Raw genomic sequence first — 64,040 nt, 5'->3', positions numbered from 1 at the left:
TGAAATACATGTAAGTTGAAAAATCAACAATAATGTTGAGCGAGTTCATGCGAAAGTGAGTAAATAAACCTTTATCTTTATCAAAAACCTGGTATGTAGCAAATAAGGAAAAAGAAGAGATCACCAATGGTTTGCAAGGCCATTGATATGTGTGAAGTGCAAGTAGGGATGACTCAAACCTAGCGGATTTATGCGTCGGGCACTAAGTCACCCCGAGGTCCGTTATGCTGGACCTGGGGCTGGGCTCGCTACACCCAGATAGATCTACCGCTCATGTCCCTCGGTCCTACTACGAGGATTAATGGCCTCAAGTTGTGCCTACCCACTCACATGATCTAAGTAGTAAACCTCCTTACGCTAACCATACCATGTATCAAGTATTCAAAATTATAGTAACATGTATTTCACCCCCGCAGTTTATAAAACTGAAAACAGTTAAGAGAAAAGGGGGACATGAACTCACAGTGAGTGCGTCACAATACCAAGTAATCCAAATATCCAACTGCTGCGCAACGACCTACATGTGCTAATTCTATTAGACGGATGGCCGTGCCTTAGCTTTATAGTTTAATTTTTCGGGAAACGGTTAGACAACCGTTCCGTGTATATACTTGGTAGAAAATCTCCTTCCCAAGGATGGGGGAATTAATACATGCGTGTTTATAATATTAAGTCTCACTTAATATATTTTATTTCTCATTCCAAAATATAATTATTTTTCTCAAAAATAATATATTTTCTCTTCGCATAATACTTTCCAAAATAATACGTCGACAAGATACGCATTCGTGAATATTTCCGTATAAAGTGTAAGTTACGTTTTGGCGATTTGTGGTAATTGTAATTACCGTTGTAACTTATATGTTTGTCGTATAAGCGTTGGTATTATTTTGGGTTCGTCAACGTTAGTAAATATTATTTTACACTAAAAATAATATTTATACATTTTCACAAAATAATCATAAACAGTGTTGTGAAAAATATATTTATCGAATAAATATTTATCACGCTTATTTTTGTGAAAACCCCACCTCCAAATATTTGTAAATAAAGTCAGGGCGAAATATATTTTGTAAACATCTCAAAAATAACTCTAACACTTGTAAATAATTCTAAGTGTTAGATTTTAGAAAATTTCGCCAGAGTTTCCCCTGTAACTGGAGGTGGCCACGCTTTTAAGCGTATCATTTTCTTTTACAAAATCATTTCAATACTTCTTTAATCAACCAATCAATTTCCAACACATTACACAAGTTTCAACACTTCAAACTTGTAGACTAGTATGTAAAATCGCATTATTACATGAACTTGTAATTTTTCCGAAAGTCGTAATGTAGATCACCTTATATTTAGTGGATCTATGTAATAAATAATTTAGTCTTGTAAAAACCCCGTTTTTGGAACAAATCACTCTTTACAACTTCCCGACAATTTTTATAAAAATTGTTATTTTGTCGGATCTTTCGTTTCACAAGTGTTTATACACTTGTAGTTTATAAAAATCATCTTTGTTAGCATGTTATCCAACTTATATAAAACATGATTTTCTCGACACTTGGTTCTACGAATGTACCACTTGTACATACGTAGATCGGCTCGTTTTAAATACTATTTTTCATGTCAAAATACTTTTACACAAGTTCATGCTTCCCGTGTGGTGGAGTTTCACCTTTTAACCCTCGTACCGCTAGAAACAAGCTTATGTTAAGATACATGATCTTAACAAAGTCGGGTTAAACGATGATAAGAGCCACCACATCGTAGATCGGGTCTCAATAACCAACATATTCGAATACTACGACTTTTACACGCGTTATAAGCTTTTAACCAACAATATTCGAGTTTTAGTAGACTTTATAGATTCAAAAGATGGGTTTCCGGCTTTTAACCGTTAAAAATCCTTTTAACCACTTTAGATACGTTCAAGAGTGAGTTTCAAATGTTATACCTCTAGCTCGGGGCTAGGGAAGATCTTTGGCGAAAATGGCGTGGATAAAAGCAAATGAACGTGGTCCTTCAACTTCCGCTTGCTTCAAGCTTCCTCGTACGTGATCCCCGACACTTGTGTGAGCTTGGAATGGCAAGACAAGAACCGAAAATATGATGGATGGCTTGTGGGTGCTCTCGGCCGAGAAGAGAGGGAGCAAGAGAGAGAGCAAGGTGTTGGTGAAATGGTGTGTGAATTCTCTAAATGTGGTGGAGGGTATTTATAGAAAATCAAGCGCTATCGTCCATCGGTTCACAAGTCCTCTAGATATCCACGAAACCAATTAAATAATCAAAAGGTGTACTCTTCTTGTCACATCATAGTGACCGATCCCATTAGGGGGGGGGGGTATCCGGTTGGGTCTCGATCGTTCAGTTAGAGTTTAGTTTGGTTAAGTCGGTTACTTTTAGAGATTAACCCCGTTAGTCGTTTAACGCGTTATAAAGCGGGTGTTAGGGTAATCAGGGACCCTAACTGGCTCAGAAAAAGACTAATAATATTTCTGGCAATATTTTTATGTTCCGGGTATAGTCCGGTTGTTCGGTCGGATAGTAATCCGTTAAAGTGCTTAAGTAATCCTTTAAGCGTTGTAAATAATATTTTTAGCGACACAATTTATTCTGCAAAGTGTCAGGAATAATTCCCCATGTTTTGGCACTTTATTAATTAGCTAGAAGCTAGTATGTTGATAAAAGTGCTGTGTTTTGTGCTTAGAGTACGTTTTAGGCACATCCAAATCTCTATATCTTATTCCTAGAGACGCAATTATACAACCCTTGTATCTCTACACACACTATGAGTGTAGTAAAATATTTCTGGCTCATACAGGCCTTTAGAGGCAGTGTTTGCCTGATGCTGGCTATATCAGCATGTTCAATTGGTTATCCGTTCAAGTGCCACTGTGCTTTTGTGCATCATGTTTGTCACTAGAGTTCAGTAAGTAAATAATGTAGTGACGGAAAAATCAAAGTATGATGCAGATATGTACAAGTATCAACAATCAAGTAGCAGTTTATCAGAAATCTCAGTTAAGCACAGTAATTAGGCAACAATTAATAGTTAATTAAGTCGTACGGATACCTGGTTTTGTGAGGGTTGTCACACTTGTGTCCCTCGGTCCTATAACGAGGATTAATGGCCTCAAGTGTTGTGCCCACCCTTCACATGATCTAGTAGTGTAAAAACCCTCCCTAAGCTAACCATACCATGTGTATAAAAGTCTGAAATAATTTGTAAACATGTATTCCACCCCCGAAGTATAAAACCGAAAACAATAAAGGAATAGGGGGTCATGAACTCACCTTAGTGCGTCTTGACTCGAACTTAAACTCTTTCCGCTACACGACAACCTACAACGTACTAATGTCTATTAGACGAACGGGCCGTGCCTTGGCTTGGAGTTTAGTGTTTTGATTTGCGTTACTTAGGTATTATTTTGTTAAAACAATAATAATCATTTTAACTTAACTATCGTTATTAGAAAAATAGTTAGATAACTATTTCGTATCTATTTTCTCGAATATTTTACTAAGTGTTCGGATTCTCGGAAAATTTCGGCAGAGTATCCTCTGTAAATAGAGGTGTCCATGCTTTAATAGCATATCATTTTCTTTTATATAAAACAATAGTTCATTTTCAATCACCAAACCAACACATAGACATACAAAACTTTACATATTTCATTTCAGCTTTATTACTCGAAACAGGACTGTTTACGAGGATTTTTATAAAATAGTTACCCTTTTCTAAAAATCACCAAATTTTTACAGAATATGATATATGTTCCAAAGTTTGTTGTGTAAAAATATCAAAGTCTAATTCGTTACCCATATTTTATAGAAAATCATTTTCTTGACTGCAATCAGATTTGTTACCTTCTGATCGCAGTTTACGGAAATATTCACTAAAAATCAACCGTAAGTCCGTTTGACGAAATTCCAGTTGGAGGGTCGTCCTGACAATGGTGTCTATCTACTGTAAAAATTTCACGAGTTGATTTTATTCAGGTTTTAGGTTATGACTCTGAAAGTAACCCACTTTTTCTGCAGTAAAAATGCAGCTTGAGCTGCTGTCCAAAAATAACCCGTTATAAATAGTAAACGATCTCGAAAAATTATGATTCCAGTGCCATTTGTTTAGTTATTCCAAAACACTCATTTTAGGCTTTAGAAAATCCGTTTTTCGACTTAAAATGATCCCGTTACAGCCTGTTGAAGTTGGCTGGAAATCCAACTCAGCAAGCTGTTTGAGTTTTTGTGTGTGAAGAACAATCAATAATCGAACAAGAATCGAAGTGAGACAAGAGTATGAATGGACTTACTACTAGCACAAGGCTAGGGTTGTAAACTTAGGATGAGATGACAAGAAATGATGGTGAGAAAAGCTTTGAACAAAGCTTCTTGAGAGCACTTTAACTTCTTACTTCTATGGAGGATCTTGGAGCTTGGAATAGGGTTTGTTAGTGAAAGAGATGAAGTTGTGAAGGAAGAAGATGATGAAATTCAGTTGTGGTGAGAGGGGGGGGGGTATGAACCGATTTTTAGAGGGAGGAGGGAGAGAGAAGTGTGTATCTTGAGGGAATGATGAGTATTTCTTGGAAATATGCATTTAGGTTTGTAGGGAAAATTATGACAAGGGAAATGGCCAATGGAAATCAAGATTCTTCTTACAAGGATTTAAACAAAATATATACTAATTATTTGGGGCAGATTTTCGGTTATGTGGGGGGGGGGGGTAAAGTGTAAAATTTTGGTAATTTAGTAGGTAATTATAAAAGGGTTAAGGGTATTTACAAGTATAGTGGGTGTATGTCATGTTTGCATGGTGCATGGGGATTTTTGTGACCATGATTAATTTAAAATAATAAAATAATATTTCTAACAATATTTTCATGTCCCGGGTAATGTCTGGTTGTTCGGTTTCGCATCGCTCCGTTAAAGCGTTTAATTGACCCGTAAAGCGTCTTTTGTGCATCTTTTTGTAACGAAATTAATTCCAACACTTAGGAAAGTGTCCAGGACCATTTAGTCAATACTCTGTATAATATGAGTGTGTCAAGAACTGAATTGTTATTAAAAATGTGGAATTCTGTAATTAAATTGCGTTTTAGGCACTTTCCGACACTCAAACTATCACCTAGTGACATAGTCTTATATTTCTCACTTCCCTACACTCCATACTGGTGTAGTGATTTATCTCTGGCCCATACTTGCCTAAAAATAGTATCTGTCTAAGTGCTGGCATTGTCAGCATGTGTCTGAGTTATCCACTTACGGTGCTAACTGTGCTTTGTGCATCCGGTTTGTCACTAAGAGTCTGTATGAAATAATTGGAGTGACTGTATGTAAAGAATGCACATGTATGTATATAACATAAATCAGTAAGTAGTTTAAAGTGTCAGATGTAGTCAAGCACAGTCATTAAGCACATAATTAGGGTTAATTAATTTGTACAGTACCTGTAATTTTGCGGGTTGTCACATTCTCCCCCTGTTAAGAAAATTTCATCCCGAAATTTTAAGTTCTACTTCTAGTTGCAGGGGTCTTGGGGAATAAATGTGGGTACTTGGCCTTCATACGATCCTCACGTTCCCACGTGAATTCTGGGCCGTGTCGTGCGTTCCATCGAACTTTGACTAGCTTGACACTGCTCCGACATGTCTTATTAATCTTCCAATCCGTAACTTCAACTGGTTCCTCAACAAAGTGGAGTGTGTCGTCGATGTGAACCTCGTCAGATGGAATGAAAACTGTCTCTTGCGTTGGACTCTTCCTCAAATTTGATACATGGAATGTATCGTGAACACCGTTGAGTTCAGCAGGTAGGTCCAACTTGTAGGCTACAAGCCCAATCCTTCGCAGGATTCTAAAAGGACCAATGTAACGCGGATTCAACTTCCCACGCTTTCCAAAGCGTGCCACACCCTTCCAGGGTGAAACCTTTAACAAAACCATATCCCCAACTTGAAATTCCAAGGGCTTCCTCTTTGGATCCGCATAGGCTTTTTGTCTGTCGCGAGCTGCCTCGATGCGTTTTCGAATCTGCACGATCTCGTCTGTCGTCTCTTGGACCATTTCGGGGCCAACAAGCTGCCTATCACCCGCATCAGCCCAACATAGTGGTGATTGACACTTGCGTCCGTAGAGAGCTTCAAATGGTGTTGCTCCAATGCTTGTGTGGTAGCTGTTGTTGTACGAGAATTCGACTAAGGGTAAGTGATTGTCCCAGCTACCACCTAGGTCCATTACACATGCTCTCAGCATATCCTCTAATGTCTGAATAGTTCTCTCACTTTGGCCATCCGTTTGTGGGTGAAACGCTGTACTCAGGTTCAGCTAAGAACCGAATGCTTCTTGGAAGGATTGCCAAATCCTTGATACGAAGCGTCCATCTCTATCAGAGATAATCGAGAGAGGCACTCCATGACGTGCAACAATCTCCCTCATGTATATTTCAGCGAGTTTACTCGTGTTGTCCTTCTCCTTGATTGGCAGGAAGTGCGCAGACTTTGTCAGACGGTCTACAATTACCCAAATTGTATCATGGCCCTTGGGCGTCCTTGGCAATTTTGTGATGAAGTCCATGGAAATCTGTTCCCATTTCCATTTGGGTATTTCAGGTTGTTGCAGAAGGCCTGAGGGTTTTTGGTACTCAACCTTTACCTTGGCGCAAGTTAAACATTTGCTGACGTATACTGCAACAACGCCTTTCATCCTGGGCCACCAATAGAAATCCTTGAGATCTTGGTACATTTTATCTGCTCCTGGATGAATCGAGTACCGTGACTTGTGAGCCTCATTGAATATAACTTTTCTTAATCCTCGACACAGAGGAACCCAAATTCGTTTCATAAAACACAAGGTTCCTTCCTCGTTTGGTACCAACTGTTTCTCCATCCCACGGAGATACTCATTCTCGATATTGCTTTCTTTCAAAGCTTCTCTCTGCGCGGCACGAATGCGCAACGAGAGATCTGTCTGGACAATCATCTCTAAAGCCCTAACCCTTATGGGTTTAATCCTTTCTTTTCGACTTAGGGCGTCAGCAACTACATTCGCCTTTCCTGGGTGATACTTGATCTCACAGTCGTAGTCGTTCAACAGTTCAACCCAGCGTCTCTGTCTCATATTAAGCTCCTTTTGATCGAAGATGTGCTGTAGACTCTTATGATCCGTGAAGATTGTACATCTTGTTCCATACAGATAGTGTCGCCAGATCTTCAATGCGAACACTACAGCGCCTAACTCCAAGTCATGCGTGGTATAGTTCTTCTCGTGAACTTTCAGCTGGCGCGAAGCATAAGCTATAACCTTCTGTCGCTGCATCAACACGCAGCCTAAACCCTGACGCGAGGCGTCACAATATACCACGAAGTCGTCCGTGCCTTCGGGTAGGGATAAAATCGGTGCGTCGCAAAGCTTGTTCTTCAACAATTGAAACGCTTCTTCCTGCTTGTTGCTCCAATCAAACTTCTTGTCTTTCTGAGTAAGTGCGGTCAGAGGTTGAGCGATCTTAGAAAAATCCTCAATGAATCTACGATAATACCCAGCCAAACCTAAGAATTGCCGAATCTCGGTTGGCGTCTTCGGGGACTCCCAATCCTTGATCGCCTCGATCTTGGTGGGATCCACATGGATTCCTTTTCCATTAACCACATGTCCAAGAAACTGGACTTCGCGTAACCAAAACTCACATTTCGAGAACTTAGCGTACAACTTCTCCTTCTTAAGCAGCTCTAGAATAGCTCTCAAGTGTTGCTCGTGCTCTTCCTTCGTCTTCGAGTAGATCAAAATATCGTCAATGAATACGATTACAAACTTGTCGAGGTACGGCTTGCAGACTCTATTCATCAAGTCCATGAAAACTGCTGGAGCGTTTGTCAACCCAAACGGCATAACCAGAAACTCGTAATGTCCATATCGAGTTCTAAAAGCAGTTTTGGGAATACTTTCCTCTTGTATTCTTAACTGGTGGTAACCTGATCTTAGATCGATCTTTGAGTAAAAACTCGAACCTTGTAGTTGATCGAACAGGTCATCGATCCTTGGCAAAGGATATCTGTTCTTGACAGTCAACTTGTTAAGCTCGCGATAGTCTATACACATGCGAAAACCACCATCCTTCTTCTTAACGAATAAAACTGGAGCTCCCCAAGGTGAGAAGCTTGGTCTGATGAATCCTTTGTCTAACAGCTCTTGGAGTTGTGTCGACAGCTCTTGCATCTCTGAAGGTGCAAGTCGATAAGGTGCCTTAGCAACAGGCGCGGCGCCTGGAACTAAGTCAATGTGGAACTCGACTTGTCTTGGTGGCGGCAATCCTGGCAAGTCTTCTGGAAAGACTTCAGGATATTCCCTTACGACAGGAATGTCTTCGATCTTCGGCTCAGCGGCCTCCTTATCAACGATATGTGCCAAGAAGGCAACACATCCTTTCTTCAAACACTTCCTAGCTTTCAAGCAGCTAATGATCCTTAATGGCGTATCGCGCTTCTCTCCGTGAACCACAATCGTCTCTCCATCGGCCATTGGGATGCGGATGGTCTTTTCGTGACAAACCACTTCGGCTTTGTTGCTAGACAGCCAATCCATCCCTATTACCACGTCGAAGCTTCCCAACTCGACTGGCAGTAGGTCTAGCGTAAATTCGTGTCCTCCGAGTTCTATCATGCATCCCCTAATAACTTCACCCGTTTCTACTAGTTTCCCATTCGCCAATTCAATAGAGTATGGAACGTCTAACTTACTAGCAGTTAACCCAAGCATGTTCTTAAAGTCTAACGATACGAAACTATAATCGGCACCGATATCAAAAAGAACAGATGCATAGCATTGATTTATAGGGAACGTACCAGTGACAACATTCGGATCCTGGCGCGCTTCCCTCGCACCAATGTTAAAAACTCGGCCTTGCGCTTGATTTAGCCTTGGGCATTCCCTTTTGAAGTGCCCAACGTCCCCGCAGTTGAAGCATCCTGGCCCTCGGCCATTGCCATTGCCATTCCCGTTTCGATTTCCGTTGGTTCCCCGGTTACCAGCTTGATTCGGGGCATTCCCGTGATTTCCGTTTCCCTCATTATTTCCTTGTGGTCTGTTTCCATTACCGCGGTTGTTGTTATGGTAACCCCTTTGGCCACCTTGGCCTGATCCAGCCCAACACGTTTCCTTTGAATGGCCTGTCTTTCCGCAGGATTCGCATTTCCTGAGTCGGCACGGGCCGGGATGATGGAACTGACATGTACCACACTTGGGCAGAGTGCCCATGTATCCTCTTCCTCTGTATTCGGCACCAGTTCCGGCCCTAGCTGGTGCACTTCCTTCTTCCCTCTTGCTAACACTGCTGGTGCCCTTTTTGAAATTTGAGAACTTCCTTTTGTTCTCACTTGGCGACGATTCAACATGTGCTTCCTTCTTTTTCGGTTCAGAAATTGAAAATTTGTTCAGTCTGATGGCTTCCTCTGTAAGTGCCTCACTGAGATCAATGGCTTCGGTAATCGTTGGAGGTTTGGACGTCGTTACCATGCTCATGATTTGGGGTGCCAATCCCCAGATGAAACGCTCAATGCGTTTAAACTCAGGCTCAACCATATACGGCACAACGCGTGACAAGTCGTGAAACCTTTGCACATATTCAGCAATCTTTGGGCCGTCCATTTTGAGGTGCCAGAACTCAGTTTCCAGTTTCTGTATCTCGGCCCGAGAGCAGTATTTCTTCCTCATGAGCTCCTTCAGCTCAGTCCATGTCATAGCATACGCCGCTGCTTCCCCCAGGGTCTGTACTTGAAGGTTCCACCAAGATAGGGCACCGTCAAGAAAGAGCCCTGAGATGTACGTAACTTGGTGCTCGGGAGCACACTTGCTCATCCTTATAACAGAATCCGTCTTCTCTGTCCACCTAACGAAAGCAACAGCACCCCAGTGCCGTCATAGTTCAAGGGCTTACAATCCAGGAATTGCTTGTAGGTGCAACCGTTGGGAGGGTTGTTGTTGCTGTTTGGAATGTTGCCGCTTGTTTCTCCTTGAGAAGCAGCATACTGCGCAATAGCGGCAGCGATGATTCCTTGCAGTTCTGCCTGGTTAGTCGGCATGCGTGCGTCACGTCGAGGAGGCATTTCCTAGAGGATGTTCCATATTGGTCATGTCATAGTAAGTATAATAGTCATACGTATATATAGTATCATTCATCATTCACATAACATCTCATGTCATAACCATGACAAATAATCAACAATGTATGAAATTAAAAGACTTGCGACTAATGTTTCATAAACAAACCACCAATACAGTCTCACAATTTTACCATGTGCCAAAATATATGTCTGAGTACAAATACAAATAAACCAAAACCAAAATCGTGGTCTCCAAAAAAAAAGTCTTCATAATCACGACTCTAGCGCTGTCTTCCCACTAAGCGTAGCTGGTCTGAAATCTCCGTTGCCGAGTATACCCCTAAGCTGACGGTGGAGGAGGAGGAGGTGGGAAATGAGAGAAAATCAATCGGCGCAACTGCACCAAATCCTCCTCAAGTGCATAGGCAAAACGCAACACGAAGGCAACCTGTCGATCGAGAGGGAGGAAATGAACGTCTGAATCCTGAAACGATGGAAAGGAAGTGTGCGATGCTGAAAACTGTGTCTGACAGGGACAGTGAGGATGTGGAGCTCTCTCCAACCGCTGGACACACTGCCTCAAGGCGTCCCGCCGTAACTGCAGCGACGTGAGCGTGTCCTCCACAGAGAATCCATCATAAAATGGATGATAAGTGTCAGATACAGGCATGACATGGGGTGCTGACATAGGGATGGTTCACCCATCGGGGCTGAAACCGGAAGTGTAATGTGTGGGGTAAATACAAACTGTGAAGTGACATGGGGTAACTGGGTCTCGAAAGGTGCAGAAAGTGACACTGGTGGAACAAAATCTGAATAAGGGACCTGCGGTAAAAACTGGCTAACCTCTGGCATGAATGGGGTGTGCCCGAAAAGCTGGCTCGACGATCCCTCCCCAGGTTGGGGCGGAGGAATGTCCTGAAGGAAAGTGATAGGAAGGTCGGTACGATGGGTATCGGATGTGGACGGAGGAAACAAGGGAGCATCGAAGGGTACAGCGGTAGGTGTGGGAGGGGGAGTGACTGGGACTACGTACGAAGGGTAGTCATCATCCTCAATCCATCCATTGCTGGAGTTGGCGTACCTCGGGTCCATGTGTGTAGCAAATGGTGCAAGATCGTCAAAAATAGACACAGGGTCGGGTATGGGTGCTAAATCGGGGATCTCAACAGCTGGTGGTGCAACAACGGGTGCATCAGTGACAGGAACAGGGTCAACGGCAAGAACGGGCTCGGAAGTGACTGGAGCGGGCTGATAATCAACAAGCATGGCAGGAATCGGATCATCTGGATGAGCAGGAGCCTCAGCAGGCTGCTCCATCTCCATCTCCTCATCAGCGTCCATGCGAGGAATGTAACCGAATCCCAACGGTGGGATATGAGAAGCTACAGACTCAAAAGAATCAGAAGCGGACGAATCGGACTGAACCTCCATACCAGGAAGCTCGACCATGGGGACAATAGGATCGACAACGGGAATATCAACAGGTGGAACACCGTCCTCCACCGGGGCCCCACCTTCCTGGTCTCCCTCCGGGGGACCCTCGATGAGTAGGTCGATGTCATCATCAGGTATCGCGTCGAGAAGTTGTTCCTCCAAGGGAACGGCAGCAAACGGAAGAGGGGCAGGGACCGGAACAAGGGGTAGGTCCTCCCCTGGTGGGCCATCAGCTAGGGGCACATCATCTCCCAAAAATCGGTAGGGCAAAAGGCTGAAAGTCGTCCTCATCAGTGCTCGTGTAGTCTGAGGTGAAAACTCCTGAATCGGTATCCATCTCGTCCTCAGAGGTATAAGTCCTCGGGTCACTCGCATCGGATACTCCGCTACCGGATGATGCCATGGTGTCTGTAACACATCCACAACATATGCACACAAATGAGATAAGTATGTAAACAAATAATAATAAGATCATGTATACATCCTAGTCTTCCCAGACTATTCCACCCAATCTCTAAGACTGAATTCCCTAGTCTCTCAGACTAACTCCCTGGCCTCTAAGACCAACCTCCCAGTCTCTAAGACTCGAATTTTCCCCAGCCTCTAAGGCTGAACATCCCCAATCTCTAAGATTGAATCCCTCAGTCTCTAAGACTGAACTCCCTCAGTCTCTAAGACTGATACGAAAATTTTGAAAAAATGTATTTGTGTCCTTTTGTTTGTAAAAAGTTTGTGCCCTGGATCTGGACTTTTAGTGTATGCAACTGTAAAAACGTTTGAAAACATTTTCGTGAGAGCCCTAGTGATCATAGTCTAGACTCGAGAAGGAATCCTAGTTCGCTATGATCGAGGCTCTGATACCAAGCTGTCACACCCTGGCTTTTGCGGAAGCGTGGGTTTATTTGGTGTGACTTCTTAATACCACAGCAACAATCACAACATGCTATATGATAAAATATTTGATGTTCATCCATTGAAATAATTGAAAATGCATAACATATTGTTTTGAAACAACATCAACCACAAGATACGTTTACAAACATGACTTGTTTAAAAATGAGTTCATAAGACTTGACGAAAAACTACCAACAACACAAAGATTTGAGACAATGCAACTCGTCCAGGAAAGAGTTACACTTCCCAATCCTACGACTCCGGATGACATCCTTATTTAGTACGCAGCTAAACATGCATCACTTGCCAGATCCAACTTAATTTCCTGAAATACATGTAGTTTAAAAAGTTAACAAAAGGTTGAGCGAGTTCATGAGTAAGTCTTATGTAAATAAAACCGTTTAGTATGTCTGTAAGTAAAATTTGTCCCTGGTATGTAGCAATAAGGAAAAAGAGACCACCGACGGTTTGCACAGCCACCGGTATGTGTGAAAAGGTGCAGGGAAACTCAAACCTAGCATATTTGTTACCGGGCTTCCGGCTGGAAGACACAGTCACCACTATGGGCCGCCCCGGCCTCACAGGTGTGGGCTCGCTACACCCAAATAGATCTATCACTCTTGTGTCCCTCGGTCCTATAACGAGGATTAATGGCCTCAAGTGTTGTGCCCACCCTTCACATGATCTAGTAGTGTAAAAACCCTCCCTAAGCTAACCATACCATGTGTATAAAAGTCTGAAATAATTTGTAAACATGTATTCCACCCCCGAAGTATAAAACCGAAAACAGTAAAGGAATAGGGGGTCATGAACTCACCTTAGTGCGTCTTGACTCGAACTTAAACTCTTTCCGCTACACGACAACCTACAACGTACTAATGTCTATTAGACGAACGGGCCGTGCCTTGGCTTGGAGTTTAGTGTTTTGATTTGCGTTACTTAGGTATTATTTTGTTAAAACAATAATAATCATTTTAACTTAACTATCGTTATTAGAAAAATAGTTAGATAACTATTTCGTATCTATTTTCTCGAATATTTTACTAAGTGTTCGGATTCTCGAAAAATTTCGGCAGGGTATCCTCTGTAAATAGAGGTGTCCATGCTTTAATAGCATATCATTTTCTTTTATATAAAACCAATAGTTCATTTTCAATCACCAAACCAACATATAGACATACAAAACTTTACATATTTCATTTCAGCTTTATTACTCGAAACAGGACTGTTTACGAGGATTTTTATAAAATAGTTACCCTTTTCTAAAAATCACCAAATTTTTACAGAATATGACATATGTTCCAAAGTTTGTTGTGTAAAAATATCAAAGTCTAATTCGTTACCCATATTTTATAGAAAATCATTTTCTTGACTGCAATCAGATTTGTTACCTTCTGATCGCAGTTTACGGAAATATTCACTAAAAATCAACCGTAAGTCCGTTTGACGAAATTCCAGTTGGAGGGTCGTCCTGACAATGGTGTCTATCTACTGTAAAAATTTCACGAGTTGATTTTATTCAGGTTTTAGGTTATGACTCCGAAAGTAACCCACTTTTTCTGCAGTAAGAATGCAGCTTGAGCTGCTGTCCAAAAATAACCCTTTAAAAATAGTAAACGATCTCGAAAAATTATGATTCCAGTGCCATTTGTTTAGTTATTCCAAAACACTCATTTTAGGCTTTAGAAAATCCGTTTTTCGACTTAAAATGATCCCGTTACAGCCTGTTGAAGTTGGCTGGAAATCCAACTCAGCAAGCTGTTTGAGTTTTTGTGTGTGAAGAACAATCAATAATCGAACAAGAATCGAAGTGAGACAAGAGTATGAATGGACTTACTACTAGCACAAGGCTAGGGTTGTAAACTTAGGATGAGATGACAAGAAATGATGGTGAGAAAAGCTTTGAACAAAGCTTCTTGAGAGCACTTTAACTTCTTACTTCTATGGAGGATCTTGGAGCTTGGAATAGGGTTTGTTAGTGAAAGAGATGAAGTTGTGAAGGAAGGAGATGATGAAATTCAGTTGTGGTGAGAGGGGGGGGGGGTATGAACCGATTTTTAGACCATGTGTAGTGGTAAGTTGGTATAATGCCCCCACCATGGGGCATTATCCGACACGTGGCATCCTAGTCAGCGTTGGGGCATTATAGCAAAAGTGGCGTAGTGGGGTATAATGCCCAAAAATCCCTTTTAGGCGTTTTTTTTTTTAAAAAAAAAAAAAAAAAAAAAAAACCTAACAATTTTCTTATTGGCCAAGTCCTAAACTGAACCACACAACTTTACCACCTTTGGGCGTGTTTTTTAAAACGCCAAAGCAAATTTTTTTCAAAAAAAACGCCGCAAAACGCCCCATGTAATGGGCTTTTGGGCGTTTTCGGGCGTTATAAGGCAATTTTTTTTAAAAAAAACGCCCCATTACGCTTGGTCTTAGAGGGAGGAGGGAGAGAGAAGTGTGTATCTTGAGGGAATGATTAGTATTTCTTGGAAATGTGCATTTAGGTTTGTAGGGAAAATTATGACAAGGGAAATGGCCAATGGAAATCAAGATTCTTCTTACAAGGATTTAAACAAAATATATACTAATTATTTGGGGCAGATTTTCGGTTATGGGGGGGTAAAGTGTAAAATTTTGTTAATTTAGTAGGTAATTATAAAAGGGTTAAGGGTATTTACAAGTATAGTGGGTGTATGTCATGTTTGCATGGTGCATGGGGATTTTTGTGACCATGATTAATTTAAAATAATAAAATAATATTTCTAACAATATTTTCATGTCCCGGGTAATGTCTGGTTGTTCGGTTTCGCATCGCTCCGTTAAAGCGTTTAATTGACCCGTAAAGCGTCTTTTGTGCATCTTTTTGTAACGAAATTAATTCCAACACTTAGGAAAGTGTCCAGGACCATTTAGTCAATACTCTGTATAATATGAGTGTGTCAAGAACTGAATTGTTATTAAAAATGTGGAATTCTGTAATTAAATTGCGTTTTAGGCACTTTCCGACACTCAAACTATCACCTAGTGACATAGTCTTATATTTCTCACTTCCCTACACTCCATACTGGTGTAGTGATTTATCTCTGGCCCATACTGGCCTAAAAATAGTATCTGTCTAAGTGCTGGCATTGTCAGCATGTGTCTGAGTTATCCACTTACGGTGCTAACTGTGCTTTGTGCATCCGGTTTGTCACTAAGAGTCTGTATGAAATAATTGGAGTGACTGTATGTAAAGAATGCACATGTATGTATATAACATAAATCAGTAAGTAGTTTAAAGTGTCAGATGTAGTCAAGCACAGTCATTAAGCACATAATTAGGGTTAATTAATTTGTACAGTACCTGTAATTTTGCGGGTTGTCACAATCACGCTCCCGCAAAAGTCAGGGTATAACATTAATATAACTGTTAAGTTATTTGACAGCAGAGGGTAATATTGCAGAGTTTTCCATTAGGTGGGGGTCAGAGAGCAAAATTTTCCTGATAGGGGGTCAGAGTGCCAATTGGCTCTAACCCCAGGGGGTAAAATTGCAGTCTACTCTTATAGATAATATGTTCTTTATATATATGATGTTATATATTTTGTATCTAAAATGCAATGGATCCATTTTATACCATTAATTAGTAACTTTTGTATGCATAGTGTGTTATACCACATGCTTTGGGTTGTTTTCAAAAAAAAAAGTTACATTTTTTTAAGTCCAAAACATTCCATTTCTTGCAATTTCAACCTCACAAAATTGATTTTTTTACTTATAACTAAAAACTTTTCATTTTTTATAATTGAACATCACAATATTACTAATTTCTTATAAATATGTGATACCTTCCAGATCAATGGAGCATCAAACGACGCCATCCGCCTTTGGATGTTTCCATTTTCGTTAAAGGACCGAGCAAAGGCTTGGCTCAACGCCCTCCCAGTTGGCTCGGTAAACACCTGGGATGAACTAGCCCAAAAGTTTCAATATAAGTATTTCCCTCCCGCTAAAACGGCTAAATTAATGACTGAAATTAATACATATTCACAAGAGGATGGGGAATCCTTATATGAAACTTGGGAAAGGTTCAAGGAGCTATTGCGAAAGTGTCCTCATCACGGTCTTGCGGTATGGCAACAAGTATCCACTTTTTACAATGGGTTGTTTCCACACACAAGACAAACACTTGACTCTAGCTCCAGAGGACTTTTAGGTAATCGCCGCCCACATGAAATATACAATCAAATTGAGGAAATTGCTCAAACCAATTTTCAATGGCACACTCCCCGAGGCAATAAATCTATTGCCCCGGGCGCCCATAAGGTTGATGAAAGCACTTCTTTACAAGCCCAAATCGAGGACCTTTCTTCAAAAATCAAAAAGTTAGAAATGACAAAAACGGTCTCGATTATGGCTTGTGAAGGGTGTGGTGGGCCACATGAAAGTTGGAGTTGTATGAAAGAAACAGATGATCAACCAGAGTCGGTAAACTACATTGATAACAGACCTAGGCCGCCGGGTCCTCCAACGGGTACCTACAACCAAGGATGGCGTAACCACCCTAACCTTGGTTGGAAAGAACCCGGCAATAGTAGTAACCAACAAAACCTAAATCAACGAACAAACTTTCAACAACCAAGAAACGAGTCACAAAATTTCTCTCAACAACAAGGTGGACGAGAAAGGCTTGAATACTGTATCTCGCCTCATCTCCGATACTGAAAAGAAAAACTCGGATCGATTTCGACAATTAGAATCAAATTTTAGAAATCAACAAGCTAGTATACAAAACATTAAAAAACAAATAAATCAATTAGCTCAAAATTTCTCCGAGAGACCACAAGGCGCGTTACCAAGTAATACCGAAACAAAACCAAAAGCACAAGTCCATCTCATAACATTAAGAAATCGTACCGTGGGTTCCGAAAAGGCTCCACCACCGCCAACTGAGGGAAGCACAACACCGCCCCAACAAGAGAAGGCTTCTCCTCCAATTCAAGATCCTACCAAGGCTCCTCCGGTTCCATACCCCGGTAAGTTAATTTGCCAAAAGACCAATGAGCAATTCGCAAAATTCGAAAATTTACTAAAACAATTGCATGTTAATATTCCATTTATCGAAGTCCTAACTCAAATGCCTAAATACTCAAAATTCATGAGGGACTTCCTCACTCATAAAAGGAAAATTGAATCATTGCAATTAGTTAACATAGAAGAAGAATGCTCCGCCCTTATACTCAACAAACTCCCACAAAAGAAGATTGATCCTGGAAGCTTCACGATTCCTTGCTCGATCGGGGAATCCCCCGTTCGTAATGCGCTAGCCGACCTTGGGGCTAGCATTAACCTCATGCCTGCTTCAATGTTCAAACGACTCGGCCTAGGAAAAACAAGTCGTACCAAGATGAGTATACAACTTGCCGACAGATCCGTCAAATACCCGCAAGGTGTCTCTGAAAATCTATTGGTCAAAGTCGACAATTTCGTCTACCCGGCCGACTTTGTCATACTAGATATGGAAGAGGACACCGAAGTCCCCCTCATACTAGGGAGGCCATTTCTAGCCACTGCACAAGCAGTGGTAGACATGAATGACGGAACACTTACTTTGAAGTTTGGGGATAAGGAAGTGAAGTTTGGGGTTGGGAGGAGAGTAGAGGACGATGACCCGGTCAATTACATGAAGGTCATTGATTCGAGTTTGGATGATGCTCTCCGACGGTGCAACATGGGATCCAAAACATCCCGCTCGGATAACATATGACCTAACTTTGGGTCTAGCCAAGGACCCTTATAAACGTGGCGCACCACGGAGGCATTCCGCGGAACTACCCTTAGTTTAGCTTAGATTAATTTTTAGTTTAATTTTAATTTGCAGGAATAAAACACACTCGGGATGGTGAAGGATAACAAGGGAAACGAGAAACATCACCCCATGCACAAAAACAGGGCCATCCGACAAAAATTTCTTCATTACAGCAAGTTCGGCACGGCCCGTGTCCACCCGACACGGCCCCGTGCTGCACAATCTGCAGAAAACGCCCAGTTCAGGTAACTGGACACGGGCCGTGTTCACTGAACACGCCCCCGTGTCCAGGCTTCTGTTTCTTTTTACAAACTTCTGTTACTGGCACTTGAACACGGGGCCGTGCCCGGATACCACGGGGTCGTGTCCAGGCACCCAGTAACAGAAAATTTTGCTTTTAACACCCTTTTACACATTCAATCAACCTAAAAACTTATTTTTGGACACATTGAGGACAATGTGTAATTTAAGTGTGGGGGGATGCTAAAACCTTGAATCTTGCAAGTCCAAATTAACAAGCCTTACACAAAACTCTATTGGAACCGCTAATCACCCAAATTTTTTTCCAAAATTGTTCATTTTCTTTTTACTTGTCTAGGTTTAAGTTGGGAATTTCAAGTTCTAACAAGGTTATATTTTTACAAATTTACAACCGATAGCGTTGTGATAAAAAGAACCAACATAAGAAAATTATGAAATGGCATGACAAGCCTAGTTAAAATTTGATTATATATACTTGATCACATAAAAACCCATTCCCACAAAACTGAGTTTTGAGCCTTTATTAAGCATACAAATACATATCTTTACACTAAATGCTCATTTTTTCGTTTCTTGTGTGAATAGCCGCTTGGTTCTTACGACTCTAGAACTTGCCACAACAATGCATTCCCGGTCCTTACCAACTTAAACCCGAGTAAGTAAATGATGGAGGCATTAGGACTAACCCTCTTTTCTTTCTACACCATTATTTTTCATTTTTTTTACCACCTACCCAAAATCCCCCTAGTTAACCCCTTTGAGCCTAAACCCTTTCGTTTCTTAACCCAAAACAATCACCCTTTTTACCCACCTAAACTTTTTTTTATTTTTACCCTTTCTTTTAGTAACAAAGCTCGGTTTTTCTTATGACTTAAATAAAAAAAATGATATGATAAAACCAAACAAACAAACAAGTTCATCAAAAATAACTTTGTTTGAAAGAAATGGTTCATCAAAACAAAATAAATTGTGAAAAATAAAAAGTCTTTCAAAAACCGATGCTTTTTACGCCTTTCGCCCTTTCACTAACCACTAACCCACCCACCCACCTTTAGCCCAAGCCTAACCCTTCACCCAAAAAGTCCTCTTGATATTTACAAAGGTATTTAAAAAAGAAGAAGGATTGATTGCTTGGCAAGCTTATGGTAGGAGTAAGTTCCATGCCGCTCTCGACTGATTCACTAAAAATACACATTCGGCCGAGTGTTGAGTGATCCCCCGTGAGGTATGTGAACTTGTATATAAATGGAATTTTAAAAAGGCATGTTATGCCCTAATAAGTGATTTATCTTATGAAACGTTTTTAATAAATCATGACGAATAAGATTGTAAATAAATAAAAATACAACTTAATAAAGAATCTTAGAAATCCCGACACTCTATGACAAGCCCAAAAACCTTCTCTTCTACCCATTCCATTTGGGAGTGAAAAGGCCACATTATAAAGAGTTTTGCTTGAGGACAAGCAAAGATTCAAGTGTGGGGGTATTTGATGTGCACAAAATGCAACATATAAATTACATCAATTGTGGCATAAAACTAACCCCTTTTTAGTACTAATGTTGGAAAAAGTGTGCTTTTGTCTTTCTTTCGTATTTTCAGGATTAAATGAGCTCAAATGAACAAAAGAAGCAAAAAGGCAGCTAAATCTAACATAAATACAAGAAAAGGAGCAAACGTGGCATGCCCAACCTCCTGACAGCATCTTCCCAAGCAAAACAAGAAGACAGAAGACTGAAGTGTCAGCAGAAAAGACAAAGTTGTAGAAGCTTCCATCGCCCACCACGGGGCCGTGCTCAGCGGACACGGGGCCGTGGTCAACTATAAGATTCGCGGAATCCAGGCAAATCTTGATAGTACAGATATGCTTCTTCACACGGGGGCGTGGTCAACTAATGCAGACAAACTGCATTTAATGAAGAAAGAGAGGAGGATGGACACGGGGTCGTGCCCGAGCTTCTATTCAGCCTATAAATAGGAGTGCCTGGAGCTCTTGCAACTCATCCCTTGGCACACCACCTCTCTCACACTTCACCCACCACCATCAAAACACCATCATCCATTGTCCATCACAGAGTGTGTGAGTCATCTCGGGATCCAAGATTGATCGTAAGAGTTCTTGACAATCAAAGGCCATGTTTGCCTAAGTCTCTTACATCACTTGGTGAAGACAAGTGTTTAGTGTAATACTTTTTATTTTTAATCTTTTGCACTTTTTAATTGGTTTTGTATTAATGACTTTAACTACTAGTTTCTTATGTTGAAGGTGATTCTTCCTTATCGTTTGTCCATGGTGTCTTGGCATTATTTTACTGTCTATATAAAATAAAAGATTTTCACCATTCATATCTCCATGGTCTATATGGAGGTATGTTGGCTACCTGGTCGGGGGTTAAGGGAACGGTTTGGTAAGAGTCTTGCCATTGTTCAGTGTATAGATCCTGCAAAGGACCTGGGTCAAATTTAGTTGGACCTCCTTCAATACCCAACGGTATTGGATGGGGGGGTCCAAACTCTTTGATCCCCTCATAAGTTAAACTACTATTAAAACTTTAACCCGGCTACTTAGGACTGTATCCTTGCTGACTCAGACTACTTAGCCGAGAGTAACATCGCCTTCAAAAGAGGGGCCTACCACATTATGCATTAATAACTTAATTAATTATCTTTCAATAATCCGACCCTTTAGGATTGTATCCTTGCTGACTCAAACTACTGGGTTGAGGGTAACGTCACCTTCAAAAGAGGGGCCTACTACACACGAGTCGGATCCAAGTGATTCATCTTGTCTATCTGTTTTTACTTTTATTTTACTTTTTAGCATTTTAGTTAGTTTTATTTTTCTAGTTTAAAAAACTTTTTCTAACATTTTGATTTGATTAGACGTTGAGGATAAACCGGTACTAATAGCTCTTGTGTCCTTGGACGACCTCGGTATCTTACCAACACTATACTACGTCCACGATGGGTGCACTTGCCCATATGTGTGTTTAGTGTTAGTGAATATCATGTTTATAAATTTAAAACTTGGCTAAAAAGTGTAAAAAGGGTTTAAAATATATACCTAAAACATATACACACTGACACGCATCATTGGCATTGTTTTTGTTATTCGCCCGAGTACCTTTCTTGAAATTTGAGAACTTTCTTTTGTTTTCTCCAGACGACTCTACACGAGTCTCTTTCTTCTTCGTTTCAGATATCGTGAACTTGCCCAACTTGATTGCTTCTTCAGTTAGTGCCACACTCAAGTCAATTGCCTCAGTAATGGTTGGTGGCTTAGAAGCCGTCACCATGCTTAGAATATGAGGTGCCAATCCCCAGATGAAACATTCAACCCTCTTAAATTATGGCTCCACCAAATAAGGAACCACTCTAGACAGATAATAAAATCTCTGAACATATTCTGCTATCTTAGGACCATCCATTTTCAGATTCCAAAATTCAGTTTCCAACTTCTGGATTTCGGTCAGAGAACAATACTTCTTATGCATCAACTCTTTTAACTCATTCCATGTCAAAGCATACGCAGTAGCCTCACCCAACGTCTGAACCTGAAGGTTCCACCATGAAAGAGCCCCATCTAGAAACAGTCCAGAAATGTACGTGACTTGATGCTCTGGTGCACATTTACTCATTCTCAGAACAGAATCCGTCTTTTCAACCCAGCGCACAAAAGCTACGGCACCCCCGGTGCCACTGAAATTCAAGGGCTTGCAGTCCAAAAACTGCTTATAGGTACAGCCTGCAATACAAGCAGCATCATTCACAGAAATCATTAGCAATTGTAATGTGTCTTAGATGACTAAACATTACCGTTGGGTGGGTTATTCCCTGAGGTACCCCCGCTGTGTTCGGAGCGAAGGGCCTCGTGCTGTGCGATGGCCTGTGAGATGCGCTCTTGTAATTCCGCCTATGTTGTCGGCAGAGGGTAGTTGTTACCGGTATTCCTTCGCGGCGGCATCTTTCTTCTAAGAAGAAGATCGGATAGGTCAGGTCTTATTCGTTAAATAAATAAATAGTTGTCTAGAGGTCGTATGTACATATATATATATATATAAACAATCATCATATCAAGCAATCATGCAACAACATAATCGTAGCGTAAACATGCAAATCAATAAGGCGTTTAGTGAGAACATGACGATTGAGCTTTCATTAATTACCGATCACAGTTACATTGTTTACAAAGTGTATCACATCAAAAGGGACATAGGGTCACACTACCCTTGTCCAATAAGTCTGTCAATATACAAAAGTCACATAGTCAAAAAGTGGTCTTCAAAAGTCTTCACAATCTCGGCTCAATAGTAGTGCTCTCACCAAAAGTAATGCAATCTGCATAAAACCAAAAACCTACTGTGCTGATGGTGGAGGAGGAGGAGGGAAGAAAAGCAAACTGCGAACATGTGCGAGCACCTCCTCGAGCTCATACACACGACGATGCAAGAAGCTGATCTGCTGCTCGACAGTCAGGGAACGGGCATCAACATTCGGAAAAGGAGCAGGTGCAGCGGGTGGATGTGCAAAAGGAGATGTCGATGAATGTGGGGGAACAAAAGTAGACTGACAGGGACAAGGTGGAGGACGTGGAGTCAACTCAAGCTCCAAAACTTTGCGACTCAATACCTGAAACTGTAACTGCAAGGACAAAAGCAACTCATCCCGTGTGTAGCCAACAAAATGGGAGGGATGATAGGGGTCTGAGATCGGCATAGAGTATGGTGGGAACCATCGGAATGGCTCGTCAAGTGGTGTAGAAGTAAAGGGAGCAAATGGTGCAGTCTGAGGGATCGGGGGAAAAGTTGTTGAAACAAAAGGATCGTAACTCGGGTGCTGGCCTGAAGTACCTTCCCCTGGACCCGGTGCAGGGATTTCCTGTAAGAAAAACAATCGGCAAATCAGTGCGGTGGACATCAGACTCTACAGGAGGGAGAGGAGCAACATCAGCGGGTGTGGGTGGAGGAATAAATGGCTCAGCAAGAGGAAGATCAACAGGTGCGGGTACTGGGTCTGGAATAAGAGGAGAGACATCAGGTAATCCAAACGGGACATGGTCATGATCAGGAATCAGCTCAGGGTCAACAGGTGCAACATCAGGCTGACCAAAATGAATAGGGTCCGGCTCAGGGACATGCTCGGGATCGTGTGGAGGCGTGGGGTCGCGAGCAGGAGATGGTGCAGCAGACATAGAGGTGTCGTCGTCAGAATCGGTAGCATAGAGCTGCAATCCGGTCGCCCGTAATGCTGAAGAAGTCACAGACTCAAAAAAGTCTGAAACCGAGTGTAAACTGGAATCAGAAGATATCTCAATGACAAGAATCGCAGGAGGTAGGACAGCAACAACATCCTCATCTATCTCCCCGTCACCCAGGGCGTCAACTGGGGAACCGTATACAAACAAATCAACATCGTCATCGAACAAGTCATCGAAAGGCCAATCCTCGAGAGGAATGACCACAAGAGGAATGGGATCGAGGATCAGAGCCACGATGTGCTCACCATCAGGGTGACCAATGATGAGGTGATCATGAACTGGAGCAGGGATGTCAAAAGGATCCTCGTCAGGGAAACCATCAGCAATAGGTAAATCATCGCCAAAGTCTGGTAGCGTGAACGGCTGGAAGTCGTCCTCGTCCTCGTCCTCGGACACCATGTCAGGATCACTCTCAGTGTCCGACGTATATATCTCTGGCGCGGGCATAACCTCGTCGTCTGATACGACAGCCATCGGGTCATGGGCATCCGACAACCCACTCTCTAAAGATGGCATGATGCCTGTAACATAACAATCATAACATGTGCACATATATTAACCACTATCACAAAGTGCATGCAAACAAAACAATCATCACTTAGGCATGTATTCACATTATCCTTCATGAAACTTTTTCTATCTTTCCTAGTCTACCCCATGAAGACTAAACCACCAATGTAACCTTGCAATCGTGTTTCTTGTCTTTCCTTTTGTAAAACGTTTGTTCCATGGATCTGGGCGTTTTTGTGTATCCAATGAAAATATGTTGTAAAAATATTTTCGTGAGTGAGCCCTAGTGATTATAGTCTAGACTTGAGAAGGAATCCTAGTTCGCTACAATCGAAGCTCTGATACCAAACTGTCACACCGCAACTTTTGCGAAAGCGTGATTATGTGTGACTTGCTTAATATCATTGCATCCAACCATAACAAACAACTATATGATAAAACTATGATGTTCATCCATAAGTAAGTTTCAAAATAATACAACCATCATTGTTTAACCACAAACCAAGACTTCAAGTTTAAAGTACATAACAACCCAAGTTTTAAGTTCCATACTGGACTTAACAAAAGACACTATTAAAAGCTAGGCTTTGAATCATGTATCTTATCCAAGATAAGATACACAATCCATACCCTTCGACACTAGATGACATCTTTTATTTGAAGACACAACTTGAAAAACTTCAGCGCCCGCCAGATCCATTTCAATTCCCTGAAATACGTGTAGTTTGAAAACATCAACAAAAGTTGAGCGGGTTCATGTGTTTTGTATGTGTGCACGAATAAACTTTGTAATCATTGTAAGTATGTATTTGTAAACCCGGTATGAAAACAACAAGGAAACAGATCAATTAATGGTTTGCAAGGCCATTAATATGTGTGCAACGGCGTAGGAAGGCTCAAACCTAGCAGATTTTGTACCGAGCTTCTGGCTGGAAGACATAGTCACCTCCTTCGGCCACTTCCGACCCAGGGGTGGGGCTCGCAACACCTAAATAGATCTATCACTCATGTCCATCGATCCTTATACGAGGATTAATGGTCTTAAGTGTGCGCCTACCCATTCACATGATCTAATAGTTCATTCCTTAGCTAACCATACCATTTATAAACGTTTGTAAACATTTTGTAACATGCATTTCACCCCCGAAGTTATAAAACTGAAAACAGTCAAAAGAAAAGGGGGGCATGAACTCACAGTCTTGCGTCTCGAAATCCGGTGTAACTCAAAGCTGCTACTCGTTCACACGACTACCTACAAACGTACTATGGTTTATTAGACGGAGGGGTAGTGCCTTGACTTTTAGTCTTCGTTAGTATCTTTGAGTTACGTTTCTTTGTGTCTTAAATATTATTCCAAAGTATATAATTATTTGTTAAAATAAATAATATTTTAACTTTAATTATATTTATTAAATTTTGGAATATTAGTTAAAATAATATATTTTAACTTGACACATTGTGGACTTATACATGTATATCTTCCCCAAGGATGGGTGTATTCATACTCGTATTCTTAAACTTGTATATTTCTGCCAAGTATTGGTGGCGCATTCCGGTGTATTTATACGTACGAGAATACGTATTTTTATAGTGTTTATTAAGTAGGAATAATTGCATATTTCCCCTTAAAAACACCCTTAATTGCATATTTACCCAAGCCTAAATAAAAATAGCATATTTCCCCTTCTATATTAAAATGACAAAACAACCCTTCTCAAAATTAAAAGATCTTGTTTTGAGAAAAATCTGGTTGATGGTTATCATTCTAGATTCGATGCACGACGTTTCACTTTCTTCTCTTCTACGGCGCCACTCCAGCAGTTCTTCTACGGCGACACTCCAGCAGTTCTTCAGCGGCCGGCGTTTCAGTCTCTGAGTATTTAAGGTTAGTAGATTCAAAACCGATTTGATTTTCGGTTTCGGTTCGAGTTTAACCTGTTTTGGTTTCCCAAACCGCTTTTCCCAACTCTAAGCATGAATATATCATTCAAAAACAAAATAATTGTTGATTTGCATTAAATGTTTTATTTTGATATAATCTGCACTCATGACTCGCGAGGATTTGAGGGATTGTGGGAAAAAAAGTGGGGAATTATTAACAAACAGTGGTCATGGGTTCTTAAAACCTGTTTATCAAATAGCCATTGTTTACTTGTGAACATTAAAAATGCCCAGAGGATACAATAATAATCTAACACTCTTTGGATTTTGCAAAGGGAATGTAGGCAACATCTGCTTCCCTTTTTTCTTAGGAATAATTAATAACAGTATTTACTCTTGTTTGTGATTTTGATTATAAAAATTAACAAAGGATAAAATGAAGGGTAAAATAGTCTTCCTATAATTTAATTTTAATAAATTAAATTGGAATGGGTAAATTTGCAATTTTACTAGTTAATAAAGGGAAAATATGCAATTTAATTTTTGAGTCGGGTATATATGCAATTTCAAAGTTTTTTAAGGGGAAATATGCAAAAAACCCTATTAAGTAGGAATATACTTAATTTTTGTATTTATTTTTCCAGAATATTATTTTCAATAAAATCACCAATGTACATATACTCTTAAAATATATAAATATTTTAAGAAAACTTGTATAGAAAATTATTTATATTTCTTCCTTAGCAAAAATATTTATATTTTCATATAAACCTCAAAAATGATATATTTTCAAGTTTAACTTAGAAAATATATATAAATCCATTTTTCACCCCAAAAATAATATATTCTAAATTTGTTTAAGAAAATATATATTTTCTCCAAAAAGAATATATTTTCTAGTAATTCAAGAAAAAATGTATATTTTTCTTTACTCGAAAATAATATATTTCCTTCTTGTCAAAAATATGATATATTGTTGTAATAATTATAAAAATCATATTTTCATTCTCTTGGTTTCCAAAATACCGTTTACCAAAATATACTTATGAATTTATTTCCGGAATATTTTTGTAAGTTATATTCCTTGTTCGGTTTCTCAAATTTTTGGGTATAAATTATATATTTATTTTCTTGGGATTTTGGTAATATTTTGTGTTATAATTCTTGGTATTTTGGTGATTTATATTATTTCAAGTCCTAAAATAATATAACTAATACACATAATATACACATAATCGCACACATTGTGACATCTAAATATATATTTTCCTAAATACATATTTAGTCACTTTTATTTCTCAAAAACCAACCTCCAATATTTGTAATTTTTGTAACAAAAATTATGGCAAATTTTATATGAAATATCATGGTTAAAATACTCTTGTATACACTTGTTGAAAAATATTTTTCTAAGTGTTTAATTTTTAGAAAAATTTTGCCATAGTTTCCCCTTAAAAATGGAGGTTTCCATGCTTTCCAAGCATATCATTTTCTTTTAAAAATCATCACAAGTCATCAACAATCCAAACAATACTTACCAAGTGCCAAAAGCAAGCTATTTACACTACTTCATGAACTTGAAAATTTTTAAAAATTTTTAGTGACTTAGTAGAGTGTTTAGTAAGTTTAGTTACCCTTTAAAGTGTGGTTATTTGTTTAAAAACATTATTCTTGAAGAATTTAGATCTTTACAACTTGTAAAATGATTTTCTGAAAAGATTTCTTTTTGAATTCTTCTTGTCATTAACATGTTTCTACACTTGAATAATCACTAAAAATGTGATTAGTTCCTTTAAAAACATGGTTAAGTAAATCTTGTAAGTAAACTTAGTTTCTTGAGAGAATAATTTCTGAAGTCATCCATTTACAAAGTTTATAACACACTTTGATCATCATCATTCAAGAAAACACTTCATTCTTCAAGTTCATGCTTACACATAAGGATGATCATCTTTGATCTATAACATAATCATCCTCTCACTTGCTAGATCATGTGTTTAATCACAATCTAGCAAGTTCATATGATGTTTAACATCATTAACACAAACAATCAACAATCAAGAAGGACATAAACACTTAAACACTTAAACAACATAGATCATCATGATTTTTAGTCTTATGTTAAAGATTATGTTCTTGATCTTTAGTGTTCTTCATGATTAGTGATTTACATATACTTTTAACCATCATAACAGGATGTAAAATGAGATTAGGAAGGTCTTACTACTAGCAGAAGGCTAGGGATGAACACAAGATGAAGATGATGATGATGAATTTGGTGGTTAATAGCACTTGAAAGAGGTCCTTTACTTTCCAATGGCTCCTAGCTCCATAAACAAGCTTCTTACACCATAATATCACTTGGAAATTGGATGGGAATGAAGTGAAGATGATGGTAGGGGTGGTGGTGATCTCGGCCGAAGGTAGAGGGAGAGGGAGAGAGTATTTTGTGTTGGTGAGTTTTGAGAAATGAGAATGTTTATGTCTTGAGGTTTCACCTATAATCCTCCAACAACACTTAATCCATTGGTTCATGTGTTTTTAAAAGATATAACATAATCTATTAAAATAATGGAAACAAATCAAGTGTGGGCCTCCTTATGGGGTGACCGTAAATAGAGGGGGTATAGGGTTGGGTTTCAATGGATAGTTAGGAGATTAGTTAAAATCTAAGTGATTTAGTTAGGGTGTTTAGTTGTTATGATGTTATATAGTGTGTTATAATGTTCGGGGACCATAACTAGCTCGGAAATGATAAAACAATGCTTCTAGTGAAAATTTGGTGTTTTGGGTAGTGTCCGGTTGTTCGGTTGGTTACCGGTTCGTTAAGGTGCTAAACTACGCAGTTTAGTGTGCTTTATGTCCCCTTTTGTGACAGCTTTGCTGAATTCTGCAGTTTATGTGAGTTTAAGGCACTTTCTAGCATTTAAACTATCACTAGGAAGGCAGTTTTATGATCCTTACTTTCCTACACACTATACTAGTGTAACTCTTGTTTTCTAGCTCATCTTGTGTCCCAATACCATGTCTGTCTAAGTACTGAACTCCGTCAGCATTTTCCTGATTTGTCTGATAACTGTGCTAACTTTGTCTCGTGCATCATTTGAATCAATAAGTGTTGCATGCAATAATGATATGACATTATGCAATATGTGATGCACATGTATGTATTATGACAATAATCAGAAAGCATTGATGTCATTAATATAAATCAGCACAATCATTAAAGCACTAATCATTGTTTAATTATTGTACGGATACATGGAATTTTGACAATTCTCATAATTAAATGGTATGTTAAATGACTATATTACCCTTTCATATTACCCCCTATGCTTTGTTGTAAGCAAACATATTACCCACCGGTGTTAAATGACTATATTATCCTTTCTTATTACCCCCTATGCTTTGTTGTAAGAAACAGTATTATCCCCCGTGTTAAATATTTCATTGCTTCCTTACCCCCTGCAGAAAACAAAACCATTCCCGCCTAAAATGTTTGACCAGGCAAAGTCAAAGGCTACAGAAACTAAGTGTAAAATACCGCAATTGATGCTATCCACTATGATAATCTTATATTTTTTTTTTAACTTGAATCACTTACTACTAAACTTGCAATTATCATCCTTCTCTTTCTCTCCTAAACTCACCAAATTTTCACATTCAAACACTTGCAATTTTATCAGCTTCACCAGAATCTTACTTACAGCTGCATCAGATTTCACCGGGTATCTTGTTTCATTACAATACTCTATGTTTCATTACAAGCTGAAATTATTACAATACTTACAACTGCCCCAATATACTCTATGAATACAGACATTAGTTTCGTATTGTAGTTGAACAATTCAATAGACAATTTTCACAAAAGGAAAACAGAGAACCATATATTTGAGGTTACAAATATAAGCGTTTTGGTATGAAAAAGAAAAGCAAAATAAATAAATTATATAACTTTAAATAAACGAAGGTAGATAGATATACCTTGGCATTCGCTTCCTGCTATGAGAATACAGGGGATATGGGAGATGAGGGGCCAATAGATAGATATACCTTAGCATTAACTTTCTTTCAGATTTAGGCAATTCAAGATAAATAATCTCAATAGGTAAGGCAACAACATTTCTGGTAGATCCATCATGCTAGTACAATCGTGAAAAGAAAGAAACTGGAGGGAGGTGAGGTGTTGGGGATGCGATACTTTCTTCAGAGCATGGCATTTTACACCTAAGGTGTGCCGGATCAGGTATCTATAACCCAACAGAGTACCAGCATTTGATCGGAGAGGAGAAAGATCGTTGTTGGATCGCCGGAGAAGAAGCTGTTGGTGTCGCCGGAGAAGAAACGGAGGAGAGAAGAAAAGGTGGGGGGTAAGGTTACAGTGAGGGTGATATATGTAGGGTGTTGTGTTGAGGAAGACATATTATTAAAGTAGAAATGACGAGTATACCCTTTGACTTAAGAAAAACTTATGTTGACTGTTAAGTTATTTGACAGCAGGGGTTAATATTGCTGAGTTTTCCATTAGTTGGGGGGTCAGAGAGCAAAATTTTCCTAGTAGGGTGTTAGAGTGCCAATTGGCTCTAACCCCAGGGGGTAAAATGCACTTTACTCTATCTATAATTTCAATTTGTTACATATAAAAATAAAATATTCAATATAACATACATTAATTTATTTGATTCATTGTGTTTTATAACATTTTTTTATGTTTTTAGATCATTGCGTTTTGAAAAAGAAACATATTTTGTGTGTTTTTTCGTCCATTGTGTTTTAGAAAAAACACATTTTTTATGTTTTTATTCCATTGCGTTTTAGAAAAAAAAAATATTTTCTTTTGAGTTTTTAGTCTATTGTGTTTTAGAAAAAAAAACATTTTTTGAGTTTTTAGTCCATTGCATTTTAGAGAAAAAAACACTTTCTTTTGAGTTTTTATTCCACTGCGTTTTAGAAAAGGAAAAAAAACACTTTTTTTTAGTTTTTAATCCATTGCGTTAAAGAAAAAACACATTCTTTCATGTTGTTATTCCATTGCATTTTAGAAAAAAAAAACACTTTCTTTTGTGTTTTTAGACTATTGCGTTTTAGAAAAAAAAAAAAAAAAAAAAAAAAAAAAAAAAAAACATATTTTTTGTGTTTTTTCCATTGTGTTTTACGCATCTGGGTTTCCGAATTTTTTTTTTTCAAAAGTATATCAATAGTATACTCGTTTTAAAGATAAAACAACATTCGTTCTTATAGTGCAATTTTTATAAAAAAAAAATAATGTCGTATGAAAAAGTTAATAACGTTTTAAAAACGATAGAGAACAAGAGGAGAGGGAAACTATTGACTTGGAAGGACTAGAATACCCTTACTAAAAACTCACGCACCTCCAAATTTCATATATTTCAATCCATTTAATCTAAGCACTTGATTATTTAATGGATTATCAATAATTCAATATTACTTTCTAGCATTACTACACAAATAAACTTCCTATTATATCTTGATCCATAAAATATAATAAAAGAAATTTGCCATTCATAAGAGATTGAATGTAATAAGTGGGTGTTTGGGATTCCTTTTGAAAAGGACTTTTAAGAAGGAAATTAATCACAAACACCATTTGAGAAGTACTTTTAAAGTCAAAAGGAATCCCAAACACTATAAAAGGACTTTTAGAGCTAATTATGCCTTTAAAAGCGAGAAAAGAAGTCAGGATTTCTTACTTATTGCTTTTAAGAATGGCTTTTAAGAAGGAGAAGTTGAAAAGGAATCCGAAACACCCCTAAATGTAAATACTTTTTCTGCTACAATTGTTGATTTGAAAGTTTTGGGGCCACTTTAATTAAATATTGATTATCATTTATCAATATAACAAAGGATATAAATTTTAGGTGTTACACACGTGATTTAATTTGTGTGGTATTGTTGAGGTCTCCAATATTTAAAGTATTTAGGATCAAAAAAGGTGATACCCCTTTGGCTGGGTACATGGTCTGGTTTAGAGGTGCCCAAAAAAGGGTTCCATACCCTATGATTTGAAATCGGAACCGAGAAAGCCACACTCTCAAAAACTTGGTTCCATACCCGGTTTTGACCTTGTTGATCTTTCCCCTGGTTTCAACCCAAAACCAGCAAATACTCGAATTGTGCCTTTAATCCTTTGTAAGACTAAAATTCAAATTACTTTTCTTTTTTTTTTTCATTTACTAATTCAATTAATACGTTGCATTTGTATTTTGTTTGTTTAGGGACTCATTATTAACATTATAAACATAGACTCATAGCCCTGGTTTGTTTAATTTTTTTCTGAAACTACTTGGGATTTGGGAAGTAAAATGTGCACAGTGCACGAATACCGTCTAACAATTTTAGAAGTACAAAACTCTTTCTACACTCATGTTCCTTTAAACAGAGGATAAACTCTTTGAAACCGGTATAATTGTTTACTTTTTAGCACAGGCTCGAGTTTGAATCCTGCTGGTATCGTTGTCATTTTCCTCTCAAAGCCGCACAAAAAGCCGATATGTGATCAAAACTGTGAGTTACTAAGAAATGTGACCATGCATCTGGCACTCTGAAACAATCCATCCAACTTCTGCCAAACAGCAGATTGAGCTTCTAGAAGCTTCTGTGCCTTGGCTTGTAGCTTGGATTGCCTTCTTATACTTTCACCATGTATCTGCCAGCAATAAACACCAATATTAATATTTGTATTTATATCAACATTTATGTTAATAGTAATAGTAATACTAATACTACCTCATTAAACACAAACCAAAGAAATTAGAGGTGTAAATAACTAAATAAGTCGGGTCGCTCGTGAACTACTCAAAATGGGCTCGCAAAGAACTCAAAATGAGCCCAACTTAAATGAGCTCGGGCCCAAGCTTGAACAGGTTCACGATCCTGAACAAATTTGTTTCTTATTTATATTTTTATTTTATACAATAAATATTTAATTACATAATAAATATTACACATCGAATATATGATAAAAAAAAAGTAAATAAAAAAATATACAATATATAATTACAATTATTATTTTTTATCTGAACTGTTCAATTTTAAAGCACAAGAGAATCTAATTCAATCATCATTTGTAGATGGGTCGAATAAAAGTCCGTACCTTCAAGAACAACCGAATCAGAGCCTGTATGAACTCGAAGTTGTTTCTGTGTGAGATTTCATGTATAAAATAGTCGAGTAACTGTTCAAGGGTAATCAACTCCGGTCTCTTTTCAGGTTCTTGTTCATCATCATCATCGATAATCTGAAGCATCCTTAGTTCCACATCCAATGTTGAAGAAGATAAACTTTTGAGATAATCCGTAAACGCCTCAACTGATTAATCAAAAAAAACACAAAAATGTCATATTATCGAACAACCAAATAGTATTATCATAATAAAATGATGCTCGGACTTCAGACTGTTCTTCACTTACAATTTTTCGTCTCAACAGACGACTGCAGAAACTGTACAAAAGGTGACGAGGGCAAATCTGTAAATCGGGTAAATTTATCATCGTGTGTCGGCTTTTCTTCATCCATTGGTTCACCCGCCTTAAATACTATCTCTCCAGAGAGAGATGGAATAGAAGGTAAAAAGAAAGGTGCGTTTTCGGGCTTTTTTGGAGGCTCAATGGGCTTGTTGCGGGCCTGAAAATTTCGAAACAATTATTATATCTCACATGAACAGGAAATCTTAAACCGTTAAACGTGCTAATGAAATATGCATGTGTTAAAATAGAAACCTTTATGATATCCAGATTGATCAAACTTTGCCACTGGCTCTTCGGGAGCAATGAAAGTGTGACTAGATCTGGGATTTGTTGATCGAGCAGTGGAGTGTGAGTTACAGGCTGGGCCTGGGCCTGAGGGTCGGTTGAAACGGGCTTATCGGAATCAACATCGTCTTTAGAATCTCCTCCAGATGAGACGGAAGGCAACTTTACGTTCACTACTTCCTTCCCACTTCCATAAGAATCGATATTTGTGGCCCCGGAAAACATTGCCTGATTTACCCTGATAAGATACAAAATGAATTTTGATTTTAACGTGTGGGTTCGGTAACAGATCAAAATAGGTTCGTGGAGAGTGACCCATTATAATAAGGTTCAAGCGGGTCCGAGTCTCATAATAAGCAAGATACTAATTGCTAAATAAACCGTTATCATTCAATACTGAAAAAAATTAGGAGTGTGCATTTCTAACACAACACAAACCTAACACGAAATTTGTCGGTTTTGGTTTACTCTAAACAAGTTCAGGTCAGTTTCAAGTTGAACCCGTGAACCCGTTTAGCTAAACAAGTCGGGTTTGTGTCAACCCGATCGGGTTGTCGGGTTGACCCGTTTAACCCATTAATATTGTATTTAATTTTAATAATATGTTTTATGTCATAAATTAAATTGGGTGTGTATTTTATACCATAATATAACTAAAAAGAAGAAACTGACATAAAATTTTATAATTGAAATGCAATTTTATTATATACATTTGTGTTTGAAGTAGTAAAATACTAAAATTTTAATTTTAAACTACTAATTTGCGAAATGTAAAAAATTCAGGTTAAACGAGTCGTATTCAGGTCAACAAGCAAAAATTGTGTGGTGTAACGAGTCGAGACATTTGGTGCTTGCAATAAATATCTTATTGTAACAGGCTAAATGAGTGAACAGCTCAATTAAACATGTAAAACAGAAGCAGAAGCTTACCAAAGATAAACTCCATTCTGATCAACATGAGTAGTTGCCAAAACATCCATGTTTGGGGACAACGATAAAGCAGTTATAGGTACATCAGCATGTATTGCATCAATCTGTCTTGCTAAAATGACGTCCCATATCCTGAGAGTGCCATCCATACTTGATGACATCAGCCATTTTCCATCCTCGCTAAAACAAATGTCGGTGATTCTGTCGGTGTGACCTTCAAACTTCCTAACCAGTTTTAATGCAACAACATCAAACATACGGATAACTAAATCATCCGTAACAGTAGCCAAGAGACCTGAAATCGTTAAAAAAATTGGTCACTTAAATCTCCAACGGGTCAAAATGGTAAAGTGAAAACTTAACAAAGATGGGAACGGGTCAAAACTCAAAAACAAACAAACCAACTTCATTTGCTTAAAACTTCGCATTTTCTCTAGTAAGAACTAAAATATTATGTTGAAATTCTAGTTTCTTAATGAATTCAATGAAGATGACAAAAGTGCTGACCGATCAGCACAAGACAAACCGTACGGGTGACTCCTTACCAAAAACTACCTTTTTCGACCATAGTTGTCAACAGCGAATAGCGGATGATAGCGACGAGCTACCTATACGCTATGAAATAGCTGGGCTATTTTATGTTTAGCGATACAGTAGAAGAAAATTTTGGAAATATTTAATATGTATATCGTTGTTTTTTTCATCTAAATATGCAAGTTATATTAAATAGTTATAATAATACAAAAAAAGCCTAAAATCCCGCCATTTATATTAGCACAAAAAAAACCTTGTATCCCGCTATTTTCACGTTATGGAGTCGCTAACAATCAAATTGCGGGATAGGATCGCTCTGCTATGAAGCACACTATAGCGAACGCTATTATCGCTATGAACTGTATGTGTGTGAGACATAGCAAGAACGAAGACAAAGACAAACACAAACTATAGCAAGCATACCATTAGAACGATTGTAAACAATCTTAACCACAGTGCACCCAATTTCCCACTTTGACTTCAGCTCACGCCCTTTAAAACTCCAAACCTAAAACAGAACGTTTAGATACGCGAACAATGTAGATAGATCTAGTACTTTGATATATAATCACAAAAGAAGAAACAACTGTGTAAATACTTTTATATCCCCATTATATCCAGCACTAATCATTAGCGAATTCGTTGAATCACATGCTACACCAACCACCGCTCCATCATGAGCAGAGTTTCCTTTTTCTGAAGCGTCAACATAAGACCCCCGGCTCAAGCCTGATTGAAGATTAAATTTTTCGATCCAACCAGCTGCTGTGCCGATTATAGCAAAGCTGCCACATGTACTGATAGCGCAGGCCTGCAACCAAATCGAACCAATGATAAGTAATTAGGTCGTAATTTTACTGAAAAATAAATTTTTCAAGTAGTGATAAGGAAACTGGAAAAAGATCATGTTGCAAATTATTGTAATAAACTAAAGAATGACAGGTGGCATAGAATTATAACCTTGACTGGAGCTTGAATATCTGTAGTAGGTGTGAGGATATGCTCACCAAGAACAAAATTCTGTAGCCTCCAAACATACGCATGTGGTGTGTCCATATGACATGTAACTACATTGGACCAATCCCGTTCCCTAATTTCAGCTAAAAAATATTTCCCAAAAATAAAATGTCAGATAACAATCTTAAAGAGTGCTTTAGAGCATTACAATCTTAGTTAATAGACAACATACCAACATCAAATGCAATCACAGGCTTCAATTTTATTTCTTCTTCCTGCAAAGAGAACCAATAACGAAAATGTAATGAGAAGAACATTGATGACAGGTTTACCATTACGTTAAAAAATTACAAAGAACAAGAATATGTACAAAAGTACTAGCGTGTAGCAATCTTACCTTCACTTTGAGTTTCTTTGCTCTTTTTGTTACATGACGTTGAGAAAGCTCTCTACTTTGTTGATCCTGATTTCAACAGAAAAACAAAACCATGAGATTCCAAAATAATCACTTTATTAAAAACTTACATATTTGATTTCAAATACATCTTGAGGTAAGTTATTATCTGTTTGTTATATTTTTGCTACGTGAAATTGTCAAATGACTAGAGTGAACATTATACCATGTGCTTGCACATGATATATACCTGACAACTTTTCTTAAAGTAAGTCTCAAAATAATACTATATGTACATGTGTATAAATAGGATGCATGCATTATGCGAATTATATGAAGTGTGTAACGAAGATATTCAACCTGAACAACAGAAAATAGACGAAAAGCACGATCTTGGCCGGCAGACAGAATATGTCTCCCATTAGCATAGAACCTGCAAAGTCCCTCCAGCAATATCAATAAACAACATAAATAAATAGTCAAAAACTAATGTAACCATAATATCGTATTACTTTATACATAGAGGAGGTGCACTATGCCCACTTCGAAACCTTAGCAAACGAGGATCACCGTCAGTTGTGTCAAAAATCCACATCTACAAAAAAATGGTATGTTGAGAATGAAAATGCAACACAACAGAGAATCAGAGAGCATTTAGTGTTGCAAGTATACCTTTATAGAGTTGTCTGCTGATGTACTCATTAGCACGGGTTCATTTGCAAAGAAATGCAATGAAATCACAGAGCTGTCGTGTGCGTCTCTAATAACGGATTGGAGTCTTTTCTTTTCAAGATTCCATATGCTTATGACACCAGATGAACTTCCAGATGCTAGAAGGGGTTGACCATCTGAAAAATGAGGTGATACTGTCACATACTTGACGAGAAATTATGAAGATCCCAAACAAACGAGATATTATAAAAATAGGATGGGAAAATCAAAAAGAGTTATTACAATAAACAATAAGCTAGACTGCCAATATCAGCCGAAAATCAAACAAAGACTCCCCAATTGACCCGTTTGCTGCAAGTGTTTTAGGCTATGCAGTTAATATCCGTGATATATCACCGATAGATCGGTTATCGGTCCCCATCTAAAATATCGGTGTCAAATATCAGTCAGAATATCAAGACCGATATTATCGACGATATTGACCAATATATCACCAATTTTCTCGATATCAATACCTTTCTTCATAGTGATGCCATTCGTCTTTCTTCTTATTGATGCTATTAGTGTTTGAAGTCTTCATTGTAAATTGTTAGTGTTTTAAGTCTTAGTGAGTTCCTACTTGTTACAATTGTTAGTGTTTTGCAAGTTGCAAACGTTAATTTGTTAATGGTAGGAGAATATACTGAATTGTTAGTGTTAAATTGCTCTCTCTCTCTCTCTATATATATATATACACACACACACAGACATCAACCGCGATAAACTATATCTCAAATATCGGTCCTTGGTCAATAACCATTTTTTTCCCGCATTAACTGCATAGGTTTTAGGTAACTTTGAGAAATGAAAAGTTACTCAAAACGTTGATTATATTCTTTGTTAACTATGTTAATTAGTATTCTATGAATATGTAACTTATAATCTTTGTTAACAAAAATCAAGAAAGAGTGGGGAGAAAACTAATATATCCCTAATCAACGAACCTGTTTTGTACGTTTCCAAATGACCCGTTTGACCCAAACCCATTTTAACCGGTGTACCCAACCCGTCACTTTTTCAACATCTAGAAGAATGTACAAATATCCCAAGTGTGACTAATGCAAAAAAAGTTAAACAAAAAAACAACCGGCATGCAAAACATGGAAATGCTACAACAAGAGTTATTGGCACATTCTTTAATAGTCATCAACATGAGATCTTACCTGTTCTGAAGGATAAAGAGGTCACAGCACCTCGAGTGGATTGACTAAAAGTAACAATTTCTTCATTAACAAGAATATTGTGCACATGAATCTTTCCATCAGCACAACCAACAGCAACAACATCTAAAGCAGGAGAAGAAACACAACAATGTATAGATGAATTCCAGCCTAAAAAGTCATAAATTTTTGTCTTTGTGTTGATATTCCAAAGTTGAAGTGAACCGTCTTGACTTCCAAGAATCACCTGTTTACGGACTTTAAATTAGTAACGAATCAGAAATAAATGTTTGTATAACCGATGTTAAATAGATACCTTGTTTAAGTAAGTGTCAGGATGCATGATACAGCTTGGAGTGAATTTACTATCTAGCAAAATATGTCCAACTGGAGAGAGATTTTCCTCGATTCCTTTGAAGGCCCATATGAAAATGTTTCCTTCTACATCGACACTAAGGACGTGTTCTCCGAATAGAAGCAACAAGTTCACCTTAGCATTATGGCTGCTCCATGTAGCCACCTGTTGTATGCACAATGAACGTTTTGTATTTCATAATTCAAAAAAGAAGTTATTTTACGCAAGTGGAACTTGTAGAGCTCTGTTAATGTCATTATTATTACTTTTTTAATAATTTTACCAACACAAGCCTTACTTTTAGTAAAACAAAACTGTTATAAATGTCCAAAAGAACAAAAGCCATTTATTAGAATTTGTGGGCCACGAAAAGCAAACGATTCAAAAAACAAAACATTCTTGAACGCACACTTCAAATCTTTGAATATTAAAAAACATAAAGGGTTTTGATTGAAGAACCTGATGAGCACGCTTGAATACGCCAATATCATTCCCATATGCAGCAAATGTATAGTCACGATAAGATGCGAGAGCACGAATCTTTTTTGCAAGTTGAGGACCTTTAAATATGACCCAAATGTTAGAAAATAAAATAAATAGAAGCCAGCCTCATAGATTTTAATCACAAACAACAAAAAACTAAATCTTTTCTACTTTGTCTATCCAGTAACTAATCCAGTCTCCTTGAAACCAAATCAAAAAAACAATAAAAGGTTGATAATTTAACAAGAGAATATAATGCATATTATAGTTATTAAATGCGCTAGGCGCACTCTAGGCGCATAGGGCTCGCTTCTCGCCTAGGCGAGAAGCGCAAAAAAAGCGAGGGCCTGAGAAATAAAAAATGCAATCAAATAAAAACATTAAAAAAACAAAGTTATGAACCGAAAAAAGCCAAATCCTCAAATTCCAAAAGTTTTCAAATATCATAAACCTTAAAATAAAACCAACATTATTATGAATCACCAAAACATCCCAAAACCAAAACTGTTAAGACTTGAAAACAATAAAGTTCAGACTTCAAAACATAAATAAAATTCAAAACCAAATGTTCTTCAACTTTAAAAATCATCGGAGTCGGAGTCGGAGTCGTCATCCACAGCAATTGCCTTGAATATTATATAAAGATAATATATCTATTAAGTTTTTGAAATTCAAAATATCTTTTAAAAATTAATACAGATTTGATGAGATATGATTCTAAAATTTTCAAAATTAGCTGTAAATAAAATCTAGGTTGTTTTTAAAAGATGGGGGTTTTTTTTAAATAACGTTGCTTTTTTATCTAGGAGACAAAAGCGGTCTTTGGTCGCCCAGGTCACCTAGGCGGACCAGGCAATCGCCTTTAACAACAGAGATGCATATTATGCCCAAAATATGCATAATGACATTGTTATCACCATCTTCAAAATTAAAATGCTTCAAAAATAGATAGTCAAATACGATAGAGGCACCCAAGCAAGGGCCCGAGATAAGCAAGACACACAGTATAAACTGGCCAATTATTGCTGTTTTAAACATGCTTTAGGCTGGTTTAGACTGTTATTCAGCTTTTACCAATTGCCTATATATTTATTTAACCTGATTCAATTATATATAAAACCGATATTAAACCCTAATCAACAACTTCAACAAAACAAACGCAACTATTCCGTTCGCATTTGTCGCCTATAACTGATTAGCTGGTGCTAGACCTTAGCCAACTTACAATAGAACAGCTACTCATTACTTTATGTTTTTTCGATACGGTTTAATGTAATTTCTAAAGCTGTTTTCAACTAGTTTTTTCGCCCCAACTGACCAACAATCCAGAATCCGCCATAAATTCAACTTAACATAACTTCAACCTCAAAATAACAACTTTTGGTTCACCATACTCAACAAACTTATCTCAAATTCACAAAAACAACAAAAACCTAACACGAATCAATAAACGTACCAGCGAGAACGAGACTGAGCTTGGCACACTGTCAAAAAAGAAATCAAAACACATGTCATGCTCATATCATTACAAAACTTAACAAAAGTAAGAGAATGAAGGTATTATTAGGGTTGGTTACGTTGTAAATCTGCCATGATTTGCCGACGCTGACTGTAACGAAGGTCTCGGTGCCCAATCTTTGAACGGAGAACGGAACGCTGCTGGTTATGTACCCGATTGCACGAAAAGGTTCGAATATCCCCATTGTTTGTTGTTGTTGTGTGCAGGTTGGTTGATGTGCGGGAGGTGGTGATAGATTAGGGTTTTAGGTTTTATTTCGGTTTAGGGGTTTATTCAAGAGAAAAGGAGGAACCGACGACGCCGTTTTGGGAAGTCTCTTACACTAACACTACGTTCCCGAGTCATTTAACAGGGGAGGGGAAGGAAAATTTTCTCTCCTAATCTCTCCAATTTGGAGGATGAATATATGGTTATATTTGGTCATATTTTCTTCTCTTTTCCCTCCCCTCCCCCTGTTAAATGAAAATGAAACTCGTGAACATGGTTTTTCATATTTTCATCTCTTTTCCCTCCCCTCCCCTGTTAAATGAGTCTCGGGAACAGAGTGTAAGAGCATGTTTGGCTAAGCTTTTGAAACAATTTATTGACTTGTTGACTTTTTAGAAAAGTCAGTATGAAGTGACTTATGTGTTGTTTGTTTTTGAGGAGGTAAAAGGGCAGTCTGCGGACCATATCTACAGGAAACTGCAGAAGAAGAGATGGACCAAAGGTCTGCGGTCTGCAAGAAAAAGAGTGTTTGTGTAATTCTACAAAAACCTCTTCTCTTCTCATTTATGACACAAACACAGACCACTCATCTCCCTCTCTCTGCCTTCATCTTCACCAGTTTCTTGAAAAACCCTACTCTCATCCAAACACGCACACCATGAACATTTGCATTCTCCCTCATCTTCTCTCTGCAATCTAATCCAAACACATACAAATAGAATTGAAAACTTATAATTTCATCATCTCCTCCATCTTTCACATACACACACAAGATCCATCCTACCTACACCACCTCTACCCCCTTTCGGTTAATCACTCTGTCAATAAACGACCGACCAGACTCCGACCGGCGAAGCTCACGACGGTGGAGCCGGCTACGGTTTACGGCGGTGGCAGGGGATTATCACGACGGTTCTCCAGCGAAGCTCAGAGCGGGGGTAGAGTGAGGGAGAGGCTAGAGAGATCGATGAGAGAGGAAGGCACGGGAGAGTGAGAGGGATGGAGGGAGAACGATGGCGAAGAGGAATGGCGGAGACGCCGTTTTCCAGTAACGATCCACCGCCGTGCGGCGGAGCCGCGGCGTCGGTGGTGGAGCTTTTCTGTTTGACAAGTTTCCGGTAAGCACACGTCTTTGTTTCCCCGATTTCTTTTATTTTTCTGAAGAAGATTAATGATGATGATGAATTGTTGATTGTGAGGATGATAATGAACTGTTGTTGTTGCTGATTGTGAGGATGATAATGAATTGTTGTTGCTGATGAGGATGATAATGAACTGTTGTTGCTGAATTGTTGGGTAGTGGAGGTTGAAGAGGAGATGAGAGAAGAGGTTTGAAGAGTTTAGAATACATGGGTTTATGTCTGCATCAAGAAGAGGTCTCGCATACCTCTTTTAATGAAAGGTCTGCGAGAAAACAAACAAGTTGCAGGACCCAAAGGTCTGCGCGCGTCTGTGCGACGCAGACATAAGTGCTCAGAAGAGCTTTTGCCCAAAAAACAAACACCACCTTATTGAATTATTGGCTTTTTCCCCTCACATACACCTTCATTGCCAAACACTATTTTGGAGCTTATGACTTTCAAAAAGCCAATAAGTCAATAAGTTGTTTCAAAAAGCTTAGCCAAACATGCCCTAAAAGGGACAGAAGGAAAATGAATTGGGTGTTGCTAAATGCACTCCCATTTTTTTATTTTACTGGTTGTACTCCCCCCTGAAGTTTGTAAATAAATATAATCAACCCTTGTATTTTCTAATTTTTGAAAATTGTATTAGGAAATATCCTTATTTTTTCTAGAATCTTGTCTTTATTTTGATATAATGAAAAATAAGCAAGTTTCGTTAATCAAGATAGATTGTAAATTCATTTACATTATTGTATGAATGTATAATAATAAATAAATAATATTTTAGGCAAAAAGTCTCAGATAGAAGAACCCGAATCAGTTAATCTCGTTTTATCATACCTGTTGTCTAGTTGTGCTATTTATATATTATAGGGTGATCTTGTCGTTGGTTATCATTTTGGGATTTATTCACTTTCTCGGGCGGTTTCATTCTTGTGGATTAATTATTCGCAACCAGTGAGTAATCTCTTTGATTTCCCCCTTTTTAACTTTACAAATTTTCGGGTGCATCATGTTATACACATTTTGATTTACTTAACATGCTATGATGAAGTGTATTTTGTGAATGTCTTATGTGTATTCTATAATTCTATATGTTATCTAATGCCAAGTCTATTGCATGCTATTGTGTCTTGTGGATCCACGGCTACTAGGTTCCCCACGGCCATGGGTTGTAGCCTAGTATCGCCAACGGTATTAGAATCGCTCCTCGAGGCTTTAGACTAATGCACGCAATTGTCATGAGTCTATTATTTTATTTTGTTACGTATTGTTGAATGGTTGTGTGATCTTGATTGGTGTTTATGTGATTATTGCTTATGTTAATTGTTGGGTCTGAAATTGAGACTAAAGCTTACCAAATTGAAGATCACAACATGCATGATGTTGGCGGTTCTAAAGATGATACAAGATGTTGACGGTTCTAAGGGGGAGATTGTTGGGTCTAAAACGTGTAGTCTAATGTTATCAACGAATCAAGTCAACAATGTCAACGCCATCAAGTCAAAGTCAACGTGCAAGTCGACATGAGAGGTTCAAAGAAAGATATGACGTGTGAAAGATCAAGATTTGATAGTTATAGTGCTTTATCACAATTCCATGCGAACCAGTTAACAGTGGAATAACAGTCGCCTGAATATCCTATCCCTATTTTTGATCCACCACATTCATCATCGCATCCATGTTCTTCACGCTCAATCACATTTGCATTGTTATCAGAAAGGTTAGTAACCTCTTCATTTCACAAGAAACATTTTCAGTAACAAAATCATTTTCATCAATTAAATCATTATCAGGATGAGGATATGGCATGGGTACATTGTTTTTGCTATGTAGAGGAAGAAAGAGTTTTCTTTCATTTCCAAGCTTATCTTTGTACCCGATTCCATCCTTCACATATGTCGGTCTTTGGCAATTTTTAATGTCAACTGATGTGTGCAAAATGTAACATATAAATGACATTAAATGAGGCATAAAACTAACCTTTTTTAGTACTAATGTTGGAAAAAGCGTGTTTTTGTCTTCCTTTCGAATTTACAGGACCAAATGAGCTTAAACGAGCAAAAGGAACAAATATATAGCCAAAACCAACATAAATACAAAGAAATGGATAAACATGACATGCTCGACCCCTCGGCAGCATCCCCAAAGAAAAAGCAAGGAGACAGAAGACTGGCCATGGGGTCGTGCCCACTGGACACGGGGGCGTGGTCAGGCACCTGCAGAAAAGACAAAGTTGTGAAAGCTTCTACGCCCACCACGGGGGCGTGCCCAGCTCAACACGGGGCGTGGTCAACGTTAAGATACGCTGAATCTTGCAAAATCTTGATAGTACAGATACGTTTCTGTCCACGGGGCCGTGCCCGCTGGACACGGGGCCGTGTGGGGCCCTCTGCTAACAAATGCATTTAATGAAGGAAGAGAAAAGGTTGGCCACGGGGCGTGTCCGCTGGACACGGGGCCATGGCAAGGGTTCTATGCAGGCTATAAATAGGGGTGTTTGGCTGACTTCAAAGGTATCCCTTGGCAAACCACTACTCTCCCACTTTCCCACCACTCCACCACCACTACACCACCAACACCCAACACCATCATCCATCATCCACCTTTAGAGTGTGTAGCAGTCTCGGGATCCAAGATTGATCGTAAGAGTTCTTGCCAATCAAAGGTCATGTTTGGCTAAGCCTCTTACATCACTTGGTGAAACAAGTCTTTTATGTATTACTTTTGATTTTTAATCTTTCGGCACTTTTTATTTGGTTTTGTATTAATGACTTTAATAACTAGTTTCTAATGTTGAAAGTGAATTTTCTTTATCATTTGTCCGTGGTGTCTTGGCATTACTTTACTGTCTATATAAAGTAAAAGATTTACACCATTCATATCTCTACGGTCTATATAGAGATATGTTGGCTACCTGGTCGAGGGTTAAGGGAATGGTTTAATAAGGTTCTTGCCTTGTTTAGTGTATAGATCCTGTAAGGACTTGGGTCAAGCTTACTAGGACCTCCTTCAATACCCACTGGTATTGGATGGCGGGGGTGCGAATGGCTTGATCCCCTCATGTGTAAACTACTATTAATATATTAAACCGACTACATGGGATTGTATCCCTGCGGACTCAAACCACTTAGCCGAGGGTAACGTCACCTTCAAAAGAGGGGCCTACCACTTTTCGCATTAATAACTTAATTAATTATCTTCCAATATTCTGACCCTTTGGGATTGTATCCTTGATGACTCAAACCACTGGGTTGAGGGTAACGTCACCTTCAAAAGAGGGGCATACTACTATAACTAAGAAAATCTCTTAAAAAGTCTGAAAGTGCGAAAATCATCAAAGGATACTTAAAAGGCGAGTCGGATCCAAGTGATTCATCTTATCTATCTGTTTTTACTTTATTTTTTTCTGCATTTTTAGTTTTTATTTTCATGTTTAAAACCTTTTCTCAAAAAAAAATTAGATCGATTTGACGTTAAGGATAAACCGGTACTAAAAGCTCTTGTGTCCTTGGATGACCTCGGTATCTTACCAACGCTATACTACGCTCACGATGGGTGCACTTGCCCAAGTGTGTGTTTAGTGTTAGTAGAATACCGTGTTTTATAAATTTAAAACTTGGCTAATGTGTAAAATGGGCTTAAAATATCAATAAAAATATATTACACCTTGCACACACCATCAACCAATGCCTTTTTACTGACGTTCCATTTATCAATTATGATTTGCAATCTATTGTTTTCATTTTGAGATTTTTCTAATCTTTCAGTTAAGTCGTTTATGACAAAATCTTTCTGAAAACAAATTCTTTTAAAGTCTGCATTTCAGCTAAAGTTGAATTCAACTTTCTCTGATATGCAGCTTCATTTTCTTTCAACTCTTTGTTAAATTGCAAAACTTTTTCTTTGTCTCTAATTAGGTCACAGTTGAGGGATTTGTAATGTGCCACGATGTTCACACATGGTTGGGAACATAATTTGACTTTAAACTCGTAAGGAATGTTGTTTGGCAAGTCTTTCTCATCCTTTTCTTTGTTGGATTTCATTTTCATCGCCTCTTCAGGATCCTTTTCTTCTATCTTTTCACTTGCTGCACTGCTAATGTAGGGTAAAATACACATATTTGTCCCGTGTAAATTGTATAATTTTTGTATAAGTTTTATTTGTTTTATTTAGTTTTAGTATTATATTATATTATTTTGTGTTGGGCCAGGTACTGGTGCAAATGGAGCAAAAAAAGAGTAAAAAGGAAATAACTAGCCAGTTGAGTGGAGTAGACCGCCAGTGACAGAAGGAAATTTGGCGCTTTTTTATGTGATTGGGCCGAGCTCATTTATCTCTATATTATTAAAGTTGGAGGGCCAAATTACAATTAATGGAAAGTCGCTTTAAAAATAAGTCACAAAAAATGAGGGACCATAAGTGTACATGAGCTGGAAGTTCTAATTAATTCTCCTCCATAAAAGACAAAATAAATGTGCATTCTTTGGCTTCCTGTTGTTGACCGATTTTTAGGATGGCCAATATTGGATTACTAGCGGTAAGACCCGTGTGCAAACACGGGTCGTTTCTTAGAAAACCATGCATAGCCCATATTGACAGAGAGTAAAAAAATAATTACTGCAGACTTATAAAATTGATATACACTAATGATCAATAGGTTTATTCAACAACACTTTCATTATGTTGATAACAAACTACTTTACAAAATTACTTAAATGATAGCGTGATTTGGGATTTTGTAAAAATGTTTGTTTTTGTACTACTTTAGAAAATTACATAGAATTCAAGAAAACGAAACAACAAATTAAACAGATGTTGAGTTATTCAAAGTTCTGTTGAATACTAAATGAGATGTTGACCAAAATTCAAACAGATGTTGACCAAAAGTCAATCAGATGTTGACCATCAGTCAAACAGATGATGACCTTAAACAGATGTTTGGTTTAAGGCCACACATCTTTTTATGGCCAAACATCTGTTTAAGTCTAAATATCTGATATAGAAGGCCAAACATCTATTTAAGGCAAAACATCTGTTTAAGGTGAAACATCTGTTTATGGCAAAACATCTGTTTAAGGTGAAACAACTGTTTAAGTCCAAACCTCTGATATAAAAGGCCAAACATCTGTTTAAGTTTGAACAGATGTTTAACTTAATAAGATCTACTGTCTTCTCACACTGTTTTCCTCTTCAAAACACCGTTGAACCTAACATGGGTTTCCATTAACTATTGACCAAAAGGCAAACAGATGTTCAAACCACTGTTTGTTATTGTACTTCTTTACAAAATTACATAAAATTCAAGAAAACGAAACAATGACTTAAAGAACTATAATTTAACACATAATCTAATCGGGCAAAGCAATCTATTATCTGACAATTCCCTGGTTTTTACAACATGAAACACAACATCATCATGCCAAATACAGTCATATATCCATCCATTATTCTGAATTCATAAACCCATAAATGCAGAAGAATGTCACATTTGCGATGAATAAACCAAGTTTCTACTAATTGCAGTTACTATTAGCAAAAAGAAGCAAGATATCATCTATATATAAAACATAAAGTGCTAATAACAGTGTTTTATCATGTTAGCTATACATAACAACAAAACATCAAGTTAATAATTTAAAAATAAAAACATACAACATCACCATTAAAAAATGATGTGTGTAAAATGCAACATATAAATTACATCAAATGAGGCATAAAACTAATCCTTTTTAAGTACTAATGTTGGAAAAAGAGTATGTTTGTCTTCCTTTTGTATTTTCAAGATGAAATGAGCTCAAATACACAAAAGAAGCAAAAAGACAGCTAATTCTAGCATAAATACAAGAAAAGGAACAAAAGTAGATTGCCCGAACCCTCAACGGCATCCTCCCAAGCAAAGAAGAGAAAACAGAAGACTGAACACGCCCTGTGCTCAGCCAGCATGGGGCCGTGCCCAAGAAGCAGCAGAAAAGACAAACCTGTAGAAGCTTCTATTGCCCACCACGGGGCCGTGTCCAGTGAGCACGGGGGCGTGGCGAAAGTATAGCAGGCGCATTAATTGTAATTGCGAATTACAATTAATGAAGAGAGAGAGTGTCAGACGGGCACAGGGGCGTGTCCAGCGGACACGGGGCCGTGCCCAGCCTTCTGTTCAGCCTATAAATAGGAGTGCTTGGTTTCATTCCAACTCATCCCTTGGCACACCACCTCTCTCACACTTCATCCACCACCCACCACCACCATAACACCATCATCCACCACCATCATCCATTGTCCATCGTAGAGTGTGTGAGTCGTCTCGGGATCCAAGATTGATAGTAAGAGTTCTTGACAATCAAGGCCATGTTTGCCTAAGTCTCTTACATCACTTGGTGAAGACAAGTGTTTAGTATAATACTTTTTATTTTTAATCTTTTGCACTTTTTATTTGGTTTTGTATTAATGACTTTAATAACTAGTTACTTATGTTGAAGGTAATCTTTCCTTATCGTTTGTCCGTGGTGTCTTGGCATTATTTTACTGTCTATATAAAATAAAAGATTTTCACCATTCATATCTCCACGGTCTATATGGAGGTATGTTGGCTACCTGGTCGGGGGTTAAGGGAACGGTTTGGTAAGGGTCTTGCCCTTGTTCAGCGTTTAGAGGTCCTGTAAGGGACCTGGGTCAAATTTAGTAGGATCTCCTTCAATGCCCATAGGTATTGGATGGCGGGGATCCAAACTCTTTGACCCCTCATAAGTTAACTACTATTAATACTATAACCCGGCTATTTAGGACTGTATCCCTGCTGACTCAGACTACTTAGCCGAGGGTAACGTCACCGCCAAAAGTGGGGCCTACCATAATTTGCATTAATAACTTAATTCATTATCTTCTAATAATCCAACCCTTTAGGATTGTATCCTTGCTGACTCAAACTACTGGGTTGAGGGTAACGTCGCCTCCAAAAGAGGGGCCTACTACAATAACTAAGATAATCTCTTAAACAAGTGCAAAAGTGCGAAAATACACAAAGGTTATACTAATACACGAGTCGGATCCAAGTGATTCATCTTGTCTATCTGTTTTTATTTTATTTTTATTTTTCAGCATTTAGTTAGTTTTTATTTTTCTAGTTTAAAAACCTTTTCTAACCTTTTTGATTTGATTAGACGTTGAGGATAAACCGGTACTAAAAGCTCTTGTGTCCTTGGACGACCTCGGTATCTTACCAACACTATACTACGTCCACGATGGGTGCACTTGCCCATATGTGTGTTTAGTGTTAGTGAATATCGTGTTTTATAAATTTAAAACTTGGCTAAAAGTGTAAAAAGGGCTTAAAAATATACATCAAAAATATATCACACTTCACGCACATCAAGTTTTTGGCGCCGTTGCCGGGGAGACAAGGATTTTAAGAAAGTTAGGAATCAACGGCCTAATCATATTTTTATTTTTCTTTTTAATTTTTTTTTAGGATTTTTTAGATTTTCAGCTTCTGCAGAGCTCAGCACGGGCCATGCCTGGTTGGACACGGGTCGTGCCCAGCATTGTTACTGGCAGTTTTTAGTTTTCCAAGTTACAGAAGGCTGACCACGGGGCCGTGTCGGTGCAACACGGGGTCGTGTCCAACTTTCCAGTAACTGGGATCTGGAAAACAATCACTGTAACTCCGACCACGGGCCGTGTTCGCTGAACACGGGGCCGTGGTGAACTTTCTGACCAGCATTCTTTTTTGTTTTTATTGCAGGACTTGGAACCAGACGCCAATCCTACCTAGTGTATGAGCTCCAGTTCTAATAAGGACATAAAAGAACCTCTAGAAGAACCCGAACGCTTTCTCAGAAAAAGATTAAAAGCTAAAAACCAAGAGAAAGTTTCGGGTGATCCACCTCCAATGGCGGACCAACGTATCCTCATGGATTATCTACGACCCACTGTAGGTAACCTAGGCGCCGCTATCAATGCTCCGAATGTTGAAGCTAATAACTTCGAACTTCGGCCGCATTTGATACAAATGCTCCAAAACTCCGCAACCTTTCATGGGCTTGAAGACGAGGATCCCCATCTACATATTACTAATTTCTTAGAAATATGTGATACCTTTCGGATCAATGGAGCATCAAATGACGCCATCCGCCTCCGAATGTTTCCTTTCTCACTAAAAGACCGAGCGAAAGCTTGGCTCAACGCCCTCCCAGCTGGATCAGTAAACACCTGGGATGAACTAGCCCAAAAATTTCTATATAAGTATTTCCCTCCCGCTAAAACGGCTAAATTAATGACTGAAATTAATACATATTCACAAGAGGACGGGGAATCCTTATATGAAACTTGGGAAAGGTTCAAGGAACTATTACGCAAGTGTCCACATCATGGCCTTGCGATATGGCAACAAGTATCCACTTTCTATAATGGACTGTTGCCACACACAAGGCAGACACCTGATTCTAGCTCCGGGGGACTTTTAGGTAATCGCCGCCCGCATGAAATATATAACCAAATTGAGGAAATTGCTCAAACCAATTTTCAATGGCACACCCCCCGAGGCAATAAATCCATTGCCCCGGGCTCCCATAAGGTTGATGAAAGCACTTCTTTACAAGCCCAAATCGAGGCCCTTTCTTCAAAAATAAAAAAATTAGAAATGACAAAAACAGTCTCGGTTATGGCTTGTGAAGGGTGTGGTGGGCCACATGAAAATTGGAGTTGTATGAAAGAAACGGACGATCAACAAGAATCGGTAAGCTACATTGATAATAGACCTAGGCCGTCGGGTCCTCCAACGGGCACCTACAACCAAGGATGGCGAAACCACCCAAACCTTGGTTGGAGAGAACCCGGCAATAGTAGTAACCAACAAACCCAACGAACAAACTTTCAACAACCAAGAAATGAGTCACAAAATTTCACTCAACAACAAAGTGGACGAGAAAGGCTTGAAGATACTGTATCTCGCCTCATCTCTGACACTGAAAAGAAAAACTCGGAAAGATTTCTACAATTAGAATCAAATTTTAGAAATCAACAAGCTAGTATTCAAAACATAGAAAAACAATTAAATCAAATAGCTCAAAATTTTGCCGAGAGACCACAAGGCGCATTACCTAGCAATACCGAAACAAACCCAAAAGCGCAAGTTCATCTCATCACGCTACGAAACCGCACCGTAGGGCCTGCAGAAGCGCCACCACCGACAGAAGAAACGGTACCCCCGCCTCTGCAGGAGAAGAACTCCCCTCCGTCACCAGAACCTACCAAGGCTCCTCGAGTCCCGTACCCCGGTAGGTTAATTCGTCAAAAGACCAATGAGCAATTCGCAAAGTTCAAAAGTTTATTAAAACAATTGCATGTCAATATTCCTTTTATTGATGTCCTAACCCAAATGCCCAAGTACTCTAAATTCATGAGGGACTTCCTCACTCATAAAAAGAAAATTGAAACTTTGCAATTAGTTAACTTAGGCGAAGAATGCTCTGCCCTCGTACTTAATAAACTTCCCCAAAAGAAAATCGATCCAGGAAGCTTCACGATTCCCTGCTCAATCGGGGAGTCCCCCGTTCGTAATGCACTAGCCGACCTTGGGGCTAGCATTAACCTCATGCCCTCATCAATGTTTAAAAGGCTCAGCCTAGGAACAACGAGTCCTACAAAAAATGAGCATACAACTTGCTGACCGATCCGTCAAATTCCCGCAAGGTGTCATCGAAAATGTCTTGGTAAAGGTAAGCAAATTCGTCTATCCAGCCGACTTTGTCATACTCGATATGGAGGAAGACACCGAGGTCCCCCTCATACTAGGGAGACCATTCCTTGCCACCGCACAAGCGGTGGTAGATATGAATGACGGAACACTCACCTTGAGGTACGGGGATGATGAAGTAAAATTCGGAGTTGGGAAGAGAATAGAAGACGACGACCCGATCAACTACATGAAGGTTATTGATTCAAGTTTGGATGCTGCTCTCCGACGGTGTAACATGGGACGCCAAACATCCCACTCAGAAAATATAACCTCATCTTGGGTCTAGCCAAGGACCCTTATAAACGTGGCGCACCACGGAGGCATTCCGCGGAACTATCCTTAGTTTAGTTTAATCTTTTAGTTTTAATTTGCAGGAATAAAACACACTCGCAGTGGTAAAGGATGAAAAAGGGAACGGGAAAAATGGCCCCATGCACAAGAACGAGGCAACCCGACACAAATCTCCATTACAGAAGGCTCAACACGGGCCGTGCCCAACCAACACGGCCCCGTGCTGAACCACCTGCAGAAAAATGCCCAGTTCAGGTAACTGGACACGGGCCGTGTTCACCAGACACGCCCCCGTGTCCAGGCTTCTATCTCATTTCTTTAATTTCTGTTACTGGCACCTGAACACGGGGCCGTGTCCGGTCCCCACGGGGCCGTGTCCAGACTGCCAGTAACATAAATCTTTGCTTTTTAACACTACATTACACATCCAATCAACCTAAAAATTTATTTTTGGGACACATTGAGGACAATGTGTAATTTAAGTGTGGGGGGAAGCTAACACCTTGAAATTTTGCAAGTCCTAACAACAAGCCTTACACAAAACTCTATTGGAACGGCTAAACACCCCAAATTTTTTTCAAAATTTTTCATTTTTTTTTACTTGTCTAAAGTTTAAGTTAGGAATCCTAAGATTAATAAGGTTATATTTTTACAAATTTTACAACCAAGAGCGTCGTGATAATAAGAACCAACATAAGAAAATTATGAAATGGCATAACAAGTCTAGTTAAAATTTGATTATATATACTTGATCACATTAAAAAAACCCCATTCCCACAAAAGTGAGTTTTGAGCCTTTATTGAGCATACAAATTTACATCCTTAGACTAAATGCTCATTTTTCGTTTCTTGTGTGAATAGCCGCTTGGTTCTTACAACTCTAGAACTTGCCACGACGATTCATTCCCGGTCCTTACCAACTTAAACCCAAGTAAGTAAATGATGGAGGCATTAGGACTAACCATTTTCCTTTCCACACCATTATTTGTCATTTTTTTTACCACCTACCCAAAATCCCCCTAGTTAACCCCTTTGAGCCTAAACCTTTCATTTCTTTACCCTTTTTCACCCACCAAAAACCCTTTTTATTTTTCACCCTTTATTTTAGTAACAAGCTCGGTTTTTACGCTTTTCACCCTTTTACTAACCACTAACCCAACCACCCACCTTTAGCCCAAGCCTAACCCTTCACCCAAAAAGTCCTCTTGATATCTACAAAGGTATAAAGTTAAAAAGGAGGAGGATTGATTGCTTGGCAAGCTTATGGTAGGAATAAGTTCCATGCCGCTCTCGAGTGATTCACTAAAAATACACCTTCGGCCGAGTGTTGAGGGATCCCCCGTGAGGTATGTGAACTTGTATATAAATGAAATTTTAAAAAGACATGCTATGCCCTAATAAGTAATTTATCTTATGAAACGTTCTAAATAAATCATAACGAATAGGATTGTAAATAAATAAAAATAAAACCCAAAAAAAAATCTTGGATTCCCGACACTCTATAACAAGCCAAAAACCTTCTCTTCTACCCATTCCATTTGGGAGTGTAAGCCACATTTAAAGAGTTTTGCTTGAGGACAAGCAAAAGTTCAAGTGTGGGGGTATTTGATGTGTGTAAAATGCAACATATAAATTACATCAAATGAGGCATAAAACTAACCCTTTTTAAGTACTAATGTTGGAAAAAGAGTGTGTTTGTCTTCCTTTTGTATTTTCAGGATGAAATGAGCTCAAATACACAAAAGAAGCAAAAAGACAGCTAATTCTAGCATAAATACAAGAAAAGGAACAAAAGTAGATTGCCCGAACCCTCAACGGCATCTTCCCAAGCAAAGAAGAGAAAACAGAAGACTGAACACGCCCCGTGCTCAGCCAGCACGGGGCCGTGCCCAAGAAGCAGCAGAAAAGACAAACCTGTAGAAGCTTCTATTGCCCACCACGGGGCCGTGTCCAGTGAGCACGGGGGCGTGGCGAAAGTACAGCAGGCGCATTAATTGTAATTGCGAATTACAATTAATGAAGAAAAAGAGTGTCAGACGGGCACAGGGGCGTGTCCAGCGGACACGGGGCCGTGCCCAGCCTTCTGTTCAGCCTATAAATAGGAGTGCTTGGTTTCATTCCAACTCATCCCTTGGCACACCACCTCTCTCACACTTCATCCACCACCCACCACCCACCACCACCATAACACCATCATCCACCACCATCATCCATTGTCCATCGTAGAGTGTGTGAGTCGTCTCGGGATCCAAGATTGATAGTAAGAGTTCTTGACAATCAAGGCCATGTTTGCCTAAGTCTCTTACATCACTTGGTGAAGACAAGTGTTTAGTATAATACTTTTTATTTTTAATCTTTTGCACTTTTTATTTGGTTTTGTATTAATGACTTTAATAACTAGTTACTTATGTTGAAGGTGATCTTTCCTTATCGTTTGTTCATGGTGTCTTGGCATTATTTTACTGTCTATATAAAATAAAAGATTTTCACCATTCATATCTCCACGGTCTATATGGAGGTATGTTGGCTACCTGGTCGGGGGTTAAGGGAACGGTTTGGTAAGGGTCTTGCCCTTGTTCAGCGTTTAGAGGTCCTGCAAGGGACCTGGGTCAAATTTAGTAGGATCTACTTCAATGCCCATAGGTATTGGATGGCGGGGATCCAAACTCTTTGACCCCCTCATAAGTTAACTACTATTAATACTATAACCCGGCTATTTAGGACTGTATCCCTGCTGACTCAGACTACTTAGCCGAGGGTAACGTCACCGCCAAAAGCGGGGCCTACCATAATTTGCATTAATAACTTAATTCATTATCTTCCAATAATCCAACCCTTTAGGATTGTATCCTTGCTGACTCAAACTACTGGGTTGAGGGTAACGTCGCCTCCAAAAGAGGGGCCTACTACAATAACTAAGATAATCTCTTAAACAAGTGCAAAAGTGCGAAAATAATGAAAGGTTATACTAATACACGAGTCGGATCCAAGTGATTCATCTTGTCTATCTGTTTTTATTTTATTTTTATTTTTCAGCTTTTAGTTAGTTTTTATTTTTCTAGTTTAAAAACCTTTTCTAACCTTTTTGATTTGATTAGACGTTGAGGATAAACCGGTACTAAAAGCTCTTGTGTCCTCGGACGACCTCGGTATCTTACCAACACTATACTACGTCCACGATGGGTGCACTTGCCCATATGTGTGTTTAGTGTTAGTGAATATCGTGTTTTATAAATTTAAAACTTGGCTAAAAGTGTAAAAAGGGCTTAAAAATATACATCAAAAATATATCACACTTCACGCACATCAAAAAATTCATAGTTATAATATCTGATATCAGAACATACTTAAATGTCGTTGTTAAACTGAGGTAACTTGATTTAATACGATCTTCTGTTGCGAAGACACGTATGTGAAGTGCAACATATCACCAAACCTCAAGTTATTCTCAGTCATAAACTTTTGCCAACCGTCCAACGCATAACGTGGCTTCAATTCATTTAACTCCGACTTAACATCATAAACCTCCACAACTCCAACCATGTTTTGAACTTTCAAAGGATGAAGATGAACAGAAAGACCTGCTCGTCTGGCAACTTCAACAGGAAGACGCTACATGTATTGTGTTTCAAAAAATAATAGTCAGACAAATAAACATAAATCATTAGTTTGTTATAAAAAATGGTATACCTGCCTATAGTCTCCTTTGTGATCAAAATGAAAGAACTCAGGGTCGAGAAGATGTCCAGAATGTTTTTTTGCAGTCTTTGTAATCTTATTTCTACAGAGAAGCTTTTTCTGAACGTTGGCGACTCTTTTCCCCTTGATGAAAAAGTAAACATATACATGTGAATTAAAGGAATGTTGAATATATGCACAAAAAAATAGTTTATATACTAATTAAGTGGCGAGTATAGATACCTTAACTTTGTGAGCAGATGAAGAACATCCAATAAGATCACTTGTGTCAACAAGTAAGGCAGCATTTCCCTTAGTCATATTCTTGACCGTCTCCTTTCTCTCAGAAGTAACTTTACCTTTCTTCTTAACCTGTTGTCATAGAGTAACTTTAATAACCATAGTAATATAACAATCTTTAAGATGGTAAACTTACATCTTGTGTTTTATTCAATCGACGTGCATTCGGCATTGGTTGGTAACTTATTCTAAATAATACGTTATTGGATAAATGTAACATCAGTAAACAGCATTACTAATAGTTGTAAAAACATTAAATTCTTATATGTGTTAAATTAAAAATAAATAATTTTAATAATTTAGTAAGTACCTGAGTAACGGTTTTCCCTTCACCTACAGACATAACTTCTTCATCCTCATAGATGTCCTGGTCAACATTAATGAAATAATTAATATAATGCTAAAATAATTAAAACTTTTACTGCTAATACTAAATACATACGTACCTTGTATACATTCTCAACATAATCATCCTTCGATATCTCAAGTACACTATCATCGTCAGATTCAGGTATCTTCGAAAAGCAAATCTCAGTCTCATCTCTATAAACTTCGATGTCAAAAACAACATCGTCAATTCTGCTAAACACAAGCAAATCATCCTCCAGTATCCCAACATCGTTGCACATTTCCAGCCATCCTCTAGCAAATACAAAGTTGGTATCAACCTTAGACACCTCAACATTCCAATAGGAACCCTTATAACAGATTTGAAATTTTCCACTTGGTGGGTTGTTTACGTAAAATTGTTCAATGAAGCAGTCTTCGATTACCTGCATAAAATTAAAAATAATGAATACTATACGTGAAGTATGTAACTTATGAGAATAAGTGTTGACACATTTAAGATGCAAAAAGGATTCAAGTTAAGATCAATAGTCATACCGTAAAACCAAATCTTGCATAACGATTAAACGTGAAATAAGATTCACCACACATGCCATCAACAAAACATGAAAGTTCAAGCCCAAAATCACCTAACGGTCTGAAAACCAACAAAGTATCCCTCGACAAATTGAGATCTTTAACAACACTGTCCCAACCGTCAGTTATTATTGGCGTTGAATTTTCTGTTCTGACCCTCACAACCCAGTTTTTACCAGACTCGTGATAGATTCGCAACTTATTTTTTTGCCAACAATCTCCCCACTTTTGATTAGCAAAGGCTATAAGTACATCCTGTATATAATTTTTAAGTAGTGTAAGAAAATATAAACCATAACAACTGTTAAATATATATCTCAATAAAAATAAATTATGTATATAAAAACATGTCATACCAGTTTCAAAGATTCTGGGTTATCAAGAAACCTGACAAATGTAGTATACATGATAAAACCTGAATCAGTAACGATGTTAAAACATTGAAATTAAAAAGTTGGTTTCGAAGATGAACATTAACTTTTTGTATTAACAGAGTATCTACTGAAATTAATCATAGAAACGGAGTATGAGTTAAAAATTTTCTGCAAATAATAACTATTTTAATATGTTCTCAACAAATTATTCAAACACCTAACTAAACCCTTCTTGAATGTATAGCAATAAACGTTTAAAATCGTATTTGTAGCAAGATAGGATTTGATTTTTTTTTTGTAAACAATATAAAGTTCATTACAATATGAATTTACATACCAGTTGTTGAAGAAAAAACAACAAAACCTCCAGTGATTGAAGTGTAGAAGACGGAGAATAAGAAAGTTGAAACCCTAGAAAATGACTGGGAAGAAGAGATTTTTGAAAGAAGTCAGATGATAGATGTTTGATGTGTAATGCTGCTAAAGAAATAATGACGATTTTGTTTTCTTTTTCCCATATTTTCAACAAATGAAAAATATTTACACATACACCCCTTATTAAATTTGTTATTTAAATTTACATTGAAAACCATGCATAACACATATTGATAGAACATATAGATACATGTATAGATATTGTACGAAAATGTGTTATCTATTATAGCTAAAAGACAACTATAAGTAAATATAAAACATATTTAACAAACTTAATAAAAGATGTCTAAAAGATGTCTAAAAAAATGTGTTTGGAAACCTCTGTTGGTCGTTGGAAACAGTGTGAGTCAAACAGTCGTTAGATAAACAGAAGTTATGAGAACAGATGATAACTTTCAGCAGTTGTTTTATTTTTAGCTAACATGTGTCCACGTCAGAACCTCTGTTGTCATAATGGATGACAGTCAGCACTATAGTAAATCAACAGTCATTAGGATAAACAGAAATTATGACAGCAGATTGTACCATTTAGCAGTAGATGTATTTTTAGGCAAGCATAAGTTTAAAAAACAGTTGTTTTCAATCGGTGTAACTCAACAGTTATGGGATCGTAAAACGACCAAACGAGTCGATCAGAAGAGTGCTCAGACAGAATCAGAGGCGGAATTCATTGATTCTGTCTTTGTTTAGCTTGAATTCACTATTAATTGTCTTGTTTATTGATCACAAAAGCAGTTTACAGCACAAAGACACTTCGACGGAGCTTCGCCGTCGGAAACATGAATGTTACAACTGATTTAGCTCGTAGGATATTTATAGGCATGTGATTCCGCTTGAAACAGCTTCAAGCGGAATCACATTCAAGCGGAATCACCACAAACATCTAATCTTCCTGATTTCGCTTGAAGTAAAGGACTTGATTTCGCTTGAAATGACCATGTGTCATTTCAAGCGGAATCACCTATAAAATCCATTTCCTCGTTTTGTGTGTACTATACAATCAGTTCTAATCTAAGACTCGAACGAAGATGAAGTCGACAGACAACTGCACCAACAGACTCCCCCTTGAATGTTGACAGAATCTTCAGTGAGAGTCTTCAACATGACGACTCTTCAATCTTGATCGGTCTTTTTTCTTTCTTTGCATGTACCAGGAACTTCTCTTTGGTTCTAACCTCGTCAGACTCCCCCTTTCACCATGATAGGATCACTGTCTGGAATTAGCTATCACCTTGAGATCAAATCCTGGCTTTATCTCTGATTAAGCTCTCCACAGGTTCTTAATTGCATCCTGGCTTTCTGTAGCAACAGGATCAGAAACCTTTCTTTCACCTACACACATTGTTTTATCTTTGCACTCATCTGTTCACCATCAAACCAACCCTTGATACTATTAAACCTCTATTGACTTACCAAACAAATGTTCAGACACAATTTGTTATTTACATTTACATTGAAAACCATGCATAACACATATTAATAGAACATATAGATACATGTATAGATATTGTATGAAAATGTGTTATCTATTATAGCTAAAAGACAACTATGAGTAAACATAGAAATATTTAACAAACTTAATAAAAGATGTCTAAAAGATGTCTAACTAAATGTGTTTGAAAACCTCTGTTGGTCGTTGGAAACCGTGTGAGTCAAACAGTCGTTAGATAAACAGAAGTTATGAGAACAGATGATAACTTTCAGCAGTTGTTTTATTTTTAAAATTTTGAATTGAATATGGAGCCAGGATTTTGAATCGTCAGAGGTTTAAGGAAGTGGTTTGATGGCAAGCCTTTGGAATATGAACCTTACGCCTTTTGTTTTATCTTTGCATTCATCTGTTCACCATCAAACCAACCCTTGATACTATTAAACCTCTGTTCACTTACCAAACAGATGTTCAGATACAATTCAACATCAACATTATCTGTTCACCATCAAACCAACCGTTGATACTATTAAACCTCTGTTGACTTACCAAACAGATGTTCAGACACAATTCAACATCAACATAATCTAAATCAAACTCAAACACTAAATAAGTAAAACTAAAACACAACATAGATTCATAAGATTAAATTTTATTCATTTATTCATGATATTAAAAGTCCAATAATTACATCACATACTGAACAATATTAAAGTTCAAATCTAACAATAACAGCAAGAATTAAGAAACTTTAGCTTCAACTCCATCGATTGCTGAACCTATCGACGTATGTCCTTCAGCATTGCCATGAACTCCACGTCTCTATCACCGCACTCTATATTACTGGCAACACAAAGCTCACGAACGGAAGTTGAAGGCATCCGCATAAGATCTCTGGAAACCTGCTCTCTAGTGAACATGCCAACTTGCAATCCATCAAAACACCTCTTCAACTCTTGAAGAGTATCCCTATCTTCATACACTTGTTCCTCGATTTGCCTGACAAAACGCTGCTTTAAATCATCTGATTTTGCATTTGTGAATGACGCCATTTGAATAAACTATATTACTCGACTTTCCTGAAAGTATGATATCTTCGTAGGAAAACGTGATGAAAAACAGGTGAAGTTACTATGAGTTTATATACTGAAATTTGTAATTATGAAAACGTGTAGATTTAATATATAAACATATTAATGTATATTTCAAAACATCAGTCTTTTAATGCAAAAACCTTTTCAAACCCCAACTTTTATGGGAAAACTGTAAAATTAAATACTAAGGCTGGCAAATCGTGTCTTAACAGGTTTAACATGTTTCTGACGGCGCGCACAACATAAGTTTCAAATATGATTACGACTCGTTTAACTACTTCCTACCTCATGTTTATAAAACATTTTTATGTTTTATGTACAAAGATGAATAAATGATAGATCCTAACATTGTAATTTTAATTATTTTAAAAATTTAAAAAGTCAAAGGGTGTATTTTTCAATCAAATAGGTCTAATCGTGTCTTAACAGGTACCCAATTGCCAGCCCTATTAAATACCAAGAAAGCCAAGGGACAAAATTTCAAAACTCAAAGAACAAAAGCAGATTATCACAGTTACAATTAATCTCTTCATTTACCATGTAGACACGTTTTTAAACTCTATAAAAGACCGATGATTAATTTTGATTCAAAACATCAACAAATTGTCCTACAAATCACTTTATGTCAAAAATTGTTCCAAATAAAAAAACCAACAAAAAATCTACATGGCAAACTTCAGCTTCTACCACTGGTCAGACACAAGAGATGTTAAAACACAGTTCTCGATGTGGTCACTCAAAGAACAAAGAACAGACCAAGAACTAATAGGAAAGTCGACATAATCAACGACACCAATTACAACAAAACCTAGAACAGCATAGCATTGCTCGATGAAGTCCTCCAGTCTCCTCCATCAGAGTTCCAGAAGAATGCAGAAGAGTTTCTGACACAACTTCTAGAACAGGATCAGAAAATCTGCAACATGCTAACTGACCTGAAATTAAAAAGAGAGCATGAAATCACATGGAGAAAGGCCAGAGTCTACGAAATCTTAGCAAGTGTTAACCCTAGCGTGTAATACTTTATATATATTTCATTAAATTCCTATTTTTCTATGTAGCAGTTCATTTTAATAATATAAACATGCATGTTAACATATTCTAAAATGTCAGTGTAAATAAAAACTCTCAATATCATCAACAGTTAATCAAAATAAGAAACAAACCTAAAATGCAAAGGTCTCTTCTCAACTGTTGTAGCACAACTGACTTTTCACGATAGAAGATACATATCGTCCGTTGAACTTGCAACTCTCTCATCAAAGAAGGTAGCACATGCAACTTTTCACGATGTTGCAACAATTATACTGCAACATTGATATTGAAAGGTTGATGTGTGATGGGAAGCTTCATTGAAACGACGATGTTGGAACAATGATACTGGAACGATAACATGTAAACAGAATCATCAAACATTCGAACAATGAAGTGTAATCGGAGAATAGCGGCTGAATCACGAGAAAGATGTGTTTCAGAGAGAGAGAGAGAGAGACACGCTTGCAGATATCAGCGAGAAAGATTTGACTGTGGAGCCAGATAATTATGTCTTATTTACAGGATTAGAATTAGAATATATGGTTTGAATTTTGAATGTGGAGCCAGAATTTTGAATTGGGAACAGATTTTGATTATAAAATGTTGAGAGCAGATGTTGAGGGAACTGGATTTGAGGGAGAGATGAAAGTGTGGAGCCAGAATTTTGAATTGGGAACAAATGTTTGATTATAAAATTTTGAATTGAATATGGAGCCAGGATTTTGAATCGTCAGAGGTTTAAGGCAGTGGTTTGATGGCAGGCCTTTGGAATATGAATGTGGGCCAACTTTGAATTTTTAAGGCTTTTAATATTAGGCATTATGATGTAATACTGACATGCTGTAACATCCCGTGTTTCGAAAGTCAAAGTCAAAGTCAAGATTGAAGTCAAACGAAGAAAAGATTGCTAATTCCGATTTGTCACTCCTTGCTCAATTCATGTTTTGACTTCTTTGACTTGTAGCTAGTCTTTTTATGCTTTTACGTTAGTTGTATTATGTGGAGTATGTATTAGTAATCGATGTTATTCGCTATTTATCAATGTTTATCGCTTATCGCAACTCAAATTATGTGATATGGTTATCGTTATACGTGTGTGTGCTCTTATGTGTTACTTGTGCGTGTTTATTTATGTTTATGTTGTGGTGATTAATCGAAACGCAATCGAGACGCTATCACAATCGAATCGCAAACGCTAAACGCAAGTTATTTAGGATAATTGTATGTTAGATATAGCAGATGGGATTAAAAGTAATTTGAATAGGAAACTCTATCGCATCGCAACACTTGCAATCGCAATCGCAATCGAAACTGCGAAGCTCGTCGCGCCAACCACTCGAACCAAGTGGCTAACCGACCAAGTGACCAGCCGCTCGATCGAGCTACCGCTCGATCGGCCAGCCACTCGGTCGGGCTGCCAGTTCGACCGACCAGCCACATCCCACCCTTTCCTTTTTGGGAAACCCTATAAATACCCCTGTCAACATCACACTTACCACTTTTGCACTCTCTTGTCCGACCAAGCGCTCCAACCTCACCTTTTCTCCGATTTCTCGCTATTCCGGTAAGATCTCATCCTAAATATTGTACTTCCTTAATCTACACGCACTCCTACACCTTTCTATCTTTCGAATTTTAACTTTTAACCGTGAAATCACTAGATTTGAGGTGTTATAGGATGATGTCATCATGGTGTTCTTATGAACTTCATGTTTTTGGCCTCAATCCACCAAGAACAACTTAGAACTAACCGATTTTCACACCAATAAACAAAGATCTTGAAAGATGGTTCCTAACTTTCTTTCAACTCTTTTATGCTCATTGCACTCAAAACCGTTAGAATCGGGCCTTGTTCTAGCCTTCTAATCTATCCTAGTGATGTGTTGGCTCAAGATCCGGATTCTATCCACGAGACCACCGATTTCGGGTTAACCAAGAACAACCGTATTGAACCAGTTAACTGGTTGAACTTGGGTGATTCCTGTTCGATCGGGCTACTGGGGTCAAGGTGGGGTTCTGTTGATTAACACGTTGTCACACCATCTTGATAAACTACAAAACCATCAAGACAGCCAAGGAAAAGACGATCTGGCCGACCAGGTTGGAGTGAAGCTGATCGGACTGCTGTCCGAATGGAGTGCCACCCGATCGGGTGGCCACCCGATCGGCTTGCACCTTGGGGTCCCACACTTAACTTTATTTCAAACTTTTAAGGTTTGGACATCGAACAAGGTGCTGACCGATCGACCTACCACCTGATCGGATTGCCATCTTGACCATGAGATATTTTGACACTTTAACAATTTTCAACATGTTCAAAATACAATGGTTTGCCACCCGATCGAACTACAATCCGATCGATTGACAAACTGCTGTGAACTTGTTCTCACTAAGTGTTCAACCTACCGGATTGTCTCCCGATCGAACGGTCGTTCGATCGATCGACCTGAAGGATAGAAACACTTCTGTTTTTTCAAATGCTACAACA

The 64,040-nt window shown here is 38.2% G+C and overlaps 1 protein-coding gene and 2 non-coding genes across 3 annotated transcripts; all 3 read right to left on the bottom strand.

Moving 5' to 3' along the window:
* Positions 1-16,415: 16,415 nt before the first annotated feature.
* LOC118482845 lies at positions 16,416-16,522 on the bottom strand. Its single transcript, XR_004869021.1, has one exon. It is a non-coding gene; the product is annotated as a small nucleolar RNA R71 (small nucleolar RNA).
* Positions 16,523-32,388: 15,866 nt separating this feature from the next.
* LOC110866000 (U3 small nucleolar RNA-associated protein 21 homolog) lies at positions 32,389-41,222 on the bottom strand. The gene is made up of 18 exons (XM_022115356.2): positions 40,987-41,222; positions 40,866-40,893; positions 39,386-39,486; positions 38,888-39,091; positions 38,575-38,818; positions 37,373-37,548; positions 37,213-37,295; positions 37,061-37,133; positions 36,704-36,769; positions 36,539-36,581; positions 36,310-36,449; positions 35,948-36,160; positions 35,773-35,857; positions 34,816-35,110; positions 33,853-34,123; positions 33,544-33,757; positions 33,228-33,442; positions 32,389-32,780 (listed from the first exon to the last, which is right to left on the bottom strand). Exons 1-18 carry the CDS (start codon positions 41,110-41,112, stop codon positions 32,631-32,633), a joined length of 2,727 nt encoding a protein of 908 aa, XP_021971048.1. The 5' UTR covers positions 41,113-41,222; the 3' UTR covers positions 32,389-32,630.
* Positions 41,223-50,522: 9,300 nt separating this feature from the next.
* Positions 50,523-50,629, bottom strand: LOC118482844. Its single transcript, XR_004869017.1, has one exon. It is a non-coding gene; the product is annotated as a small nucleolar RNA R71 (small nucleolar RNA).
* Between the last annotated feature and the right edge of the window lie 13,411 nt (positions 50,630-64,040).

The sequence above is a fragment of the Helianthus annuus genome, chromosome 1, assembly GCF_002127325.2.
Source record: "Helianthus annuus cultivar XRQ/B chromosome 1, HanXRQr2.0-SUNRISE, whole genome shotgun sequence".
Taxonomy (NCBI): Eukaryota; Viridiplantae; Streptophyta; class Magnoliopsida; order Asterales; family Asteraceae; genus Helianthus; species Helianthus annuus.
This window is presented reverse-complemented; position numbering and strand designations above follow the sequence as displayed.

Coding starts and splice junctions, on each gene's coding strand:
- LOC110866000 (XM_022115356.2), bottom strand. CDS start 41,112: ATGGGGATATTCGAACCTTTTCGTGCAATCGGGTACATAACCAGCAGC. Junction 37,134..37,212: donor GCACCTCCTCTATGTATAAA/GTAATACGATAT, acceptor GGGACTTTGCAG/GTTCTATGCTAATGGGAGAC. Junction 36,161..36,309: donor ATATTCAAGCTCCAGTCAAG/GTTATAATTCTA, acceptor ATTTGGTTGCAG/GCCTGCGCTATCAGTACATG.